At 44.6% G+C, this 63,132-nt stretch overlaps 1 pseudogene; it reads left to right on the top strand.

Annotated features, from left to right (window-relative positions):
* The first annotated feature begins 5,543 nt into the window (after window positions 1–5,543).
* On the top strand, window positions 5,544–57,446 carry LOC135532917 (macrophage mannose receptor 1-like; annotated as a pseudogene).
* The last annotated feature ends 5,686 nt before the right edge of the window (window positions 57,447–63,132 follow it).

Raw genomic sequence — 63,132 nt, 5'->3', positions numbered from 1 at the left:
AAAGCGGTTTAACAGAAACAGAGTTCTTTTAATGAAAAAACAGGAATGGCATAGATCCTCTTCCGACGTTGTCAATGGCACAATAGACTACCCGCAGAGAGGGCGACAAATGAAACATAAAGTCCCTCTGATGAATAGCTGGGTAGCGGCGACAGGCTGCAGGTCGCTCTGGGTCCGTGCGGGTCACAGAGGAACGGTGGTAGCTGATCACACGTAGCATATGATGAACTGGACACGGTGCAAACAAAAGATAGTTAGTAGTGTACAGGATGCACCTGCCAGGCAGACTCCGACAGGATAGGACTAGGAGGAAGCAAACGAGACGATAGCTTGCTTCTGGCATGAGAAACACAAACGAGAATCTGACACGAAAGTAGCAGGAACAGAGAGAGAAATAGAGACCTAATCAGTGGGAAAAAAGGGAACAGGTGGGGAAAGGGTGAACGAGCTAGTTAGGGAGATGAGGAACAGCTGAAGAAGGAGAGAAAGAGAAGGTAACCTAATAAGACCAGCAGAGAGAGACAGAGTGAAGAGAAAGGACAGGAACAGACATAATAAGACATGACAGTACCCCCCCCCACTCACCGAGCGCCTCCTGGCGCACTCGAGAGGAAACCTGGCGGCAACGGAGGAAATCATCGATCAGCGAACGGTCCAGCACGTCCCGAGAGGGAACCCAACTCCTCTCCTCAGGACCGTACCCCTCCCAATCCACTAGGTACTGATGACCACGGCCCCCGGACGCATGTCCAAAATCTTACGAACCCTGTAGATAGGTGCGCCCTCGACAAGGATGGGGGGGGGAGGGACGAGCGGGGGCATGAAGAACGGGCTTAACACAGGAGACATGGAAGGCCGGGTGAACGCGGACGAAGATATCGCGGGAGAAGAAGTCGCACTGCGACAGGATTAATGACTTGAGAAATACGGAACGGACCAATGAACCGCGGGGTCAACTTAGAAGCTGTCTTAAGGGGAAGGTTCTGAGTGGAGAGCCATACTCTCTGACCGCAACAATATCTAGGACTCTTGGTTCTACGCTTATTAGCGGCCCTCACAGTCTGCGGCCTATAACGGCAAAGTGCCGACCTGACCCCCTTCCAGGTGCGCTCGCAACGCTGGACAAAAGCCTGAGCGGAGGGACGCAGGACTCGGCGAGCTGAGATGAGAACAGCGGAGGTTGGTACCCGAGGCTACTCTGAAAAGGAGATAGACCGGTAGCAGACGAAGGAAGCGAGTTGTGGGCGTACTCTGCCCAGGGGAGCTGTTCTGACCAAGACGCAGGGTTACGAAAGAAAGACTGCGTAAGATGCGACCAACAGTCTGATTGGCCCGTTTGGCTTGACCGTTAGACTGGGGATGGAAGCCGGACGAGAGACTGACGGAAGCCCCAATCAAACGGCAAAACTCCCTCCAAAATTGAGACGTGAACTGCGGGCCTCTGTCCGAAACGACGTCTGACGGAAGGCCATGAATTCGGAAAACATTCTCGATAATGATCTGAGCCGTCTCCTTAGCAGAAGGGAGCTTAGCGAGAGGAATAAAATGAGCCACCTTAGAGAATCTATCGACAACCGTAAGAATAACTGTCTTCCCCGCTGATGAAGGCAGTCCGGTGATAAAATCTAAGGCGATGTGAGACCACGGTCGAGAGGGAATGGGAAGCGGTCTGAGACGGCCGGCAGGAGGAGAGTTCCCAGATTTAGTCTGCGCGCAGACCGAACAAGCAGCGACAAATCGACGCGTGTCACGTTCCCGAGTGGGCCACCAGAAACGCTGGCGAATGGAAGCGAGCGTACCCCGAACGCCGGGGTGGCCGGCTAACTTGGCAGAGTGGGCCCACTGAAGAACGGCCAGACGAGTAGGAACGGGAACGAACAGAAGGTTCCTAGGACAAGCTCGCGGCGACGGAGTGTGAGTGAGTGCTTGCTTTACCTGCCTCTCAATTCCCCAGACAGTCAACCCGACAACACGCCCCTCAGGGAGAATCCCCTCGGGGTCGGTGGAGACCTCAGAAGAACTGAAGAGACGAGAGAAAGCATCAGGCTTGGTGTTCTTTGAGCCCGGACGATAAGAAATAACGAACTCGAAACGAGCGAAAAACAGAGCCCAACGAGCCTGACGCGCATTAAGTCGTTTGGCTGAACGGATGTACTCAAGGTTCCTATGGTCAGTCCAAACGACAAAAGGAACGGTCGCCCCCTCCAACCACTGTCGCCATTCGCCTAGGGCTAAGCGGATGGCGAGCAGTTCGCGATTACCAACATCATAGTTACGTTCCGACGGCGATAAGCGATGAGAAAAAAACGAGCAAGGATGGACCTTGCCGTCAGAGAGGGAGCGCTGAGAAAGAATGGCTCCCACGCCCACCTCTGACGCGTCAACCTCAACAACAAACTGTCTAGAGATGTCAGGTGTAACAAGAATAGGTGCGGATGTAAAACGATTCTTGAAAAGATCAAAAGCTCCCTGGGCGGAAACGGACCACTTAAAGCACGTCTTAACAGAAGTAAGGGCTGTGAGGGGAGCTGCCACCTGACCGAAATTACGGATGAAACGACGATAGAAATTCGCGAAGCCAAGAAAGCGCTGCAGCTCGACGCGTGACTTAGGAACGGGCCAATCAATGACAGCCTGGACCTTAGCGGGATCCATCTTAATGCCCTCAGCGGAAATAACGGAACCGAGAAAAGGGACAGAGGAGGCATGAAAAGTGCACTTCTCAGCCTTCACATAAAGACAGTTCTCTAAAAGGCGCTGGAGGACGCGTCGCACGTGCTGAACATGAATCGGGAGAGACGGTGAAAAAATCAGGATATCGTCCATGTAAACGAAAACAAAAATGTTCAGCATGTCTCTCAGGACGTCGTTAACTAGTGCCTGAAAGACAGATGGAGTGTTAACGAGGCCGAAAGGAAGAACCCGGTATTCAAAGTGCCCTAACGGAGTGTTAAACGCCGTCTTCCACTCGTCCCCCTCCCTGATGCGCACGAGATGGTAGGCGTTACGAAGGTCCAATTTGGTGAAAAACCTGGCTCCCTGCAGGATCTCGAAGGCTGAAGACATAAGAGGAAGCGGATAACGATTCTTAACTGTTATGTCATTCAGCCCTCGATAATCCACGCATGGGCGCAGGGACCCGTCCTTCTTCTGAACAAAAAAACCCCCGCTCCGGCGGGAGAGGAGGAGGAGACTATGGTACCGGCGTCGAGCGATACAGACAAATAATCCTTGAGAGCCTTACGTTCGGGAGCCGACAGAGAGTATAATCTACCCCGGGGAGTAGTTCCCGGAAGGAGATCAATACTACAGTCATACGACCGGTGTGGAGGGAGAGAAGTGGCCTTGGAACGACTGAACACCGTGCGCAGATCGTGATACTCCTCCGGCACCCCTGTCAAATCACCAGGCTCCTCCTGTGAAGAAGAGACAGAGGAAACAGGAGGGATAGCAGACATTAAACAGGTCACATGACAAGAGACATTCCAGGATAGGATAGTATTACTAGACCAATTAATAGAAGGGTTATGGCGAACTAGCCAGGGATGACCCAAAACAACAGGTGTAAAAGGTGAACGAAAATTAAAAAGAAATGGTTTCGCTATGATTACCAGAGACAGTGAGGGTTAAAGGCAGCGTTTCACGCTGAATCTTGGGGAGAGAACTACCATCTAAAGCGAACAAGGCCGTGGGATCCCTTAACTGTCTGAGAGGAATGTCATGTTCCCGAGCCCAGGTCTCGTCCATAAAACAGCCCTCCGCCCCAGAGTCTATCAAGGCACTGCAGGAAGCAGATGAACCGGTCCAGCGGAGATGGACCGGAAAGGTAGTGCAGGATCTTGAAGGAGAGACCTGAGTAGTTGCGCTCACCAGTAGCCCTCCTCTTACTGATGAGCTCTGGCTTTTACTGGGCATGAGGTGACAAAATGACCAGCGGAGCCGCAGTAGAGACAGAGGCGGTTGGTGATTCTCCGTTCCTTCTCTTTGGCCGAGATGCGGATACCCCCCAGCTGCATAGGCTCAGCATCCGAGCCGGCGGAGGAGGGTGGCAGTGATGCGGAGAGGGGGGCAACGGAGAACGCGAACTCCTTTCCACGAGCTCGGCGACGAAGATCAAACCGTCGCTCTATGCGAATAGCGAGAGCTATTAAGGAGTCCAGGCTGGAAGGAACCTCCCGGGAGAGAATCTCATCTTTAACCTCGGCGAGGAGACCCTCCAGAAAACGAGCGAGCAAAGCCGGCTCGTTCCAGTCACTAGAGGCAGCGAGAGTGCGAAACTCAATAGAATAATCCGTTATGGATCGATTCCCCTGACATAGGGAAGACAGGGCCCTGGAAGCCTCTTCCCCAAAAACAGAACGGTCAAAAACCCGTATCATCTCCTCCTTAAAGTCCTGATACTGGTTAATACACTCAGCCCTCGCCTCCCAGATTGCCGTGCCCCACTCACGCGCCCGTCCGGTAAGGAGAGAAATGACGTAGGCGATGCGAGCTGTGCTCCTGGAGTAAGTGTTGGGCTGGAGAGAAAACACCACATCACACTGAGTGAGGAATGAGCGGCACTCAGTGGGCTCCCCAGAGTAACACGGCGGGTTATTGATCCTGGGCTCCGGAGACTCGGAAACCCTGGAAGTGGGCGGTGGATCGAAGTGGAGTTGGTGAACCTGTCTTGTGAGGTCGGAGACTTGGGCGGCCAGGGTCTCAACGGCATGTCGAGCAGCAGACAATTCCTCCTCGTGTCTGCCTAGCATCGCTCCCTGGATCTCGACGGCGGAGTGAAAAGGGTCCGGAGCCGCTGGGTCCATTCTTGGTCAGATTCTTCTGTTATGTACTTGAGTGAAGACCCAAAGCGGTTTAACAGAAACAGAGTTCTTTTAATGAAAAAACAGGAATGGCATAGATCCTCTTCCGACGTTGTCAATGGCACAATAGACTACCCGCAGAGAGGGCGACAAATGAAACATAAAGTCCCTCTGATGAATAGCTGGGTAGCGGTGACAGGCTGCAGGTCGCTCTGGGTCGGTGCGGGTCACAGAGGAACGGTGGTAGCTGATCACACGTAGCATATGATGAACTGGACACGGTGCAAACAAAAGATAGTTAGTAGTGTACAGGATGCACCTGCCAGGCAGACTCCGACAGGATAGGACTAGGAGAAAGCAAACGAGACGATAGCTTGCTTCTGGCATGAGAAACACAAACGAGAATCTGACACCGAAAGTAGCAGGAACAGAGAGAGAAATAGAGACCTAATCAGAGGGAAAAAAGGGAACAGGTGGGGAAAGGGTGAACGAGCTAGTTAGGGGAGATGAGGAACAGCTGGAGAAGGAGAGAAAGAGAAGGTAACCTAATAAGACCAGCAGAGAGAGACAGAGTGAAGAGAAAGGACAGGAACAGACATAATAAGACATGACAAGAGAGGACTAATCTGCTTGGTCTCTAGAGAGGACTAATCTGCTTGGTCTCTAGAGAGGACTAATCTGCTTGGTCTCCAGAGGGGACTTAATTGCACATAATTTATATTATTTTCTAACCCTGTCTAGAGTATAATGTGACAGAGGATGGCTGGCTGGAGTATGGAGGCTCTCAATATTACTTTAATACTGAGAGGCTCGCCATGGAGAATGCCAGACACTACTGTCAGCAGAGGCATGGGGACCTTGTTGTTATCAACGGACTAACAGAAAATACATTTCTGTGGAAAAAGGTAAACACCTATAGTTTCGCTATAGTCCTGCCTTCAAACACATTGGCAGAGCTATATACACAAGTGGTGTATACTGCTTAGGCCAAAATACTTTAAATTACTAGTTAACTTGTTTTTTGGGGTATCTGTTCTTTACTATTTATATTTTTTGACAACTTTTACTTTTCCTTCACTACATTCCTAAAATAAATGATATACTTTTTACTCCATACATTTTCCCTGACACCCAAAAGTCATGTTTTGAATGCTTAGCAGGACAGGAAAATGGTCCAATTCACGCACTAATCAAGAGAACATCCCTGGTAATCCTCTGCCCCTGATCTGGCGGACTCACGGCCTCACGGAACACAAAGGCTTAATTTGTAAATGATGTGTTGGAGTGTGCCCTGGCTATCCCTAAATAGAAAAGATTTGCTTAATATAAGGATTTTGACATTTACTTTTGATACTTTTAGACTTTTACTCAAGTAGTATTTTACTGGGTGACTTTCATTTTATATTAAGGTATCTTTACTTTTACTCAATTATGACAATTGGGTCATTTTTCCACCACTGAAATACACTGAATCAACAAAACATTAAGAACACCTTTCTCATGTGGAGTTGCACCTCCCTTTGCCCTCGGTTGGTCAGGACTCTACAAGGTGTTGAAACGGACGCTGGCCCATGTGGACTCCAAGACAGCTGGTCCCTAATGCTAATTGCTCTTTTTTTCAGATCAATAAAGAGCATTTGGGAAACCATTACATCGGGCTCACAGTTGATCTTGATCGCTCTTTCGGGTGAGTATAAAATGAGTAAAAGAAGATTATCAAACAGAGAAAAATAAAACGTTTTTTATATCACTTCTAAACTAGTGGTGTCAAACTGCTGTTCTATTGCTGCATTCATGACCTTTTAGAAACTCTGAAATACGAGCTTCCTTTCTGGGAGAAATCGGTTTGAAAGGGCCTTTTCCGACATGCTGATCTCTGACATCACCTACCAACAACATAACTTAACAAAACATTATTTATCCAATTTATTTGGACCTTTTTTTAACACTATAATTTGGATGAGAGCGTGTTGGCTGCACTTTTTGTTCATGGTTGACGTAACTACTTAGACATTAGCCAGTTGGCGTTCTCAACCAGTTCAAAGCATGTGAATGCACACCTCATTGCTCCGTGTTTAGAAGTTGTATTTCCGAACATTCCGGCATGTCATGAACAAAGCATATTTTCTGTGTATTGTCCGTGTTCTTTATGTGTTCTATGTCTTGTGTGTTGCTTAGTTCTTGTGTTCTGAGTTCCATGTTTCGTGTGAGTATAACTGACTTATCAGTAATACATACAGTTCATTTAGAAAGTATTCATACCCCTGGATTTATTCCTCATTCTGTTGTTACAGCCTGAATTCAAAATGGATTAAATAGTATTTTTTCTCTCACAAGTCAACACACAATACCCCATAATGACAAAGTACAAACTTGTTTTTAGAAATGTTTACACATTTATTGAAAATGAAATACAGACATGTCTAATTTACATAAGTATTCCCACCTCTGAGTGAATACATGTTAGAATCACCCTTGGCAGCGATTACAGCTGTGAGTCTTTCTGGGTGAGTCTCTAAGAGCTTTCTACACCTGGATTCTACAACATTTACCCATTATTCTTTAAAACATTATTCAAGCTTTCTCAAATTGGTTGTTGATCATTGCTAAACAACCATTTTCAGCTCTTGCCATGGATTGTCAAGTAGATTTAAGTCAAAACTTTAATATCGGCCACTCAGGAACATTCGCTGTCTTCTTGGTAAGCAACACCAGTGTAGATTTGGCCTTGTGTTTTAGGTTATTGTTCTGCTGAAAGGTGAATTAATCTCCTAGTGTCAGGTGGATAGCAGACTGAACCAGGTTGTCCTCTAGATTTTGCTTGTGCTACGCTCCATTCCATTTAATTTTATCCTGAAAACCTCCTCAGTCCTTAAAAATGACAAGCATACCCATAACATGATGCAGCCACCACTATGATTGAAAATTTGTGTGGTACTCAGTAATGTGTTGTATTGGATTTTCCCCAAACATAGCACTTTGTATTCAGGACAAAAGTTAAATGCTTTGCCATTTTCTTTTGCCAAATGACTTTAGTGCCTTGTTGCCTTATTTTCTGTTCAGTACAGGCTTCCTTCTTTTCACTCTATCATTCAGGATAGTATTGTGATTGTTGATCCATCCTAAGTTTTCTCCTATCACAGCCATTACACTGGTTTAATGTCACCATTGACCTCATGGTGAACTCCCTGAGTGGTTTCCTTCCCCTACAGCATCTTAATTACGGACGCCTGCATCTTTGTAGTGACTGGGTGTACACCATCCAAAGTGTAATTAATAACTTCACCATGCTCAAAGGAATATTCTATATCTTGTGTTTTGTGTTCTGAGTTCTCATGTTCTTGTGTTCTGAGTTCTTGAATCCTTGTGTTCTGAGTGATTGTGTCCTGTGTTCTGAGTTCTTGAATCCTTGTGTTCTGAGTGATTGTGTCCTGTGTTCTGAGTTCTTGAATCCTTGTGTTCTGAGTTATTGTGTCCTGTGTTCTGAGTTCTCATGTTCTTGTGTTCTGAGTTCTTGAATCCTTGTGTTCTGAGTGATTGTGTCCTGTGTTCTGAGTTCTTGAATCCTTGTGTTCTGAGTGATTGTGTCCTGTGTTCTGAGTTCTTGAATCCTTGTGTTCTGAGTGATTGTGTCCTGTGTTCTGAGTTCTTGAATCCTTGTGTTCTGAGTTATTGTGTCCTGTGTTCTGTCCAGGTGGATGGACGGTTCTCCAGTAGTATTCCAGAGATGGGACAACAACCAGCCGGACTTCAAGAACAACGATGAGAACTGTGTTGTCATGGACAGCTCCATGGGTGAGCTAAAGATGAGGCCCGAAAATGTTCCTCTCTTATAAGAACTTCCATTGAGATATTTTCATTCTGAATCTTGGGGCTGGTTACCACATAACTCAATGGCATGATTAGGTCTACTATAACTGTGTGTCTGAGTGTTCAGGTTTCGGGCTTGACTATAACTGTGTCTGAGTGTTCAGGTTTCTGGCTTGACTATAACTGTGTGTCTGAGTGTTCAGGTTTCAGGTTTCTGGCATGACTATAACTATGTGTCTCCAGGTTTCTGGCATGACTATAACTATGTGTCTGTGTCTCCAGGTTTCTGGCATGACTATAACTCTGTGTCTCCAGGTTTCTGGCATGACTATAACTATGTGTCTGTGTCTCCAGGTTTCTGGCATGACTATAACTATGTGTCTCCAGGTTTCTGGCATGACTATAACTGTGTCTCCAGGTTTCTGGCATGACTATAACTATGTGTCTTCAGGTTTCTGGCATGACTATAACTATGTGTCTTCAGGTTTCTGGCATGACTATAACTATGTGTCTGTGTCTCCAGGTTTCTGGCATGACTATAACTATGTGTCTCCAGGTTTCTGGCATGACTATAACTATGTGTATCCAGGTTTCTGGCATGACTATAACTATGTGTCTGTGTCTCCAGGTTTCTGACATGACTATAACTATGTGTCTTCAGGTTTCTGACATGACTATAACTATGTGTCTCCAGGTTTCTGGCATGACTATAACTATGTGTCTGTGTCTCCAGGTTTCTGGCATGACTATAACTATGTGTCTCCAGGTTTCTGGCATGACTATAACTATGTGTCTGTGTTTCCAGGTTTCTGACATGACTATAACTATGTGTATCCAGGTTTCTGGCATGACTATAACTATGTGTCTCCAGGTTTCTGGCATGACTATAACTATGTGTCTGTGTCTCCAGGTTTCTGACATGACTATAACTATGTGTCTCCAGGTTTCTGGCATGACTATAACTATGTGTCTCCAGGTTTCTGGCATGACTATAACTATGTGTCTGTGTCTCCAGGTTTCTGGCATGACTATAACTATGTGTATCCAGGTTTCTGACATGACTATAACTATGTGTCTGTGTCTCCAGGTTTCTGGCATGACTATAACTGTGTCTTCAGGTTTCTGGCATGACTATAACTCTGTGTCTTCAGGTTTCTGGCATGACTATAACTATGTGTCTCCAGGTTTCTGGCATGACTATAACTATGTGTCTCCAGGTTTCTGGCATGACTATAACTATGTGTCTGTGTATCCAGGTTTCTGGCATGACTATAACTATGTGTCTCCAGGTTTCTGACATGACTATAACTATGTGTCTCCAGGTTTCTGGCATGACTATAACTATGTGTCTGTGTCTCCAGGTTTCTGGCATGACTATAACTATGTGTCTTCAGGTTTCTGGCATGACTATAACTATGTGTCTCCAGGTTTCTGGCATGACTATAACTATGTGTCTCCAGGTTTCTGACATGACTATAACTATGTGTCTCCAGGTTTCTGGCATGACTATAACTATGTGTCTGTGTCTCCAGGTTTCTGGCATGACTATAACTGTGGCACTCAAATGAGGTCCATCTGTGAGAGGAGTGGTTCCCCTCCAGTGAACAGCACCGTGCCCCCTACTGCCCCCCCCACAGGAGGCTGCCCCCCGGAATGGGTCCGCTACCAGTCTAAGGTCAGTAAGAGGAGAGAATGGATCCTAAGGTCAGAGGTCAAAGGTTACACAGGAAGAGTGTTAAAATAATGATTATGTAATAATAATATGTTGAATGACAATACAGATTTACAACAGGCTTTGAGAATGAAAGTCTAACTCAAAGTGTTTGCCTATAATCAATCAATTTGAATCAACCTGATTTATTGCTTATTGATTTGATTATAGTGCTACAAATTGATTGGATACCGGGTGCCTTGTTCCTGGCTCGAGGCCAGATCGTACTGCCAATCCATGGGAGCTAACCTGGCGTCCATCGCCAGTAGGCGGGAGCAAGGTGAGATTATTTTAACCTGTAAATGACCCCTCGTCTGTGGCGGTCTAAGACACTCCCTCTGGAGTACATGTAAGACCATAGCTCTTTCTCCTACCTATCACCTCTATTGATCCTAAAACATACAACATACTTTCAAAACAAATCAGTGGTGAAAAAGTACCCATTTTATACTGGAGTAAAAGTAAAGATGCGTTAATAGAAAATGACTCCAGTTAAATTCAGTCACCCAGTAAAATTATACTTGAGTAAAAGTCTAAAAATATTTGTTTTTTTAAATATACTAAATATAAATATACTATATAGTTTCAAAAGTAAAAGTATAAATAATTTTAAATGACTTATATTAAGCAAACAAGACAGCACGATTTTCCAGTTTTTTAAATGAATGGATACCCAGGGGCACGCTCCAACACTCAGACATAATTTACAAACTCAACAGAGAGACAGTAGGACCAGGGACTCTTGAATTGACCATTTTCCTGAATGTAACAAGTACTTTGGAGTGTCAGGAAAAATGTATGGAGTGAAAAGTTCATTATTTTCTTTAGGAATGTAGTGAAGGAAAAGTTGTCAAAAATATAAATAGCAAAGTACAGATTCCCCCAAACTACTTAAGTACTTAAAATACTTTACACCACAGCAAAATATATATATACTGAATGAACGGTCATCTTCTCTCAGACAGGCAGGTATTTGACACCCACAGACAACGCGACTGACCCTAAACTGATCAGCTGATCAAGTGACATTTTACAGACAGTCATGCACATAAACATCCCATGGATGCTACTATTAGTGTCAGTAGCATCTTGTTTTACAGATGGAAATGACAGGACCATCAGCCACATGTCAGTCAGTCAGTGATGATCCATCCTGTTCTCTCCTGACCAACTCTCTCCTGTGGGTTGTAGCAATAGAGATAGAGGGCTCTGGATGGATTGAGGGATTCCACCATTTTAAAGTAGTCAACTGGGTGGGGATTTCTATGGGTTTAGAGAAATCAGCCAATGATTGCACATTGTTTTCATCAAATTTGGTTACCTATGGTTTGTCAATGAAGAAGAAAATGTACCACTTTAAAATGGAGATAACCCTGTTGTTGTGCTGCCCATAGAGACAGAGGACTCATCATGGATATAACCCATTTTATCTTTGACATTGCCATTGTTATTAGACATTGCATCATCCACCATTTTTAAGTAGTCAACTGGTTGGGGATTCCTATGGGTTGCAGCTTCAACGGAGCTGCTCATGCTGTCACAGATGCTATAATGGAACAGATATAAGGATGAGTCCTCTATCTATCTCTATGGAGCTACCCATGCTGTCACAGATGCTATAATGGAACAGATATAAGGATGAGTCCTCTATCTATCTCTATGGAGCTACCCATGCTGTCACAGATGCTATAATGGAACAGATATAAGGATGAGTCCTCTATCTATCTCTATGGAGCTACCCATTCTGTCACAGACTCTATAATGCCACAGATATAAAGATGAGTCCTCTATCTATCTCTATGGTTGCAGTGTTTCTGACGACCCAGATGACTTCTGGTGCTACTGACCTGTGGATTGGACTGAGTAACTTAAACCGGACGCATTTGTCTGGACCGATGGCCAGGCAGTCAAATACTTAAACTTGGATTTCATTAAGGTACGCATGTACACATATTTACCTCAGCAATGAGGACCGAGGGTTGTTTTCCATGGCCAATATACCACAGCTGGTCATAGACATGACGGCCAACCAGACATTTAAACATAAACAAAACATTCACATAAGACATCATCAATGTTCCCGCCTAAACTGCAGAGAAGCACGAGATTGACCTTCACTCACCTTTCTCTAGTTTTCCCCTTCAGGTAACAATGTTAAGCTGATGGAATTGGGATCGAATCAGCGCAATGTTAGACCATTTTTATGTAACATACCGACACAAAACTAACTGTGCAAGACTTAGTATGCAAACTAACGGTGCAAGACTTAGTATGCAAACTAACTGTGCAAGACTTAGTATGCAAACTAACTGTGCAAGACTTAGTATGCAAACTAACGGTGCAAGACTTAGTATGCAAACTAACTGTGCAAGACTTAGTATGCAAACTAACTGTGCAAGACTTAGTATGCAAACTAACGGTGCAAGACTTAGTATGCAAACTAACTGTGCAAGACTTAGTATGCAAACTAACTGTGCAATACTTTCTTGTCGGCAGAGTACATTGGAGTAGGATTCTATGACAGGCAGGACTCAGTCTGTACTCTACACAGACCGGTGCCCCATTACCAATCAGAGCTGCAGTAGGCCTATATGCAAATAGCCATTGCCATATATGGATCCCTGCCGTTCACTGCGTTCAGGCTACAGTACAGCGGTCGGGAGTAGATCTTGTTCTGAGATCAAAGTGAGAGCTACATGTAGCCACCTGTGTATGTTTTGCTAGTTAGCTAGTTATTAGCCCAGTTATAGTTACTTTCTAGTCAACAATTTTAAGAAGAACCTCTCTATGCTTTCCGCCTGGCTACCCCTACCCCGGTCAACAGCTCAGCACCCCTAAAGCAAATTGCCCCCCCGCTTCTCCTTCATCCAGACAGCTGATGTTCTGAAAGAGCTGCAAAATTTATTACAGATCATTTGGGGAAGGTGTCAGGATCAAAAGACGTGCCATGAGCAGAGCCCAGGTAAAATTCCAAGGAAAGGAAAGCTTACCTCTGTCTTCTGGGAAAACTCTGGGACTATTCAGGGACAAGAAAGCCTGGGACTATCCAGGGACAAGAAACCCTGGGACTATCCCAGGGACAAGAAACTATCCCTGGGACTTTCCCAGGGACAAAAACCCTGGGACTATCCCTGGGACAAGATACCCTGGGACTATCCAGGGACAAGATACCCTGGGACTATCCTCCAGGGACAAGAAAGCCTGGGACTATCCAGGGACAAGATACCCTGGGACTATCCCTGGGACAAGAAACCCTGGGACTATCCCATGGACAAGAAACCCTGGGACTATCCCAGGGACAAGACTATCCCTGGGACAAGGGACTATCCCAGGGACAAGAATCCCTGGGACAAGAAAGACTATTTACACACATTTGAATGCCAAAGACACACCAGAATGGCATTCCAATAGGTGTTCAGTGCTCCTGAATGTTACAGTCTCAGTCCTGACTTTAATCTGCTTAAAAACCAGAAACAAAGTTTGAATATTGCTTCTCCATCAAAGATTTCCAACCAAATTTGGATAAACAGGTGAATGTCAAGCCCTGCATGTGTTTTCAAAAGTCTCATGGAATGTAGGCCTATAATTGAACACCACACATTGGCTGCTACTGTAGACTGAATGATAGAACAGCTATTTCCATGTTAAAATGTTATGAGATGCATTTTCTCCATCGTTTTTGATGGTAGGCCTGTCTGGTAGGCCAAAGTGAAAGAAAGTTTACATTATGATCAAATAGCCACATTAGCCTACTTGTCCACTGTTAAAACTGTAAGTTAAAGCAGGTACAGCCTCAGTGTTCACAGTAAAACTATAACTTACAGCAGGTACAGCCTCAGTGTTCACAGTAAAAATAACTTAAAGTGGGTACAGCCTCAGTGTTCACAGTAAACGTGTGCTGAACGTTGCACAGAATTTTCACAACTTTCAAGTTTGTGCTCAGCAGACCTTAAATTTGCTCAGTGGTGAAAATTGAGGTAACATTTTACATAATATACACATACATTACAGCCTGGAACACTGTGGCACTCTGGACATGATGTGTTAGTTTACTTTGAGTTTAATTTGCTAATTTTATCCCTAAACCAATAAAGTTTCTTAATTAATACCCCTAATATGTAATATTTTGTTTCTTAATTGTAGAGACTGTCGCAGATGATCCCATCGCGATTGCATCACTATAGTCAGGTAAAGTCCCTTCAAATTTGAAGTAAACACAGACATACACACACAGGACCTAGTGAAAATCTATACACGCGTTGCACGGTTTTCACATTTTGCTGCCTTAAAATGAAGTAAAAAAGGAATTAAGTTATGTTTTTTTCTGACAGATCTACACAAACCTATTCCACATATTCAAAGTGAAAGAATGTATTGATTGTGTCTTCACACCCCAGAGATCATACTTGGTGGAAACACCCCAGAGTTCATACTGGTTGGAAACACCCCAGAGTTCATACTTTGTCAAACACCTCTTTGGGGAAGGTGAGTTCATACTCAGTCCATGACAGATTGGTAAAAAAGACAAAGGAAAGATTACCTCAGAGTTCAAAACTGGACTATTGGAAACACCCTGGGACTATCCAGAGTTCTACTGGGACTATTAGAGTCAGATCATACCCTGGGACTTTGGGGACTTTCCACAGGGACAAGAAACCCAGGGACATGTATAACTTACAGCAGGGAGCCTCAGTGTTCACAGTAAAAATAACCTGGGCCTATCAGTAAACTGGAACATTGACCAGCATTTTCTGGGAAACATCCATGATGTGTTAGTCTAGTTTACCTTAAAGCCAGGTGGGACTATCCCAGGGAGTTCATTAGCCTGGAAACACTGTCTTCAGAGGAAAACACCTGGGACTTTCCCAGGGACCAATAAAGATACCCTGGGACTATCCCAGGGACCAGAAACCCTGGGACTATCCTGAGACAAGAAAGCCTGGGACTTCCCAGGGACAAGATAGTCTGGGACATTTTCCCAGGGACTAGTTCTGGGACTTTCCCAGATCCAAAAACCTGGGACAACAAGAATGCCTGGGACTATCCCAGGGATCATACTTGGTGGAGTTCATACTGGGGAAACACCCCAGAGTTCAAGAGGGTCTGGGACTATCCCAGGGAGGCCAAAAACCCTGGGACTTTCCCAGGGACAAGAAACCCTGGGACTTTCCCAGGGACAAGACACCCTGGGACTATCCCAGGGACCAAAAAGCCTGGGACTTTCCCAGGGACAAGAAAGCCTGGGACTATCCCAGGGACAAGAAAGTCTGGGACTATCCCAGGGACAAGAAACCCTGGGACTATCCCAGGGACAAAAAAGCCTGGGACTATCCAGGGACAAGAAACCCTGGGACTATCCCAGGGACAAGAAAGCCTGGGACTATCCAGGGACAAGAAACCCTGGGACTATCCCAGGGACAAGATAGTCTGGGACTATCCCAGGGACAAGATATCCCAGGGACCTGGGACTATCCCAGGGACAAGACAAGAAAGCCTGGGACTATCCAGGGACAAGACTATCACCCTGGGACTATCCAGGGACAAGAAAGCCCTGGGACTTTCCCAGGGACAAGAAAGCCTGGGACTATCCCAGGGACAAGAAAGCCTGGGACTATCCCAGGGACAAAAAAGCCTGGGACTATCCAGGGACCAAAAAGCCTGGGACTATCCAGGGACAAGAAAGCCCTGGGACTATCACAGGGACAAGACATTCTTGAACTATCCCAGGGACAAGAAATCCTAATTACACACATGTGAATGCCAAAGACACACCAGAATGGCTTTCCAATAGGTGTTGAGTGAATGGCCCAGTCTCAGTTCTGACTTTAATCTGCTTAAAAAAACAGAAACAAAGTTTGAATATTGCTGTCCATCAAAGATTTCCAACCAAATGTACTGTGCTTGAACACTTTTGACAAAAACAATTAGATGTAATTTTAAGGCAGCAAAATGTGTAGACTCTGCAAGGGGTATACTTTCACCAGCTAAACATTTTGTATACACACCGACAGGCCTACTGTACATATGTTTAAATACATACTATACTGAAACACATTGACTAAATCCCTATCGTTTACATACTATACTGAAACACATTGACTAAATCCCTATCGTTTACATACTATACTGAAACACATTGACTAAATCCCTATCGTTTACATACTATACTGAAACACATTGACTAAATCTCTATCGTTTACATACTATACTGAAACACATTGACTGAATCCCCATCGTTTACTTTGCTTATTCTATCTCTAGAACAATTTCTTAATAAATACCACTAACGTATACCATTTTGTTTTCTAATTGTAGCGGTACATGGATGTGCTTTCCTCTCAGGCTAGTCGGGTAAGATAAATTTAAACGAACTGTCACCATTCAAAAGGAGAATTACACACTATAAATCGGATATAATAACATATTAATAATGTCTTATTTAAAGTGCTAGACTTACATTTTGCTCAAAGCTCTACTAAATGAGAGAATTAAGTCTGACTGTGAATGTTGTCGATATTGATCATCTTTGTCTCACAGTGTATTGTGATGGCCAGTTCCTTCTCCGTCTTGGGAAAATGGGAAATCAGGTCCTGCAACGACACACACGGCTTCATCTGTCAGCGTAAAGTTGGTGAGAAAAGACTCCTCTTCTCTCTCTCTCCTTCTTTCTCTCTCCTACTCTTCATCCTCTTCTTCCTCCTCCTTTTTGTCTCCATCCTCGGCCCTGTGAGTTGTAATGTGACTAAGTGTTGCTCTGGCCTCCTAGACTCAGGCATCCCAGTCCCGACACCGACAGTATTACCTAGAGGCTGGGTGAAGCTGGCCAACGACTCCTACAAGGTGCTGCCCCAGAACAGGACATGGCCCGAAGCCCGGATGCAGTGTGAGGCTGAGGAGGGCCAGCTGGCGAGCACCCTGGATGAACTGTCAGCAGCCTACCTGGAGCTGCAGGCTCTGAAGCTGCAGACACCACTGTGGATTGGACTCAATAGGAATGAGGTACAGTACCAGCTGTCTCTTCAGGTGCAACGGACTCCTCAGAACAGGCAGGTTATTGGTACTGTTGGAGTCTGGGTGACACTTTGAACATTTCTATACTCGAGACATGATGGATAACAAGTAATACTATAGTATCTGAGGGGGATAGAGACTGGTTGTAGTAATACTATAGTATCTGAGGGGGGATAGAGACTGGTTGTAGTAATACTATAGTATCTGAGGGGGATAGAGACTGGTTGTAGTAATACTATAGTATCTGAGGGGGGATAGAGACTGGTTGGTACATCAGTAATACTATAGTATCTGAGGGGGATAGAGACTGGTTGTAGTAATACTATAGTATCTGAGGGGTGATAGAGACTGGTTGGTACATCAGTAATACTATAGTATCTGAGGGGGGATAGAGACTGGTTGGTACATCAGTAATACTATAGTATCTGAGGGGTGATAGAGACTGGTTGTAGTAATACTATAGTATCTGAGGGGGGATAGAGACTGGTTGTAGTAATACTATAGTATCTGAGGGGGGATAGAGACTGGTTGGTACATCAGTAATACTATAGTATCTGAGGGGTGACAGAGACTGGTTGTAGTAATACTATAGTATCTGAGGGGTGATAGAGACTGGTTGGTACATCAGTAATACTATAGTATCTGAGGGGGATAGAGACTGGTTGGTACATCAGTAATACTATAGTATCTGAGGGGGATAGAGACTGGTTGTAGTAATACTATAGTATCTGAGGGGGATAGAGACTGGTTGGTACATCAGTAATACTATAGTATCTGAGGGGGGATAGAGACTGGTTGGTACATCAGTAATACTATAGTATCTGAGGGGTGATAGAGACTGGTTGGTACATCAGTAATACTATAGTATCTGAGGGGTGATAGAGACTGGTTGTAGTAATACTATAGTATCTGAGGAGTGATAGAGACTGGTTGGTACATCAGTAATACTATAGTATCTGAGGGGTGATAGAGACTGGTTGGTACATCAGTAATACTATAGTATCTGAGGGGGGATAGAGACTGGTTGTAGTAATACTATAGTATCTGAGGAGTGATAGAGACTGGTTGGTACATCAGTAATACTATAGTATCTGAGGGGTGATAGAGACTGGTTGGTACATCAGTAATACTATAGTATCTGAGGGGGGATAGAGACTGGTTGTAGTAATACTATAGTATCTGAGGAGTGATAGAGACTGGTTGGTACATCAGTAATACTATAGTATCTGAGGGGTGATAGAGACTGGTTGGTACATCAGTAATACTATAGTATCTGAGGGGTGATAGAGACTGGTTGGTACATCAGTAATACTATAGTATCTGAGGGGTGATAGAGACTGGTTGGTACATCAGTAATACTATAGTATCTGAGGGGTGATAGAGACTGGTTGGTACATCAGTAATACTATAGTATCTGAGGGGTGATAGAGACTGGTTGGTACATAAGTAATACTATAGTATCTGAGGGGTGATAGAGACTTTACATCAGTAATCTAAATCTGAGGGGGATAGAGACTGGTTGTAGTAATACTATAGTATCTAGTAGAGACTGGGGTTTCAGGTGTCTCCGGAATGAGTATCTGAGGGGTTTGATAGAGACTGGTTGGTACATCAGTAATACTATAGTATCTGAGGGGTGATAGAGACTGGTTGGTACATCAGTAATACTATAGTATCTGAGGGGTGATAGAGACTGGTTGGTACATCAGTAATACTATAGTATCTGAGGGTGATAGAGACTGGTTGGTACATCAGTAATACTATAGTATCTGAGGGGTGATAGAGACTGGTTGGTACATCAGTAATACTATAGTATCTGAGGGGGATAGAGACTGGTTGTAGTAATACTATAGTATCTGAGGAGTGATAGAGACTGGTTGGTACATCAGTAATACTATAGTATCTGAGGGGTGATAGAGACTGGTTGGTACATCAGTAATACTATAGTATCTGAGGGGTGATAGAGACTGGTTGTAGTAATACTATAGTATCTGAGGAGTGATAGAGACTGGTTGGTACATCAGTAATACTATAGTATCTGAGGGGTGATAGAGACTGGTTGGTACATCAGTAATACTATAGTATCTGAGGGGTGATAGAGACTGGTTGGTACATCAGTAATACTATAGTATCTGAGGGTGATAGAGACTGGTTGGTACATCAGTAATACTATAGTATCTGAGGGGTGATAGAGACTGGTTGGTACATCAGTAATACTATAGTATCTGAGGGGTGATAGAGACTGGTTGGTACATCAGTAATACTATAGTATCTGAGGGGTGATAGAGACTGGTTGTAGTAATACTATAGTATCTGAGGGGTGATAGAGAGTACATCAGTAATACTATAGTATCTGAGGGGTGATAGAGACTGGTTGGTACATCAGTAATACTATAGTATCTGAGGGGTGATAGAGACTGGTTGGTACATCAGTAATACTATAGTATCTGAGGGTGATAGAGACTGGTTGGTACATCAGTAATACTATAGTATCTGAGGGGTGATAGAGACTGGTTGGTACATCAGTAATACTATAGTATCTGAGGGGTGATAGAGACTGGTTGGTACATCAGTAATACTATAGTATCTGAGGGGTGATAGAGACTGGTTGGTACATAAGTAATACTATAGTATCTGAGGGGTGATAGAGACTGGTTGGTACATCAGTAATACTATAGTATCTGAGGGGTGATTTAGAGATTGGTTGAGGGAATTCACTTCTGACATCAGTAATACAATAGTGCATCTAAATATCTGAGGGGTGATAGAGACTGTTTATAATACTATTATCTGGGGTTTCAGAGACTGGTTGGTACATCAGTAATACTATAGTATCTGAGGGGTGATAGTTTGAGACAGTTGGTACATCAGTAATACTATAGTATCTGAGGGGTGATAGAGACTGGTTGGTACATCAGTAATACTATAGTATCTGAGGGGTGATAGAGACTGGTTGGTACATCAGTAATACTATAGTATCTGAGTGGTGATAGAGACTGGTTGGTACATCAGTAATACTATAGTATCTGAGGGGTGATAGAGACTGGTTGGTACATCAGTAATACTATAGTATCTGAGTGGTGATAGAGACTGGTTGGTACATCAGTAATACTATAGTATCTGAGGGGTGATAGAGACTGGTTGTAGTAATACTATAGTATCTGAGGAGTGATAGAGACTGGATGGTACATCAGTAATACTATAGTATCTGAGGGGTGATAGAGACTGGTTGGTACATCAGTAATACTATAGTATCTGAGGGGTGATAGAGACTGGTTGTAGTAATACTATAGTATCTGAGGGGTGATAGAGACTGGTTGTAGTAATACTATAGTATCTGAGGAGTGATAGAGACTGGTTGGTACATCAGTAATACTATAGTATCTGAGGGGTGATAGAGACTGGTTGGTACATCAGTAATACTATAGTATCTGAGGGGTGATAGAGACTGGTTGGTACATCAGTAATACTATAGTATCTGAGGGGTGATAGAGACTGGTTGGTACACAGTAATACTTTAGTAATACTATAGTATAGTGTCTGAGGGGTGATAGAGACTGGTTGGTACATCAGTAATACTATAGTATCTGAGGGGTGATAGAGACTGGTTGTAGTAATACTATAGTGTCTGAGGGTGATAGAGACTGGTTGGTACATCAGTAATACTATAGTATCTGAGGGGTGATAGAGACTGGTTGTACATCAGTAATACTATAGTATCTGAGGGGTGATAGAGACTGGTTGGTACATCAGTAATACTATAGTATCTGAGGGGTGATAGAGACTGGTTGGTACATCAGTAATACTATAGTATCTGAGGGGTGATAGAGACTGGTTGGTACATCAGTAATACTATAGTATCTGAGGGGTGATAGAGACTGGTTGGTACATCAGTAATACTATAGTATCTGAGGGGTGATAGAGACTGGTTGGTACATCAGTAATACTATAGTATCTGAGGGGTGATAGAGACTGGTTGGTACATCAGTAATACTATAGTATCTGAGGGGTGATAGAGACTGGTTGGTACATCAGTAATACTATAGTATCTGAGGGGTGATAGAGACTGGTTGGTACATCAGTAATACTATAGTATCTGAGGGGTGATAGAGACTGGTTGTACATCAGTACATCAGTAATACTATAGTATCTGAGGGGTGATAGAGACTGGTTGGTACATCAGTAATACTATAGTATCTGAGGGGTGATAGAGACTGGTTGGTACATCAGTAATACTATAGTATCTGAGGGGTGATAGAGACTGGTTGTATCAGTAATACTATAGTATCTGAGGGGTGATAGAGACTGGTTGGTACATCAGTAATACTATAGTATCTGAGGGGTGATAGAGACTGGTTGGTACATCAGTAATACTATAGTATCTGAGGGGTGATAGAGACTGGTTGTACATCAGTAATACTATAGTATCTGAGGGGTGATAGAGACTGGTTGTAGTAATACTATAGTATCTGAGGAGTGATAGAGACTGGTTGGTACATCAGTAATACTATAGTATCTGAGGGGGAATAGAGACTGGTTGGTATATCAGTAATACTACAGTATCTGAGGGGTGATAGAGACTGGTTGGTACATCAGTAATACTATAGTATCTGAGGGGTGATAGAGACTGGTTGGTACATCAGTAATACTATAGTGTCTGAGGGGTGATAGAGACTGGTTGGTACATCAGTAATACTATAGTATCTGAGGGTGATAGAGACTGGTTGGTACATCAGTAATACTATAGTATCTGAGGGGTGATAGAGACTGGTTGGTACATCAGTAATACTATAGTGTCTGAGGGGTGATAGAGACTGGTTGGTACATCAGTAATACTATAGTATCTGAGGGGTGATAGAGACTGGTTGGTACATCAGTAATACATTAGTATCTGAGGGGTGATAGAGACTGGTTGTAGTAATACTATAGTATCTGAGGGGTGATAGAGACTGGTTGGTACATCAGTAATACTATAGTATCTGAGGGTGATAGAGACTGGTTGGTACATCAGTAATACTATAGTATCTGAGGGGTGACAGAGACTGGTTGTTACATCAGTAATACTATAGTATCTGAGGGGTGATAGAGACTGGTTTACATCAGTAATACTATAGTATCTGAGGGGTGATAGAGACTGGTTGTACATCAGTAATACTATAGTATCTGAGGAGTGATAGAGACTGGATGGTAAATCAGTAGTACTATAGTATCTGAGGAGTGATAGAGACTGGTTGGTACATCAGTAATACTATAGTATCTGAGGGGTGATAGAGACTGGTTGGTACATCAGTAATACTATAGTATCTGAGGGGTGATAGAGACTGGTTGGTACATCAGTAATACTATAGTATCTGAGGGGTGATAGAGACTGGTTGTAGTAATACTATAGTATCTGAGGGGTGATAGAGACTGGTTGGTACATCAGTAATACTATAGTATCTGAGGGGTGATAGAGACTGGTTGGTACATCAGTAATACTATAGTATCTGAGGGGTGACAGAGACTGGTTCGTACATAAGTAATACTATAGTATCTGAGGGGTGATAGAGACTGGTTGGTACATCAGTAATACTATAGTATCTGAGGGGTGATAGAGACTGGTTGGTACATCAGTAATACTATAGTATCTGAGGGGTGATAGAGACTGGTTGGTACATCAGTAATACTATAGTATCTGAGGGTGATAGAGACTGGTTGGTACATCAGTAATACTATAGTATCTGAGGGGTGATAGAGACTGGTTGTAGTAATACTATAGTATCTGAGGAGTGATAGAGACTGGTTGGTACATCAGTAATACTATAGTATCTGAGGGGTGATAGAGACTGGTTGGTACATCAGTAATACTATAGTATCTGAGGGGTGATAGAGACTGGTTGGTACATCAGTAATACTATAGTATCTGAGGGGTGATAGAGACTGGTTGTAGTAATACTATAGTATCTGAGGGGTGATAGAGACTGGTTGGTACATCAGTAATACTATAGTATCTGAGGGGTGATAGAGACTGGTTGGTACATCAGTAATACTATAGTATCTGAGGGGTGATAGAGACTGGTTGGTACATCAGTAATACTATAGTATCTGAGGGTGATAGAGACTGGTTGGTACATCAGTAATACTATAGTATCTGAGGGGTGATAGAGACTGGTTGGTACATCAGTAATACTATAGTATCTGAGGGGTGATAGAGACTGGTTGGTACATCAGTAATACTATAGTATCTGAGGGGTGATAGAGACTGGTTGGTACATCAGTAATACTATAGTATCTGAGGGTGATAGAGACTGGTTGGTACATCAGTAATACTATAGTATCTGAGGGGTGATAGAGACTGGTTGGTACATCAGTAATACTATAGTATCTGAGGGGTGATAGAGACTGGTTGGTACATCAGTAATACTATAGTATCTGAGGGGTGATAGAGACTGGTTGTAGTAATACTATAGTATCTGAGGAGTGATAGAGACTGGTTGGTACATCAGTAATACTATAGTATCTGAGGGGTGATAGAGACTGGTTGGTACATCAGTAATACTATAGTATCTGAGGGGTGATAGAGACTGGTTGTACATCAGTAATACTATAGTATCTGAGGGGTGATAGAGACTGGTTGGTACATCAGTAATACTATAGTATCTGAGGGGTGATAGAGACTGGTAAATCAGTAATACTATAGTATCTGAGGAGTGATAGAGACTGGTTGGTACATAAGTAATACTATAGTATCTGAGGGGTGACAGAGACTGGTTGGTACATCAGTAATACTACAGTATCTGAGGGGTGATAGAGACTGGTTGGTACATCAGTAATACTATAGTATCTGAGGGGTGATAGAGACTGGTTGGTACATAAGTAATACTTATAGTATCTGAGGGGTGATAGAGACTGGTTGGTACATCAGTAATACTATAGTATCTGAGGGGTGATAGAGACTGGTTGGTACATCAGTAATACTATAGTATCTGAGGGTGATAGAGACTGGTTGTAGTAATACTATAGTATCTGAGGGGTGATAGAGACTGGTTGGTACATCAGTAATACTATAGTATCTGAGGGGTGATAGAGACTGGTTGGTACATCAGTAATACTATAGTATCTGAGGGGTGATAGAGACTGGTTGGTACATCAGTAATACTATAGTATCTGAGGGGTGATAGAGACTGGTTGTACATCAGTAATACTATAGTATCTGAGGGGTGATAGAGACTGGTTGTAGTAATACTATAGTATCTGAGGAGTGATAGAGACTGGATGGTAAATCAGTAATACTATAGTATCTGAGGGGTGATAGAGACTGGTTGGTACATCAGTAATACTATAGTACAGAGACTGGTTGGTAGTAATACTATAGTATCTGAGGGGTGATAGAGACTGGTTGTAGTAATACTATAGTATCTGAGGGGTGATAGAGACTGGTTGGTACATCAGTAATACTATAGTATCTGAGGGGTGATAGAGACTGGTTGGTACATCAGTAATACTATAGTATCTGAGGGGTGATAGAGACTGGTTGGTACATCAGTAATACTATAGTATCTGAGGGGTGATAGAGACTGGTTGGTACATCAGTAATACTATAGTATCTGAGGGGTGATAGAGACTGGTTGGTACATCAGTAATACTATAGTATCTGAGGGGTGATAGAGACTGGTTGGTACATCAGTAATACTATAGTATCTGAGGGGTGATAGAGACTGGTTGGTACATCAGTAATACTATAGTATCTGAGGGTGATAGAGACTGGTTGGTACATCAGTAATACTATAGTATCTGAGGGGTGATAGAGACTGGTTGGTACATCAGTAATACAATAGTATCTGAGGGGTGATAGAGACTGGTTGTAGTAATACTATAGTATCTGAGGAGTGATAGAGACTGGTTGGTACATCAGTAATACTATAGTATCTGAGGGGTGATAGAGACTGGTTGGTACATCAGTAATACTATAGTATCTGAGGGGTGATAGAGACTGGTTGGTACATCAGTAATACTATAGTATCTGAGGGGTGATAGAGACTGGTTGGTACATCAGTAATACTATAGTATCTGAGGGGTGATAGAGACTGGTTGGTACATCAGTAATACTATAGTATCTGAGGGGTGATAGAGACTGGTTGGTACATCAGTAATACTATAGTATCTGAGGGGTGATAGAGACTGGTTGGTACATCAGTAATACTATAGTATCTGAGGGGTGATAGAGACTGGTTGGTACATCAGTAATACTATAGTATCTGAGGGGTGATAGAGACTGGTTGGTACATCAGTAATACTATAGTATCTGAGGGGTGATAGAGACTGGTTGGTACATCAGTAATACTATAGTATCTGAGGGTGATAGAGACTGGTTGGTACATCAGTAATACTATAGTATCTGAGGGTGATAGAGACTGGTTGGTACATAGTAATACTATAGTATCTGAGGGGTGATAGAGACTGGTTGGTACATCAGTAATAGAGACTGGTTGATAGAGATCAGTAATACTATAGTATCTGAGGGGTGATAGAGACTGGTTGGTACATCAGTAATACTATAGTATCTGAGGGGTGATAGAGACTGGTTGTACATCAGTAATACTATAGTATCTGAGGGGTGATAGAGACTGGTTGGTACATCAGTAATACTATAGTATCTGAGGGGTGATAGAGACTGGTTGGGTAGTAATACTATAGTATCTGAGGGGTGATAGAGACTGGTTGGTACATCAGTAATACTATAGTATCTGAGGGGTGATAGAGACTGGTTGGTACTATCAGTAATACTATAGTATCTGAGGGGTGATAGAGACTGGTTGTTCAGACATCAGTAATACTATAGTATCTGAGGGGTGATAGAGACTGGTTGTACATCAGTAATACTATAGTATCTGAGGAAAGGATAGAGACTGGTGTTGTACTCAGTAATACTATAGTATCTGAGGGGTGATAGAGACTGGTTGGTAGGAAATCAGTAATACTATAGTATCTGAGGGGCTACTGTACTGTAATATAACATGGTGTTCAGATCGTCAGGAAAGGCTAGTGTATAGAGACTGGTTCAGTATCTGAGGGGAAAGGCTGGTGTAGTAATACTATAGTATCTGAGGGGTGATAGAGACTGGTGGTACATCAGTAAGACATCTGAGGGGTGTAGAGACTGGCTGTGTATATCAGTAATAGTATCTGAGGGGTGATAGAGACTGGTTGGTACATCAGTAATACTATAGTATCTGAGGGGTGACAGAGACTAGATCTGAGGGGTGATAGTACATCAGTAATACTATAGTATCTGAGGGGTGATAGAGACTGGTTGGTGTTCAGATAGTAATACTATAGTTATCTGAGGGGTGATAGAGACTGGTTGTAATATAACATCAGTAATACTATAGTATCTGAGGGGTGACAGAGACTGGTTGGTACATCAGTAATACTATAGTATCTGAGGGGTGACTAGAGACTGGTTCGTATCAGTAATACTATAGTATCTGAGGGGTGATAGAGACTGGTTGTAGTATACTATAGTATCTGAGGGGTGATAGAGACTGGTTGTTAGTAATACTATAGTATCTGAGGAGTGATAGAGACTGGTGGTACATCAGTAATACTATAGTATCTGAGGGGTGATAGAGACTGGTTGGTAAATCAGTAATACTATAGTATCTGAGGGGTGATAGAGACTGGTGTTGGTACATCAGATAGATGTACTGTAATATACTATAGTATCTGAGTACTGGGTGACAGAGACTGGTTGACAGGAAAGGTAAATCAGTAATAACATAGTAGGAAAGGCTAGTGTATACTATAGTATACTGAGGGGTGACAGAGACTGGTTGGTACATCAGTAATACTACAGTATCTGAGGGGTGATAGAGACTGGTTGTACATCAGTAATACTATAGTATCTGAGGGGTTAGAGACTGGTTGGTACATCAGAAGTAACAAGGTGCTTCTACACCTGCATTGCTTCCTGTTTGGGGTTTTAGGCTGAGATTCTGTAAAGCGCTGTGTGACATCAGCTGATCTAAGAAGGGCTTTATAAATACATTTGATACAAGTTAATGGTTATCTGTAGGAATCCAGATGGCCTTGGAATGTGTTGGGAGAACGGGAAGAAGTCACGGGACTGCTGTAGGGTATACCGGTTGGGTTTCAACCACAGGGTCGTCTACAGCAACACAAAACGGTGTTCAGATCGTCAGGAAAGGCTAGTGTACTGTAATATAACATGGTGTTCAGATCGTCAGGAAAGGCTAGTGTACTGTAATATAACATGGTGTTCAGATCGTCAGGAAAGGCTAGTGTACTGTAATATAACATGGTTCAGATTCAGGAAAGGCTAGTGTACTGTAATATAACATGGTGTTCAGAGGAAAGGCTAGTGTACTGTAATATAACATGGAGTTCAGATCGTCAGGGCGGTGCCAGCAGGAATCAAACCCATGAGAGTGACGTTGGGAGCGCCGTGCTCTACCTACTGACTTACAGCTGTAGTGGTTTGTTTTGTCAGACGCAAGGCTACTTCAGGTGGATGGACGGCTGGCACTTGAGCATGGACCGGTGGGCCCAAGACGAGCCCAGCAGGGACCGGCCCTGTGTCTACCTGGATGTGGAAGGCACCTGGAAGACAGCCCTTTGTAACCACACCTACCCCAGTGTGTGTAAGCAGTCCCCAGGTAAGACAGTCACTGACCCCATTGTGTTAGTAGTCACCAGGTGAGACAGTCTCCTTCCCCAGTGTGTTAGTAGTCACCAGGTGAGACCGGTACCTACTCCAGTGTGTTAGTAGTCCCCAGGTAAGACAGTCACTGACCCCATTGTGTTAGTAGTCACCAGGTGAGACAGTCTCCTTCCCCAGTGTGTTAGTAGTCACCAGGTGAGACCGGTACCTACCCCAGTGTGTTAGTAGTCACCAGGTGAGACAGGGACCTACCCCAGTGTGTTAGTAGTCCCCAGGTGAGACAGGTACCTACCCCAGTGTGTTAGTAGTCACCAGGTGAGACAGGGACCTACCCCAGTGTGTTAGTAGTCCCCAGGTGAGACAGGTACCTACCCCAGTGTGTTAGTAGTCCCCAGGTGAGACAGTCTCCTACCCCAGTTTGTTATTAGTCACCAGGTGAGACAGGTACCTACCCCAGTTTGTTAGTAGTCACCAGGTGAGACAGTCTCCTTCCCCAGTTTGTTATTAGTCACCAGGTGAGACAGGTACCTACCCCAGTGTGTTAGTAGTCACCAGGTGAGACAGGTACCTACCCCAGTTTGTTAGTAGTCACCAGGTGAGACAGTCTCCTTCCCCAGTGTGTTAGTAGTCACCAGGTGAGACAGTCTCCTTCCCCAGTGTGTTAGTCGTCACCAGGTGAGACAGTCTCCTGCTCCAGTGTGTTAGTCGTCAACAGGTGAGACAGTCTCCTCCCCAGTGTGTTAGTAGTCCCCAGGTAAGACAGGTACCTACCCCAGTGTGTTAGTAGTCCCCAGGTAAGACAGGTACCTACCCCAGTGTGTTAGTAGTCCCCAGGTAAGACAGGTACCTACCCCAGTGTGTTAGTAGTGCCCAGCTAAGACAGTTACCTACCCCAGTGTGTTAGTAGTCACCAGGTGAGACAGGTACCCACCCCAGTTTGTTAGACAGGTACCTACTCCAGTGTGTGAGTAGTCACCAGGTGAGACAGGTACCTACCCCAGTGTGTTAGTAGTCACCAGATGAGACAGTCTCCAACTCCAGTGTGTTAGTAGTCACCAGGTGAAACAGGTACCTACCCCAGTGTGTTAGTAGTCACCAGGTGAGACAGGTACCTACCCCAGTGTGTTAGTAGTCACCAGGTGAGACAGGTACCTACCCCAGTGTGTTAGTCGGCCCCAGCTGAGACAGGTACCTACCCCAGTGTGTTAGTAGTCCAGATGAGACAGTCTCCAACTCCAGTGCCCAGCTAAGACAGTTACCTACCCCAGTGTGTTAATAGTCACCAGGTGAGACAGGTACCCACCCCAGTTTGTTAGACAGGTACCTACTCCAGTGTGTGAGTAGTCACCAGGTGAGACAGGTACCTACCCCAGTGTGTTAGTAGTCACCAGATGAGACAGTCTCCAACTCCAGTGTGTTAGTAGTCACCAGGTGAAACAGGTACCTACCCCAGTGTGTTAGTAGTCCCCAGGTGAGACAGGTACCTACCCCAGTGTGTTAGTAGTCACCCAGTGTTAGTAGACCAGGTACAGGTACCTACCCCAGTGTTGTAGTAGGTGAGACAGGTACCTACCCCAGTGTGTTAGTAGTCACCAGGTGAGACAGGTACCTACCCCAGTGTGTTAGTAGTCCCCAGGTGAGACAGGTACCTACCCCAGTGTGTTAGTAGTCACCAGGTGAGACAGGTACCTACCCCAGTGTGTTAGTAGTCACCAGGTGTTAGTACAGGTGAGACTCCTACCCCAGTGTGTTAGTAGTCACCAGGTGAGACAGGTACCTACCCCAGTGTGTTAGTAGTCACCAGGTGAGACAGTCTCCTACCCCAGTGTGTTAGTAGTCACCAGGTGAGACAGGTACCTACCCCAGTGTGTTAGTAGTCACCAGGTGAGACAGTCTCCTACCCCAGTGTGTTAGTAGTCACCAGGTGAGACAGTCTCCTACCCCAGTGTGCTAGTAGTCATCAGGTGAGACAGTCTCCTACCTATGTGTGATAGTAATCACCAGGTGAGACAGTCTCCTACCCCAGTGTGTTAGTAGTCACCAGGTGAGACAGGTACCTACCCCAGTGTGTTAGTAGTCACCAGGTGAGACAGGTACCTACCCCAGTGTGTTAGTAGTCACCAGGTGTGACATTCTCCTACCCCAGTGTGTTAGTAGTCACCAGGTGAGACAGGTACCTACCCCAGTGTGTTTGTCGTCCCCAGCTGAGACAGGTACCTACCCCAGTGTGTTAGTAGTCACCAGGTGAGACAGTCTCCTACCCCAGTGTGTTAGTAGTCACCATGTGAGACAGGTACCTACCCAAGTGTGTTAGTAGTCACCAGGTGAGATATTCTCCTACCCCAGTGTGTTAGTAGTCACCAGGGGAGACAGGTACCTACCCCAGTGTGTTAGTAGTCACCAGGTGAGACAGGTACCTACCCCAGTGTGTTAGTAGTCACCAGGTGAGACAGTCTCCTACCCCAGTGTGTTAGTAGTCACCATGTGAGACAGGTACCTACCCAAGTGTGTTAGTAGTCACCAGGTGAGATATTCTCCTACCCCAGTGTGTTAGTAGTCACCAGGGGAGACAGGTACCTACCCCAGTGTTAGTTCACCAGGTGAGACAGTCACCAGGTGAGACAGGGACCTACCCCAGTGTGTTAGTAGTCCCCAGGTGTAGGTACCAACCCCAGTCTGTTAGTAGTCACCAGGTGAGACACCTACCCCAGTGTGTTAGTAGTAGTCCCCAGTGTGTTAGTAGTCACAGGTGAGACACCTACCCCAGTGTGTTAGTAGTCCCCAGGTGTAACAGGTACCAACCCCAGTCTGTTAGTAGTCACCAGGTGAGACAGGTACCTACCCCAGTGTGTTTGTAGTCCCCAGGTGAGACAGTCACCTACCCCAGTGTGTGAAAGCAGCAGTGTGTGAAGGATCCTATTTGTTGGTCCTTATGCAGCGCCGTAATACCATTGGCTAGTTTCTCCCAGAGAGGATATCCTATTGTTTGATCCCTGTGCGGAGCTGTAATCCTTTTGGTTGGTTCCCCCCACAGCCGTCCCGCCCAAGGCCCCACCCAAGTACACCGGGGAATGTATCCAGGAGGAGCAGGAGGAGATCAGTGGTAGCAACAGCCCCTGGTCCTGGTTGCCTTTCAGAGGGCACTGCTACAGCTTCGTCATTAACGACATAGAGTGGGCTGACGCCTCCACCAGCTGTAAACGTAAAAGTAGGAGCAGCCTCAAAACCAAGGGTGTGTCAAAAATGGCCGTCCTATTGAATACCCGTGATTTCTGATAAGCTGACTTGTCAGGAGAGAGAGGAGATTTGAGGCCATGTCACACATTACATTCAGAACTCTTCAGGGTACATGCGTTCATATTCAGTATGCCAGGCCTTTTACGGGGTGCCGTTATAAAATGGTGCATTTTTGGCCTATGTCCCATTCTCTCCCATTCTCCTCTAAGTCTGGATTTGACTGAATTGTTGGAAGAAAGGTGGCACCCAGACTGATACACCTATCTAATGCTTTAGGACACAGACTGATACACCTATCTAATGCTTTAGTACCCAGACTGATACACCTATCTAATGCTTTAGGACACAGACTGATACACCTATCTAATGCTTTAGGACACAGACTGATACACCTATCTAATGCTTTAGGACACAGACTGATACACCTATCTAATGCTTTAGGACACAGACTGATACACCTATCTAATGCTTTAGGACACAGACTGATACATCTAATGCTTTATCTAATGCTTTAGGACACAGACTGATACACCTATATAATGCTTTAGGACACAGACTGATACACCTATCTAATGCTTTTACATCCTGGCGTGGAGTGAGATGGTGAACGCTTCAGGGAGAAAAGGAGAGAACTGGAATTGGGATCTAGTTTTCCATGAACTGTGCACTTCTTTGGGCAGAACAAACCATAAAGAAAGTAAATGGAGAGGCATTAACACCAATATTGTGTGTGAAGGGGCGTCTCTGCTAAGCATCGAGGATCCTGAAGAACTCCACTTCATAAAGAGCAACCTGGAGCTTCTGAAAGACAGCTACTCCTCCTTCTGGATTGGCCTGTACAAAACACACCTAGGTAACTACCAATCCTTCTAGATATACCTGTACAAAACACACCTAGGTAACTACCAATCCTTCTAGATAGAACTGTATAAAACACACCTAGGTAATACCAATCCTTCTAGATAGACCTGTACAAAACACACCTAGGTAACTACCAATCCTTCTAGATAGGCCTGTACAAAACACACCTCTAGGTAACTACCAATCCTTCTAGATAGACCTGTACAAAACACACCTAGGTAACTACCAATCCTTCTAGATAGGCCTGTACAAAACACACCTCTAGGTAACTACCAATCCTTTTAGATAGACCTGTTCAAAACACACCTCTAGGTAACTACCAATCCTTCTAGATAGGCCTCTACAAAACACACCTAGGTAACTACCAATCCTTCTAGACAGACCTGTACAAAAAACAAACCACTAGATAGACCTAGGTAACTACCAATCCTTCTAGATAGGATACAAAACACACCTAGGTAACTACCAATCCTTCTAGATAGACCACAAAACACTCTAGGTAACTACCAATCCTTCTAGATAGACCTGTACAAAACATACCTAGGTAACTACCAATCCTTCTAGATAGACCTGTACAAAACACACCTAGGTAACTACCAATCCTTCTAGATAGACCTGTTCAAAACACAACTAGGTAACTACCAATCCTTCTAGATAGACTTGTACAAAACACACCTAGGTAACTACCAATCCTTCTAGATAGGCCTGTACAAAACACACCTCTAGGTAACTACCAATCCTTTTAGATAGACCTGTTCAAAACACACCTCTAGGTAACTACCAATCCTTCTAGATAGACCTCTACAAAACACACCTAGGTAACTACCAATCCTTCTAGACAGACCTGTACAAAAAACATCTAGGTAACTACCAATCCTTCTAGATAGACCTGTTCAAAACACACCTCTAGGTAACTACCAATCCTTCTAGATAGACCTGTACAAAACATACCTAGGTAACTAACAATCCTTCTAGATAGACCTGTACAAAACACACCTAGGTAACTACCAATCCTTCTAGATAGACCTGTTCAAAAAAACACACCTAGGTAACTACCAATCCTTCTAGATAGACCTGTTCAAAACACACCTAGGTAACTACCAATCCTTCTAGATAGACATGTTCAAAACACACCTAGGTTACTACCAATCCTTCTAGATAGACCTGTACAAAACACACCTAGGTAACTACCAATCCTTCTAGATAGACATGTTCAAAACACACCTAGGTAACTACCAATCCTTCTAGATAGACCTGTACAAAACACACCTAGGTAACTAGCAATCCTTCTAGATAGACCTGCACAAAACACACCTCTAGGTAACTACCAATCCTTCTAGATAGACCTGTACAAAACACACCTCTAGGTAACTACCAATCCTTCTAGATAGGCCTGTACAAAACACACCTAGGTAACTACCAATCCTTCTAGATAGACCTGTACAAAACACACCTAGGTAACTACCAATCCTTCTAGATAGGCCTGTTCAAAACACACCTAGGTATATACCAATCCTACTAGATATACCTGTTCAAAACACACCTAGGTAACTACCAATCCTTCTGGATTGGCCTGTTCAAAACACACATAGGAAACTACCAATCCTTTTAGATAGGTCTGTACAAAACACACCTAGGTAACTACCAATCCTTCTGGATAGACCTGTACAAAACACACCTAGGTAACTACCAATCCTTCTAGATAGGCCTGAACAAAACACACCTAGGTAACTACCAATCCTTCTAGATCGGCCTGTACAAAACACACCTAGGTAACTACCAATCCTTCTAGATAGGCCTGTACAAAACAGACATAGGTAACCACCAATCTTTCTAGATCGGCCTGTACAAAACACACCTAGGTAACTACCAATCCTTCTAGATAGGCCTGTTCAAAACACACCTAGGTAACTACCAATCCTTCTAGATAGACCTGTACAAAACACACCTAGGTAACTACCAATCCTTCTAGATAGGCCTGTACAAAACACACCTAGGTAACTACCAATCCTTCTAGATAGACCTGTATAAAACACACCTAAGTAACTACCAATCCTTCTAGATAGGCCTGTACAAAACAAACACACCTCTACGTAACTACCAAACCTTCTAGATAGACCTGTACAAAACACACCTAGGTAACTACCAATCCTTCTAGATAGGCCTGTACAAAACACACCTAGGTAACTACCAATCCATCTAGATAGGCCTGTACAAAACACACCTAGGTAACAACCAATCCTTCTAGATAGACCTGTACAAAACACACCTAGGTAACTACCAATCCTTTTAGATAGACCTGTTCAAAACACACCTCTAGGTAACTACCAATCCTTTTAGATAGACCTGTTCAAAACACACCTCTAGGTAACTACCAATCCTTCTACATTTACATTTAAGTCATTTAGCAGACGCTCTTTTCCAGAGCGACTTACAAATTGGTGAATTCACCTTCTGACATCCAGTGGAACAGCCACTTTACAATAGTGCATCAAAATCATTAAGGGTGGGGGGGGTGGTGAGAAGGATTACTTATCCTATCCTAGGTATTCCTTGAAGAGGTGGGGTTTCAGGTGTCTCCGGAAGGTGGTGATTGACTCCGCTGTCCTGGCGTCGTGAGGGAGTTTGTTCCACCATTGGGGGGCCAGAGCAGCGAACAGTTTTGACTGGGCTGAGCGGGAACTGTACTTCCTCAATGGTAGGGAGGCGAGCAGGCCAGAGGTGGATGAACGCAGTGCCCTTGCTTGGGTGTAGGGCCTGATCAGAGCCTGGAGGTACTGCGGTGCCGTTCCCCTCACAGCTCCGTAGGCAAGCACCATGGTCTTGTAGCGGATGCGAGCTTCAACTGGAAGCCAGTGGAGAGAGCGGAGGAGCGGAGTGACGTGAGAGAACTTGGGAAGGTTGAACACCAGACGGGCTGCGGCGTTCTGGATGAGTTGTAGGGGTTTAATGGCACAGGCAGGGAGCCCAGCCAACAGCGAGTTGCAGTAATCCAGACGGGAGATGACAAGTGCCTGGATTAGGACCTGCGCCGCTTCCTGTGTGAGGCAGGGTCGTACTCTGCGGATGTTGTAGAGCATGAACCTACAGGAACGGGCCACCGCCATGATGTTGGTTGAGAACGACAGGGTGTTGTCCAGGATCACGCCAAGGTTCTTAGCGCTCTGGGAGGAGGACACAATGGAGTTGTCAACCGTGATGGCGAGATCATGGAACGGGCAGTCCTTCCCCGGGAGGAAGAGCAGCTCCGTCTTGCCGAGGTTCAGCTTGAGGTGGTGATCCGTCATCCACACTGATATGTCTGCCAGACATGCAGAGATGCGATTCGCCACCTGGTCATCAGAAGGGGGAAAGGAGAAGATTAATTGTGTGTCGTCTGCATAGCAATGATAGGAGAGACCATGTGAGGTTATGACAGAGCCAAGTGACTTGGTGTATAGCGAGAATAGGAGAGGGCCTAGAACAGAGCCCTGGGGGACACCAGTGGTGAGAGCGCGTGGCGAGGAGACAGATTCTCGCCACGCCACCTGGTAGGAGCGACCTGTCAGGTAGGACGCAATCCAAGCGTGGGCCGCGCCGGAGATGCCCAACTCGGAGAGGGTGGAGAGGAGGATCTGATGGTTCACAGTATCGAAGGCAGCCGATAGGTCTAGAAGGATGAGAGCAGAGGAGAGAGAGTTAGCTTTAGCAGCGCGGAGCGCCTCCGTGATACAGAGAAGAGCAGTCTCAGTTGAATGACTAGTCTTGAAACCTGACTGATTTGGATCAAGAAGGTCATTCTGAGAGAGATAGCGGGAGAGCTGGCCAAGGACGGCACGTTCAAGAGTTTTGGAGAGAAAAGAGAGAAGGGATACTGGTCTGTAGTTGTTGACATCGGAGGGATCGAGTGTAGGTTTTTTCAGAAGGGGTGCAACTCTCGCTCTCTTGAAGACGGAAGGGACGTAGCCAGCGGTCAGGGATGAGTTGATGAGCGAGGTGAGGTAAGGGAGAAGGTCTCCGGAAATGGTCTGGAGAAGAGAGGAGGGGATAGGGTCAAGCGGGCAGGTTGTTGGGCGGCCGGCCGTCACAAGAAGCGAGATTTCATCTGGAGAGAGAGGGAGAAAGAGGTCAGAGCACAGGGTAGGGCAGTGTGAGCAGAACCAGCGGTGTCGTTTGACTTAGCAAACGAGGATCGGATGTCGTCGACCTTCTTTTCAAAATGGTTGACGAAGTCATCTGCAGAGAGGGAGGAGGGGGGGGAGGGGGAGGAGGATTCAGGAGGGAGGAGAAGGTGGCAAAGAGCTTCCTAGGGTTAGAGGCAGATGCTTGGAATTTAGAGTGGTAGAAAGTGGCTTTAGCAGCAGAGACAGAGGAGGAAAATGTAGAGAGGAGGGAGTGAAAGGATGCCAGGTCCGCAGGGAGGCGAGTTTTCCTCCATTTCCGCTCGGCTGCCCGGAGCTCTGTTCTGTGAGCTCGCAATGAGTCATCGAGCCACGGAGCGGGAGGGGAGGACCGAGCCGGCCTGGAGGATAGGGGACATAGAGAGTCAAAGGATGCAGAAAGGGAAGAGAGGAGGGTTGAGGAGGCAGAAACAGGAGAAAGGTTGGAGAAGGTATGAGCAGAGGGAAGAGATGATAGGATGGAAGAGGAGAGAGTAGCGGGGGAGAGAGAGCGAAGGTTGGGACGGCGCGATACCATCCGAGTATGGGCAGTGTGGGAAGTGTTGGATGAGAGCGAGAGGGAAAAGGATACGAGGTAGTGGTCGGAGACTTGGAGGGGAGTTGCAATGAGGTTAGTGGAAGAACAGCATCTAGTAAAGATGAGGTTGAGCGTATTGCCTGCCTTGTGAGTAGGGGGGGAAGGTGAGAGGGTGAGGTCAAAAGAGGAGAGGAGTGGAAAGAAGGAGGCAGAGAGGAATGAGTCAAAGGTAGACGTGGGGAGGTTAAAGTCGCCCAGGACTGTGAGAGGTGAGCCGTCCTCAGGAAAGGAGCTTATCAAGGCATCAAGCTCATTGATGAACTCTCCGAGGGAACCTGGAGGGCGATAAATGATAAGGATGTTAAGCTTGAAAGGGCTGGTAACTGTGACAGCATGGAATTCAAAGGAGGCGATAGATAGATGGGTAAGGGGAGAGAGAGAGAATGACCACTTGGGAGAGATGAGGATCCCGGTGCCACCACCCCGCTGACCAGAAGCTCTCGGGTGTGCGAGAACACGTGGGCGGACGAAGAGAGAGCAGTAGGAGTAGCAGTGTTATCTGTGGTGATCCATGTTTCCGTCAGTGCCAGGAAGTCGAGGGACTGGAGGGAGGCATAGGCTGAGATGAACTCTGCCTTGTTGGCCGCAGATCGGCAGTTCCAGAGGCTACCGGAGACCAGGAACTCCACGTGGGTCGTGCGCGCTGGGACCACCAGATTAGGTGGCCGCGGCCACGCGGTGTGGAGCGTTTGTATGGTCTGTGCAGAGAGGAGAGAACAGGGATAGATAGACACATAGTTGACAGGGTACAGAAGAGGCTACGCTAATGCAAAGGAGATTGGAATGACAAGTGGACTACACGTCTCGAATGTTCAGAAAGTTAAGCTTACGTAGCAAGAATCTTATTGACTAAAATGATTGAAATGATACAGTACTGCTGGAGTAGGCTAGCTGGTAGTGGCTGCGATGTTGACACTACACTAATCAAGTCGTTCCGTCGAGTGTAATAGTTTCTACAGTGCTGCTATTCGGGGCTAGCTGGCTAGCTAGCAGGTTGATTGCGTTACGTTACCTTAAAAGAACGACAATAGCTGGCTAGCTAACCTAGAAAATCGCTCTAGGCTACACAATTGTCTTAGATACAAAGACGGCTATGTAGCTAGCTAGCTACGATCAAACAAAACAAACCGTTGTACTGTAATAGTTACTACAGTGCTGCTATTCGGGGGCTAGCTGGCTAGCTACGTTAAAAGAACGACAATAGCTGGCCAGCTAACCTAGAAAATCGCTCTAGGCTACACAATTGTCTTAGATACAAAGACAGCTATGTAGCTAGCTAGCTACGATCAAACAAAGCAAACCGTTGTACTGTAATAGTTACTACAGTGCTGCTATTCGGGGGCTAGCTGGCTAGCTACGTTAAAAGAACGACAATAGCTGGCCAGCTAACCTAGAAAATCGCTCTAGACTACACAATTGTCTTAGATACAAAGACGGCTATGTAGCTGGCTAGCTACGATCAAACAAATCAAACCGTTGTACTGTAATGAAGTGAAATGAAAATGTGATACTACCTGTGGAGCGACGTGGAATGTTGACCGGGTAGTTGGAGTTCAATTCGGTAGAGGTTGGCTAGCTGTTGGCTAGCTAGCTAGCAGCATTTCCTACGTTAAGGACGACAAATAGCTGGCTAGCTAACCTCGGTAAATTAAGATAATCACTCTAAGTCTACACACTCTAAACTGCACAATTATCTTGGATACGAAGACAGCGAAGACAACTATGTAGCTAGCTGACACTACGCTAATCGAGTCGTTCAGTTGAGTGTAATAGTTTCTACAGTGCTGGTGGACAGTGGATGTTAGCTAGCTGCTTAGCTAGCTGCTGGGCAGATACGTTAGGACGACGAAATACGATAATTATGCAATTATCGTTGATACAAAGACGGCTATGTAGCTAGCTAAGAAGAAATTGCTAAGATTAGACAAATCAAACCGTTGTACTATAACGAAATGTAATGAAAAGTTATACTACCTGCGGACCGAAGTGTAGATGCGACCGCTCGCTCCAACCGGAACCGGAAACAAGATAGGCCTCTACAAAACACACCTAGGTAACTACCAATCCTTCTAGACAGACCTGTACAAAAAACATCTAGGTAACTACCACTCCTTCTAGATAGACCTGTTCAAAAAATCACACCTAGGTAACTACCAATCCTACTAGATAGACCTGTTCAAAACACACCTAGGTAACTACCAATCCTTCTAGATAGACCTGTTCAAAACACACCTAGGTAACTACCAATCCTTCTAGATAGACCTGTACAAAACACACCTAGGTAACTACCAATCCTTCTAGATAGACCTGTACAAAACACACCTCGAGGTAACTACCAATCCTTCTAGATAGGCCTGTACAAAACACACCTAGGTAACTACCAATCCTTCTAGATAGACCTGTACAAAACACACCTAGGTAACTACCAATCCTTCTAGATAGACCTGTACAAAATACACCTAGGTAACTACCAATCCTTCTAGATAGACCTGTTCAAAACACACCTCTAGGTAACTACCAATCCTTCTAGACAGACCTGTACAAAACACACCTAGGTAACTACCAATCCTTCTAGATAGGCCTGTTCAAAACACACCTAGGTAACTACCAATCCTTCTAGATAGACCTGTTCAAAACACATCTAGGTAACTACCAATCCTTCTAGATAGGCATGTTCAAAACACACCTAGGTAACTACCAATCCTTCTAGGTAGGCCTGTACAAAACACACCTAGGTATCTACCAATCCTTCTAGATAGGCCTGTTCAAAACACACCTAGGTATATACCAATCCTTCGAGATATACCTGTTCAAAACACACCTAGGTAACTACCAATCCTTCTGGATTGGCCTGTTCAAAACACACATAAGTAACTACCAATCCTTTTAGATAGGTCTGTACAAAACACACCTAGGTAACTACCAATCCTTCTGGATAGACCTGTACAAAACACACCTAGGTAACTACCAATCCTTCTAGATAGGCCTGAACAAAACACACCTAGGTAACTACCAATCCTTCTAGATCGGCCTGTACAAAACACACCTAGGTAACTACCAATCCTTCTAGATCGGCCTGTACAAAACACACCTAGGTAACTACCAATCCTTCTAGATCGGCCTGCACAAAACACACCTAGGTAACTACCAATCCTTTTAGATAGGCCTGTCCAAAACACACCTAGGTAACTTCCAATCCTTTTAGATAGGCCTGTACAAAACACACCTAGGTATCTACCAATCCTTTTAGATAGGCCTGTTCAAAACACACCTAGGTAACTACCAATCCTTCTAGATATACCTGTACAAAACACACCTAGGTAACTACCAATCCTTCTAGATAGACCTGTACAAAACACACCTAGGTAACTACCAATCCTTCTAGATAGGCCTGTACAAAACACACCTCTAGGTAACTACCAATCCTTCTAGATAGACCTGTACAAAACACACCTAGGTAACTACCAATCCTTCTAGATAGGCATGTACAAAACACACCTAGGTAACTACCAATCCTTCTAGATAGACCTGTATAAAACACACCTAGGTAACTACCAATCCTTCTAGATAGGCCTGTACAAAACAAACACACCTCTACGTAACTACCAATCCTTCTAGATAGACCTGTACAAAACACACCTAGGTAACTACCAATCCTTCTAGATAGGCCTGTACAAAACACACCTAGGTAACTACCAATCCATCTAGATAGGCCTGTACAAAACACACCTAGGTAACAACCAATCCTTCTAGATAGACCTGTACAAAACACACCTAGGTAACAACCAATCCTTCTAGATAGACCTGTATAAAACACACCTAGCTAACTACCAATCCTTCTAGATAGGCCTGTACAAAACAAACACACCTCTACGTAACTACCAATCCTTCTAGATAGACCTGTACAAAACACACCTAGGTAACTACCAATCCTTCTAGATAGGCCTGTACAAAACACACCTAGGTAACTACCAATCCTTCTAGATAGGCATGTACAAAACACACCTAGGTAACTACCAATCCTTCTAGATAGACCTGTATAAAACACACCTAGGTAACTACCAATCCTTCTAGATAGGCCTGTACAAAACAAACACACCTCTACGTAACTACCAATCCTTCTAGATAGGCCTGTACAAAACACACCTCTAGGTAACTACCAATCCTTCTAGATAGACCTGTACAAAACACACCTAGGTAACTACCAATCCTTCTAGATAGGCCTCTACAAAACACACCTAGGTAACTACCAATCCTTCTAGATATACCTGTACAAAACACACCTAGGTAACTACCAATCCTTCTAGATAGACCTGTACAAAACACACCTAGGTAACTACCAATCCTTCTAGATAGGCCTGTACAAAACACACCTCTAGGTAACTACCAATCCTTCTAGATAGACCTGTACAAAACACACCTAGGTAACTACCAATCCTTCTAGATAGGCATGTACAAAACACACCTAGGTAACTACCAATCCTTCTAGATAGACCTGTATAAAACACACCTAGGTAACTACCAATCCTTCTAGATAGGCCTGTACAAAACAAACACACCTCTACGTAACTACCAATCCTTCTAGATAGACCTGTACAAAACACACCTAGGTAACTACCAATCCTTCTAGATAGGCCTGTACAAAACAAACACACCTCTACGTAACTACCAATCCTTCTAGATAGGCCTGTACAAAACACACCTCTAGGTAACTACCAATCCTTCTAGATAGACCTGTACAAAACACACCTAGGTAACTACCAATCCTTCTGGATAGACCTGTACAAAACACACCTAGGTAACTACCAATCCTTCTAGATAGGCCTGAACAAAACACACCTAGGTAACTACCAATCCTTCTAGATATACCTGTACAAAACACACCTAGGTAACTACCAATCCTTCTAGATAGACCTGTACAAAACACACCTAGGTAACTACCAATCCTTCTAGATAGGCCTGCACAAAACACACCTAGGTAACTACCAATCCTTCTAGATAGGCCTGTCCAAAACACACCTAGGTAACTTCCAATCCTTTTAGATAGGCCTGTACAAAACACACCTAGGTAACTACCAATCCTTTTAGATAGGCCTGTTCAAAACACACCTAGGTAACTACCAATCCTTCTAGATATACCTGTACAAAACACACCTAGGTAACAACCAATCCTTCTAGATAGACCTGTACAAAACACACCTAGGTAACTAACAATCCTTCTAGATAGGCCTGTACAAAACACACCTCTAGGTAACTACCAATCCTTCTAGATAGACCTGTACAAAACACACCTAGGTAACTACCAATCCTTCTAGATAGGCCTGTACAAAACACACCTAGGTAACTACCAATCCTTCTAGATAGACCTGTATAAAACACACCTAGGTAACTACCAATCCTTCTAGATAGGCCTGTCAAAAAACAAACACACCTAGATCTACAAAACACACTAGGTAACTACCAATCCTTCTAGATAGACCTGTACAAAACACACCTAGGTAACTACCAATCCTTCTAGATAGGCCTGTACAAAACACACCTAGGTAACTACCAATCCATATATATAGGCCTGTACAAAACACACCTAGGTAACAACCAATCCTTCTAGATAGACCTGTACAAAACACACCTAGGTAACAACCAATCCTTCTAGATAGACCTGTATAAAACACACCTAGGTAACTACCAATCCTTCTAGATAGGCCTGTACAAAACAAACACACCTAGATCTGTACAAAACACACGTAACTACCAATCCTTCTAGATAGACCTGTACAAAACACACCTAGGTAACTACCAATCCTTCTAGATAGGCCTGTACAAAACACACCTAGGTAACTACCAATCCTTCTAGATAGGCCTGTACAAAACACACCTAGGTAACTACCAATCCTTCTAGATAGACCTGTATAAAACACACCTAGGTAACTACCAATCCTTCTAGATAGGCCTGTACAAAACAAACACACCTCTACGTAACTACCAATCCTTCTAGATAGGCCTGTACAAAACACACCTAGGTAACTACCAATCCTTCTAGATAGACCTGTACAAAACACACCTAGGTAACTACCAATCCTTCTAGATAGGCCTGTACAAAACACAAGGTAACTACAATCCTTCTAGATATACCTGTAACTAGGTAACTACCAATCCTTCTAGATAGACCTGTACAAAACACACCTAGGTAACTACCAATCCTTCTAGATAGGCCTGTACAAAACACACCTCTAGGTAACTACCAATCCTTCTAGATAGACCTGTACAAAACACACCTAGGTAACTACCAATCCTTCTAGATAGGCATGTACAAAACACACCTAGGTAACTACCAATCCTTCTAGATAGACCTGTTCAAAACACACCTAGGTAACTACCAATCCTTCTAGATAGGCCTGTACAAAACAAACACACCTCTACGTAACTACCAATCCTTCTAGATAGACCTGTACAAAACACACCTAGGTAACTACCAATCCTTCTAGATAGGCCTGTACAAAACAAACACACCTCTACGTAACTACCAATCCTTCTAGATAGGCCTGTACAAAACACACCTCTAGGTAACTACCAATCCTTCTAGATAGACCTGTACAAAACACACCTAGGTAACTACCAATCCTTCTAGATAGGCCTCTACAAAACACACCTAGGTAACTACCAATCCTTCTAGATAGACCTGTATAAAACACACCTAGGTAACTACCAATCCTTCTAGATATACCTGTACAAAACACACCTAGGTAACTACCAATCCTTCTAGATAGACCTGTACAAAACACACCTAGGTAACTACCAATCCTTCTAGATAGGCCTGTACAAAACACACCTCTAGGTAACTACCAATCCTTCTAGATAGACCTGTACAAAACACACCTAGGTAACTACCAATCCTTCTAGATAGGCATGTACAAAACACACCTAGGTAACTACCAATCCTTCTAGATAGACCTGTATAAAACACACCTAGGTAACTACCAATCCTTCTAGATAGGCCTGTACAAAACACACCTCTAGGTAACTACCAATCCTTCTAGATAGACCTGTACAAAACACACCTAGGTAACTACCAATCCTTCTAGATAGGCATGTACAAAACACACCTAGGTAACTACCAATCCTTCTAGATAGACCTGTACAAAACACACCTAGGTAACTACCAATCCATCTAGATAGGCCTGTACAAAACACACCTAGGTAACAACCAATCCTTCTAGATAGACCTGTACAAAACACACCTAGGTAACAACCAATCCTTCTAGATAGACCTGTATAAAACACACCTAGGTAACTACCAATCCTTCTAGATAGGCCTGTACAAAACAAACACACCTCTACGTAACTACCAATCCTTCTAGATAGACCTGTACAAAACACACCTAGGTAACTACCAATCCTTCTAGATAGGCCTGTCCAAAACACACCTAAGTAACTTCCAATCCTTTTAGATAGGCCTGTACAAAACACACCTAGGTATCTACCAATCCTTTTAGATAGGCCTGTTCAAAACACACCTAGGTAACTACCAATCCTTCTAGATAGACCTGTACAAAACACACCTAGGTAACTACCAATCCTTCTAGATAGACCTGTACAAAACACACCTAGGTAACTACCAATCCTTCTAGATAGGCCTGTACAAAACACACCTCTAGGTAACTACCAATCCTTCTAGATAGACCTGTACAAAACACACCTAGGTAACTACCAATCCTTCTAGATAGGCCTCTACAAAACACACCTAGGTAACTACCAATCCTTCTAGATAGACCTGTATAAAACACACCTAGGTATCTACCAATCCTTCTAGATAGGCCTGTACAAAACAAACACACCTCTACGTAACTACCAATCCTTCTAGATAGACCTGTACAAAACACACCTAGGTAACTACCAATCCTTCTAGATAGGCCTGTACAAAACACACCTAGGTAACTACCAATCCATCTAGATAGGCCTGTACAAAACACACCTAGTTAACAACCAATCCTTCTAGATAGACCTGTACAAAACACACCTAGGTAACTACCAATCCTTCTAGATAGACCTGTTCAAAACACACCTCTAGATAACTACCAATCCTTTTAGATAGACCTGTTCAAAACACATAGACCTGTTCAAAACACACCTCTAGGTAACTACCAATCCTTCTAGATAGGCCTCTACAAAACACACCTAGGTAACTACCAATCCTTCTAGATAGGCCTGTACAAAACACACCTAGGTAACTACCAATCCTTCTAGATAGACCTGTTCAAAACACACCTCTAGGTAACTACCAATCCTTCTAGATAGACCTGTACAAAACACATCTAGGTAACTACCAATCCTTCTAGATAGACCTGTACAAAACACACCTAGGTAACTACCAATCCTTCTAGATAGACCTGTTCAAAACAAATCAAATCAAATCAAATCAAATTTATTTATATAGCCCTTCGTACATCAGCTGATATCTCAAAGTGCTGTACAGAAACCCAGCCTAAAACCCCAAACAGCAAGCAATGCAGGTGTAGAAGCACGGTGGCTAGGAAAAACTCCCTAGAAAAGCCAAAACCTAGGAAGAAACCTAGAGAGGAACCAGGCTATGTGGGGTGGCCAGTCCTCTTCTGGCTGTGCCGGGTAGAGATTATAACAGAACATGGCCAAGATGTTCAAATGTTCATAAATGACCAGCATGGTCGAATAATAATAAGGCAGAACAGTTGAAACTGGAGCAGCAGCACGGCCAGGTGGACTGGGGACAGCAAGGAGTCATCATGTCAAGTAGTCCTGGGGCATGGTCCTAGGGCTCAGGTCAGTTGAAACTGGAGCAGCAGCACGGCCAGGTGGACTGGGGACAGCAAGGAGTCATCATGTCAGGTAGTCCTGGGGCATGGTCCTAGGGCTCAGGTCCTCCGAGAGAGAGAAGGAGAGAATTAGAGAACGCACACTTAGATTCACACAGGACACCGAATTGGACAGGAGAAGTACTCCAGATATAACAAACTAACCCCAGCCCCCCGACACATAAACTACTGCAGCATAAATACTGGAGGCTGAGACAGGAGGGGTCAGGAGACACTGTGACCCCACCCGAGGACACCCCCGGACAGGGCCAAACAGGAAGGATATAACCCCACCCACTTTGCCAAAGCACAGCCCCCACACCACTGGAGGGATATCTTCAACCACCAACTTACCATCCTGAGACAAAGCTGAGTATAGCCCGCAAAGATCTCCGCCACGGCACAACCCAAGGGGGGGGCGCCAACCCAGACAGGATGACCACATCAGTGAATCAACCCACTCAGGTGACGCACCCCCTCCAGGGACGGCATGAGAGAGCCCCAGCAAGCCAGTGACTCAGCCCCTGTAATAGGGTTAGAGGCAGAGAATCCCAGTGGAAAGAGGGGAACCGGCCAGGCAGAGACAGCAAGGGTGGTTCGTTGCTCCAGAGCCTTTCCGTTCACCTTCCCACTCCTGGGCCAGACTACATCCTCAATCATATGACCCACTGAAGAGATGAGTCTTCAGTAAAGACTTAAAGGTTGAGACCGAGTTTGCGTCTCTGACATGGGTAGGCAGACCGTTCCATAAAAATGGAGCTCTATAGGAGAAAGCCCTGCCTCCAGCTGTTTGCTTAGAAATTCTAGGGACAATTAGGAGGCCTGCGTCTTGTGACCGTAGCGTACCAACGTGTAGGTATGTACGGCAGGACCAAATCAGAGAGATAGGTAGGAGCAAGCCCATGCAATGCTTTGTAGGTTAGCAGTAAAACCTTGAAATCAGCCCTTGCTTTGACAGGAAGCCAGTGTAGGGAGGCTAGCACTGGAGTAATATGATCAAATTTTTGGTTCTAGTCAGGATTCTAGCAGCCGTATTTAGCACTAACTGAAGTTTATTTAGTGCTTTATCCGGGTAGCCGGAAAGTAGAGCATTGCAGTAGTCTAACCTAGAAGTGACAAAAGCATGGATTAATTTTTCTGCATCATTTTTGGACAGAAAGTTTCTGATTTTTGCAATGTTACGTAGATGGAAAAAAGCTGTCCTTGAAATGGTCTTGATATGTTCTTCAAAAGAGAGATCAGGGTCCAGAGTAACGCCGAGGTCCTTCACAGTTTTATTTGAGATGACTGTACAACCATTAAGATTAATTGTCAGATTCAACAGAAGATCTCTTTGTTTCTTGGGACCTAGAACAAGCATCTCTGTTTTATCCGAGTTTAAAAGTAGAAAGGAGGCTGAGACAGGAGGGGTAGGTAACTACCAATCCTTCTAGATAGACTTGTACAAAACACACCTAGGTAACTACCAATCCTTCTAGATAGACCTGTTCAAAAAAACACACCTAGGTAACTACCAATCCTTCTAGATAGACCTGTTCAAAACACACCTAGGTAACTACCAATCCTTCTAGAAAGACCTGTTCAAAACACACCTAGGTAACTACCAATCCTTCTAGATAGGCCTGTTCAAAACACACCTAGGTAACTACCAATCCTTCTAGATCGGCCTGTACAAAACACACCTAGGTAACTACCAATCCTTCTAGATCGGCCTGTACAAAACACACCTAGGTAACTACCAATCCTTCTAGATAGGCCTGTCCAAAACACACCTAGGTAACTTCCAATCCTTTTAGATAGGCCTGTACAAAACACACCTAGGTATCTATCAATCCTTTTAGATAGGCCTGTTCAAAACACACCTAGGTAACTACCAATCCTTCTAGATATACCTGTTCAAAACACACCTAGGTAACTACCAATCCTTCTGGATTGGCCTGTTCAAAACACACATAGGTAACTACCAATCCTTTTAGATAGGTCTGTACAAAACACACCTAGGTAACTACCAATCCTTCTGGATAGACCTGTACAAAACACACCTAGGTAACTACCAATCCTTCTAGATAGGCCTGAACAAAACACACCTAGGTAACTACCAATCCTTCTAGATCGGCCTGTACAAAACACACCTAGGTAACTACCAATCCTTCTAGATAGGCCTGTACAATACACACCTAGGTAACTACCAATCCTTCTAGATAGGCCTGTACAAAACAGACATAGGTAACCACCAATCTTTCTAGATCGGCCTGTACAAAACACACCTAGGTAACTACCAATCCTTCTAGATAGGCCTGTTCAAAATACACCTAGGTAACTACCAATCCTTCTAGATAGACCTGTTCAAAACACACCTCTAGGTAACTACCAATCCTTCTAGATAGGCCTGTTCAAAACACACCTAGGTAACTACCAATCCTTCTAGATAGACCTGTTCAAAACACACCTAGGTAACTACCAATCCTTCTAGATAGACCTGTTCAAAACACACCTAGGTAACTACCAATCTTTCTAGATAGACCTGTTCAAAATACACCTCTAGGTAACTACCAATCCTTCTAGATAGGCCTGTACAAAACACACCTAGGTAACTAGCAATCCTTCTAGATATACCTGTTCAAAACACACCTCTAGGTAACTACCAATGCTTCTGGATTGGCCTGTTCAAAACACACATAGGTAACTACCAATCCTTCTAGATAGACCTGTTCAAAACACATCTAGGTAACTACCAATCCTTCTAGATAGACCTGTTCAAAACACATCTAGGTAACTACAAATCCTTCTAGATAGGCCTGTTCAAAACACACCTAGGTAACTACCAATCCTTCTAGATAGGCCTGTACAATACACACCTAGGTAACTAAGAATCCTTCTAGATAGGCCTGTTCAAAACACACCTAGGTAACTACCAATCCTTCTAGATAGGCCTGTACAAAACAGACATAGGTAACCACCAATCTTTCTAGATATACCTGTTCAAAACACACCTAGGTAACTACCAATCCTTCTGGATTGGCCTGTTCAAAACACACATAGGTAACTACCAATCCTTTTAGATAGGTCTGTACAAAACACACCTAGGTAACTACCAATCCTTCTGGATAGACCTGTACAAAACACACCTAGGTAACTACCAATCCTTCTAGATAGGCCTGAACAAAACACACCTAGGTAACTACCAATCCTTCTAGATCGGCCTGTACAAAACACACCTAGGTAACTACCAATCCTTCTAGATAGGCCTGTCCAAAACACACCTAAGTAACTTCCAATCCTTTTAGATAGGCCTGTACAAAACAGACATAGGTAACCACCAATCTTTCTAGATCGGCCTGTACAAAACACACCTAGGTAACTACCAATCCTTCTAGATAGGCCTGTTCAAAACACACCTAGGTAACTACCAATCCTTCTAGATAGACCTGTTCAAAACACACCTCTAGGTAACTACCAATCCTTCTAGATAGGCCTGTTCAAAACACACCTAGGTAACTACCAATCCTTCTAGATAGACCTGTTCAAAACACACCTAGGTAACTACCAATCCTTCTAGATAGACCTGTTCAAAACACACCTAGGTAACTAAGAATCCTTCTAGATAGGCCTGTTCAAAACACACCTAGGTAACTACCAATCCTTCTAGATAGGCCTGTACAAAACAGACATAGGTAACTACCAATCTTTCTAGATCGGCCTGTACAAAACACACCTAGGTAACTACCAATCCTTCTAGATTGGCCTGTACGAAACACACATAGGTAACTACCAATCCTTCTAGATAGGCCTTTACAACACACACCTAGAAACAATCCTTCTAGGTAGGCATGTACAAAACACACCTAGGTGATTATCAATCCTTCTAGGTAGGCCTGTACAAAACACACCTAGGTAACTACCAATCCTTCTAGATAGGCCTGTTCAAAACACACCTTCGTAACTACATATCCTTCTAGATGGGCCTGTACAAAACACATCTAGGTAACTACCAAATCCTTCTAGCTAGGCCTGTACAAAACACATCTAGTTATCTACCAATCCTTCTGGATTGATTTGTACAAAACACACCTAGTTAACTACATATCCTTCTTGGTAATCCTGTACAAAACACACCTAGGTAACTAGCAATCCTTCTAGATATACCTGTTCAAAACACACCTGGTTAACTACCAATCCTTCTAGATAGACCTGTTCAAAACACATCTAGGTAACTACCAGTCCTTCTAGATAGGCCTGTTCAAAACACACCTAGGTAACTACCAATCCTTCTAGGTAGGCCTGTACAAAACACACCTAGGTAACTACCAATCCTTCTAGATAGGCCTGTTCAAAACACACCTAGGTATATACCAATCCTTCTAGATATACCTGTTCAAAACACACCTAGGTAACTACCAATCCTTCTGGATTGGCCTGTTCAAAACACACATAGGTAACTACCAATCCTTTTAGATAGGTCTGTACAAAACACACCTAGGTAACTACCAATCCATCTGGATAGACCTGTACAAAACACACCTAGGTAACTACCAATCCTTCTAGATAGGCCTGAACAAAACACACCTAGGTAACTACCAATCCTTCTAGATCGGCCTGTACAAAACACACCTAGGTAACTACCAATCCTTCTAGATAGGTCTGAACAAAACACACCTAGGTAACTACCAATCCTTCTAGATCGGCCTGTACAAAACACACCTAGGTAACTACCAATCCTTCTAGAAACAAAACACACCTAGGTAACTACCAATCCTTCTAGATCGGCCTGTACAAAACACACCTAGGTAACTACCAATCCTTCTAGATAGGCCTGTCCAAAACACACCTAGGTAACTTCCAATCCTTTTAGATAGGCCTGTACAAAACACACCTAGGTATCTACCAATCCTTTTAGATAGGCCTGTTCAAAACACACCTAGGTAACTACCAATCCTTCTAGATAGGCCTTTACAACACACACCTAGAAACAATCCCTCTAGGTAGGCCTGTACAAAACACACCTAGGTAATTACCAATCCTTCTAGGTAGGCCTGTACAAAATACACCTAGGTAACTACCAATCTTTCTAGATAGGCCTGTTCAAAACACACCTTGGTAACTACATATCCTTCTAGATTGGCCTGTACGAAACGCACATAGGTAACTACCAATCCTTCTAGATAGGCCTTTACAACACACACCTAGAAACAATCCTTCTAGGTAGGCATGTACAAAACACACCTAGGTAACTACCAATCCTTCTAGATAGGCCTGTTCAAAACACACCTAGGTATATACCAATCCTTCTAGATATACCTGTTCAAAACACACCTAGGTAACTACCAATCCTTCTGGATTGGCCTGTTCAAAACACACATAGGTAACTACCAATCCTTTTAGATAGGTCTGTACAAAACACACCTAGGGAACTACCAATCCATCTGGATAGACCTGTACAAAACACACCTAGGTAACTACCAATCCTTCTAGATAGGCCTGAACAAAACACACCTAGGTAACTACCAATCCTTCTAGATCGGCCTGTACAAAACACACCTAGGTAACTACCAATCCTTCTAGATAGGCCTGAACAAAACACACCTAGGTAACTACCAATCCTTCTAGATCGGCCTGTACAAAACACACCTAGGTAACTACCAATCCTTCTAGATCGGCCTGTACAAAACACACCTAGGTAACTACCAATCCTTCTAGATCGGCCTGTACAAAACACACCTAGGTAACTACCAATCCTTCTAGATAGGCCTGTCCAAAACACACCTAGGTAACTTCCAATCCTTTTAGATAGGCCTGTACAAAACACACCTAGGTATCTACCAATCCTTTTAGATAGGCCTGTTCAAAACACACCTAGGTAACTACCAATCCTTCTAGATAGGCCTTTACAACACACACCTAGAAACAATCCCTCTAGGTAGGCCTGTACAAAACACACCTAAGTAATTACCAATCCTTCTAGGTAGGCCTGTACAAAATACACCTAGGTAACTACCAATCTTTCTAGATAGGCCTGTTCAAAACACACCTTGGTAACTACATATCCTTCTAGATTGGCCTGTACGAAACACACATAGGTAACTACCAATCCTTCTAGATAGGCCTGAACAAAACACACCTAGGTAACTACCAATCCTTCTAGATCGGCCTGTACAAAACACACCTAGGTAACTACCAATCCTTCTAGATAGGCCTGAACAAAACACACCTAGGTAACTACCAATCCTTCTAGATCGGCCTGTACAAAACACACCTAGGTAACTACCAATCCTTCTAGATCGGCCTGTACAAAACACACCTAGGTAACTACCAATCCTTCTAGATCGGCCTGTACAAAACACACCTAGGTAACTACCAATCCTTCTAGATAGGCCTGTCCAAAACACACCTAGGTAACTTCCAATCCTTTTAGATAGGCCTGTACAAAACACACCTAGGTATCTACCAATCCTTTTAGATAGGCCTGTTCAAAACACACCTAGGTAACTACCAATCCTTCTAGATAGGCCTTTACAACACACACCTAGAAACAATCCCTCTAGGTAGGCCTGTACAAAAAACACCTAGGTAATTACCAATCCTTCTAGGTAGGCCTGTACAAAATACACCTAGGTAACTACCAATCTTTCTAGATAGGCCTGTTCAAAACACACCTTGGTAACTACATATCCTTCTAGATTGGCCTGTACGAAACACACATAGGTAACTACCAATCCTTCTAGATAGGCCTTTACAACACACACCTAGAAACAATCCTTCTAGGTAGGTATGTACAAAACACACCTAGGTGATTATCAATCCTTCTAGGTAGGCCTGTACAAAACACACCTAGGTAACTACCAATCCTTCTAGATAGGCCTGTTCAAAACACACCTTGGTAACTACATATCCTTCTAGATGGGCCTGTACAAAACACATCTAGGTAACTACCAAATCCTTCTAGCTAGGCCTGTACAAAACACATCTAGTTATCTACCAATCCTTCTGGATTGGCCTGTACAAAACACACCTAGTTAACTACATATCCTTCTTGGTAATCCTGTACAAAACACACCTAGGTAACTAGCAATCCTTCTAGATATACCTGTTCAAAACACACCTAGTTAACTACCAATCCTTCTGGATTGGCCTGTTCAAAACACACATAGGTAACTACCAATCCTTCTAGATAGACCTGTTCAAAACACACCTAGGTAACTACCAATCCTTCTAGGTAGGCCTGTACAAAACACACCTAGGTAACTACCAATCCTTCTAGATAGGCCTGTTCAAAACACACCTAGGTAACTACCAATCCTTCTGGATTGGCCTGTTCAAAACACACATAGGTAACTACCAATCCTTTTAGATAGGTCTGTACAAAACACACCTAGGTAACTACCAATCCATCTGGATAGACCTGTACAAAACACACCTAGGTAACTACCAATCCTTCTAGATAGGCCTGAACAAAACACACCTAGGTAACTACCAATCCTTCTAGATCGGCCTGTACAAAACACACCTAGGTAACTACCAATCCTTCTAGATCGGCCTGTACAAAACACACCTAGGTATCTACCAATCCTTTTAGATAGGCCTGTTCAAAACACACCTAGGTAACTACCAATCCTTCTAGATAGGCCTTTACAACACACACCTAGAAACAATCCTTCTAGGTAGGCCTGTACAAAACACACCTAGGTAACTACCAATCTTTCTAGATAGGCCTGTTCAAAACACACCTTGGTAACTACATATCCTTCTTGGTAGGCCTGTACAAAACACACCTAGGTAACTACCAATCCTTCTAGATATACCTGTTCAAAACACACCTAGGTAACTACCAATCCTTCTAGATAGACCTGTACAAAACACACCTAGGTAACTACCAATCCTTCTAGATAGGCCTTTACAACACACACCTAGAAACAATCCTTCTAGGTAGGTCTGTACAAAACCCACCTAGGTATCTACCAGTCCTTCTGGATTGGCCTGTACGAAACACACCTTGTTATCTACCAATCCTTCTAGATAGGCCTGTACAAAACACACCTACACTTTTATCGTAAAATTGTTCCAAAATGGTTCTTCGGCTGTCACCATGGGAGAACTCTGGTAACAGCCGATTAGCCATTTTAGGTTCTAGATAGAATCTTTTTCTGTAAGTGTGTAGGTAACTACATGACTAACAACAGACCCTGTTGCAGGTCAGTGGAAGTGGCGTGACCAAACACTGCTGGACTACATTAACTGGGCAGAGGGACAGCCTCAGGACTCTTCCTATATCTATGGATATATGCTATCCTCCGATGGGACCTGGAGCACTTCCCCCATGTGGGATGATAAACCATACATCTGCAAGAAGCCCAAAGGTGAGACAGACCATACATCTGTAGGAAAGACAAGGTTGAGACAGACCATACATCTGTAGGAAAGACAAGGTTGAGACAGACCATACATCTGTAGGAAAGACGAGGTTAAGACAGACCATACATCTGTAGGAAAGACGACTTTTGAGTAATTTCCTCACCATCTTAAATAATTATGCCCCGTTCAAAAAATTTAGAACTAAGAACAGATATTGCCCTTGGTTCACTCCAGACCTGACTGCCATCGACCAGCACAAAAACATCCTGTGGCGAACTGCACTCGCATCGAATAGTCCCCGCAATATGCAACTATTACGGGAAGTCGGGAACCAAGACACGCAGTCAGTCAGGAAAGCAACGACTGGCTTTTCAAACAGAAATTTGCATCCTGTAGCTCTAACTCCAAAAAAGTCCATGGAGAATAAGAGCACCTCCTCCCAACTACCCACTGCACTGAGGCTAGGTAACACTGTCACCATCGATAAATCCACGATAATGTAGAATTTCAATAACCATTTCTCACCGGCTGGTCTTGTTTGTCCTCCTGGCTACCCGGTCAACAGCTCCACACCCCCCGCAGCTACTTGGCCAATTAACCACTCTGTCGATTAACCACTCTGTCAATTAACCACTGCCCTCCTTCCTTCCAAATCCAGATAGCAGATGTTCTGAGAACTGCAAAACCTGGACCCATACAAATCAGCTGGGCAAGACAATCTGGACCCTTTCTTTCTAAAATTATCCGCCGCCATTGTTGCAACAACTATAACAGTCTGTTCAAACTTTCTTTCGTATCATCCGAGATCCCTAATGAATGAAAAGCTGCTGCGGTCATCCCACTCTTCAAAGGGGGTGACACTCTAGACCCAAACTGTTACAGACCGATATCCATCCTTCCCTGCCTTTCAAAAGTCTTCAAAAGCCAAGTCAATAAACAGATCACTGACAATTTCGAATCCCACCGTACCTTCTTTGCTGTGCAATCCTGTTTTCAAGCTGGTCATGGGTGCACCTCGGCCACGCTCAAAGTACTAAGCAATATCATAACCGCCATCGATAAAAGACAGTACTGTGCAGCCGTCTTCATCGACCTGGCCAAGATATTCGACTCTGTCAATCACCGTATTCTTATTGGCAGACTCAACAGCCTTGGTTTCTCAAATGACTGCCTCGCCTAGGTGTGTTTTGTTCACCAACTACTTCTCAGACAGCGTTCAGTGTGTCAAATCGGAGGGCCTGTTGTCTGGACCTCTGGCAGTCTCTATGGGGCTACCACAGGGTTAAATTCTCAGGCCAACTCTTTTCTCTGTATACATCAACGATGTCGCTTTTGCTGCTGGTGATTCCCTGATCTACCTCTAAGCAGACAACACCATTCTGTACACATCTGGCCCTTCTTTGGACACTGTGTTAACAAACCTCCAAATGACCTTCAACGCCATACAACACTCCTTCCGTGGCCTCCAACTGCTCTTAAATGCAAGTAAAACGAAATGCATGCTCTTCCACCGATCGCTGCCCACACCTGCCCACCCGACTAGCATCACTACTCTGGATGGTTCTTGACTTAGAATATGTGGACAACTACAAATACCTAGGTGTCTGGTTAGACTGCAAACTCTCCTTCCAGACTCACATTAAGCATCTCCAATCCAAAATTAAATCTATAATCGGCATCCTATTTCGCAACAAAGCCTCCTTCACTCACGGCACCAAACATACCCTCTTCAAACTGAATATCCTACCGATCCTCGACTTCGGCGATGTCATTTACAAAATAGCTTCTTACACTCTACTCAGCAAACTGGATGCAGTCTATCACAGTGCCATCCGTTTTGTCACCAAATACTCTTATAACACCCACCACTGCGACCTGTATGCTCTAGTCGGCTGGCCCTCGCTACATATTCGTCGCCAGACACACTGGCTCCAGGTCATCTATAAGTTGATGCTAGGTAATGTTCTGCCTTATCTCAGCTCACTGGTCACGATAACAACACCCACCCGTAGCATGCACTCTAGCAGGTATATCTCACTTGCCATCCCCAAAGCCAACGTCCTTTGGCCGCCTTTCCTTCCAGTTCTCTGCTGCCAATGACTGGAACAAATTGCAAAAATCCCTGAAGCTGGAGACTTATATTTCCCTCACTATAACTTTAAACATCAGCTATCTGAGCAGTTTACCAATCGCTGCAGCTGTACATAGCCCATCTGTAAATAGCCCACCCAATCTACCTACCTGATCCCCATATTGTTTTTATTTACTTTTCTGCTCTTTTGCACACCAGTATTTCAACTTGCACATCATCATCTGCTCATCTATCACTCCAGTGCTAACTTGCTAAAGTGTAATTACTTCACTACTATGGGCTTTTTTTTGTTGCCGTACCTCCTCACGCCATTTGCACACACTGTATATAGACTTTCCTTTTTTTCTATTGTGTTTTTGGCTGTGCCCTTGTTTATCCCATGTGTAGCTCTGTGTTGTTTGTGTCGCACTGCTTTGCTTTACCTTGGCCAGGTCGCAGTTGTTAATGAGAACTTGTTCTCAATTAGTTTACCTGGTTAAATAAGGGTGAAATAAAAAATAAAAAATAAATAGACAGCGTTGGACCTCTTAATAAAACCTTGTTATTAATCCTCTCTGTTCCACCTCCAGTTCTACCAGAAACACCACCAACACATGGTGAGTCATGAATGAATGAGCCAATCAATCATCCAACCCATCATTCATCCTTCAATCAACTAATCAATCAATCAGTCAATGAATGATCAGTCTATTACCACTCTGTCAATGAACCACTCTGTCAATGAACCACTCTGTCGATAAACCACTCTGTCGATAAACCACTCTGTCGATAAACCACTCTGTCGATGAACCACTCTGTCGATGAACCACTCTGTCGATGAACCACTCTGTCGATGAACCACTCTGTCGATGAACCACTCTGTCGATTAACCACTAGGTCGATTAACCACTCTGTCATTTAACCACTCTGTCGATTAACCACTCTGTCGATTAACCACTCTGTCGATTAACCACTCTGTCGATTAACCACTCTGTCAATTAACCAATCAGTCATATCGGTCAACCCATAGACATACTGTAATATTTATTCCTGTGATCCTGCAGTGTCTCTGAAGGCAGGTCAGAGGCGTGTGTATTCAGGCCTGGCAGTGGTGGTGGTATTGGCTACCATGTGTCTGATGGGCTTCACAGCCTTAATGCTCTACAAGAAGACCGGCCGTCTCCTGCCCTCCTTCACCAACCCCCTGGTCTTCAGCGCAGGCCGGAGTACCTTCGACAACCCCCTCTACACGGAGCCCGTCACCGAGGTTGACCCCAGCATGGTGGACACTAGCCAGCTGGTTAACCATATGGAGGCTCAGCCAATGATCACTTTGTGATTGGAGAGAGTCCGGGGGGGGTCCAGGGGGAGTCCAGGGGAGTCCAGGGGGAGTCCAGGGGGAGTCAAGGGGGGAGGAAGGTTAAAGTCCAACCCAGGCTCGGCAAAGTCATATTTACATGCACAAGCTTTTGAAATAATCAACAAATTCATTGGACCAGCGCTATTGCTAACTAGTTTCGCTGATGTTTCGAATTTTTGCCCATTTATGCAAAGACTTCTGGGATATTAGAATCCTCATGTCTCGACCTTCACATATTGCACCGAGGAATCAGGGGATGTGCGGTGAGGTCTGTGGCCGGTTAGGCACTTTCTTTGACCAGCTGCAGTAACTCTCTCGCATTGGGGACAGTGTGTGTCAGGTCATGCTGGAACAAGAAGCTGAGAAGCTGTCTAGGTGATCATTCTTAAAGGGATGCGTCGGGATTTTGGCAATGATTGATACCATTTTTTTGTCCCTATGTCCAGTATGAAGGAAGTTAGAGGTAGTTTCGCGAGCCAATGCTAACTAGAATTAGCGCAATGACAGTAAGTCTATGTTTATCTGCTATCTGGAAGGATTGGTCATTGCATTAATGCATGCTAGCAGATACCCATAGACTTCCAGTCTTTTAGTTTAGTTTATTAATTCGACCATTTTAAAAAACAAGCACATATAAAACTTGAAAAAGCCATAAATGCATGAATAAAATCATGTAGGATAACACACAATAAAGTCTGGGACTTATTTCCATCGATGGATAGATAGACAAGATCGAACACGATCAAACACAGGCAGTGAAATGATAAAACAAAACCAGAGAAGAAGAACATCTATCTCATCATTGGAAGGTAGTCAAACCTGGCTGTCATCTGAACATTGAGATTGTCCAGTACGTTGTAGTATATTCTTCCCGTTTCTACAGTAAGATCAGCTGTTTACTACGAGTTGAACATTCTGCCAGGCCCAGTTCAATGCACTTCTGTTTGAATCTGATGGATTCTCTTTAAATGTAACATGTTTCAAGTTAAACTGTAGTTTGTTTGTATCCTGTTTAGTGAATGATTACCGAGAGTGTTAATGGAGTTTAGGTCATGAAACTGTGTGTTTGCTAGTTTAAAAACCATGACCTAATCATATAAGAGGAAATGGCCTAGGATCAAAGAGCAGGGTCAAGCCCAGGACGGGTTGTGATTCTGACATCTAGCTAAACAAAGAGACCATGGACATTCTACATGGGAATGGAGGGAAACTCATTGGGGTCATAAAATGCTGGTGAGGTGCCACCTTCAAGAGGGTGGTGACCAAAAGGAGGGAAGAGTATATGATGTGTTGTGAGCTTTCTACATGTATGCACTGACTGTATCCTTGGTATTAAACACTTGAAACTTCACTGGACCGTTTGGTCTCAATTCCTTATTGCAGAGAGGTTGCAATAAAATTTTCCTTCTGAACAAGTCGCTGATAGAAAGTATCTTGTCTCTGCCGTTCTAGGTTTCATTGTTACATTTCATTGTTGCTGGTGGGTCCAATATTGGGTAGGGAGCACCCCACTACCGGGCCATGTCAATGGGGGCCAGGAGGTTTTCGAAAAATCTTCAGAAAAAAAGAGTCCCAACTTCTCAGAAATCACATGTTTGGTCGTGCGCCTGGTGATTAAACGCGTTACTAGGCGTGGATTTAAAAAATGCTTTTAAATGCAATTAGGGGGGTGTAGTGGGTCCAACACTGGGTAGGGAGCACCCCAAACCTGGGGTAAGTCAATATGGGGCGCCCCTGGTTATTTTTGGAGGTTTTGAGAAAATCTTCAAAAATCAGACTATGTTTGGCTGTGCACCTGGTCTCGAGAGCCAGGCGCACGATAACTGACAACTGCGAGCAGACTAGTGGCACCGTAGGTCCCAGAGTGGTCAGACTGGTGGTACCGTAGGTCCCAGAGTGGTCAGACTGGTGGCAGGTCCCAGAGTGGTCAGACTGGTGGCAGGTCCCAGAGAGGTCAGACTGGTGGCACCATAGGTCCCAGAGTGGTCAGACTGGTGGTACCATTGGTCCCAGAGTGGTCAGACTGGTGGCAGGTCCCAGAGTGGTAAGACTGGTGGCAGGTCCCAGAGTGGTAAGACTGGTGGCAGGTCCCAGAGTGGTAAGACTGGTGGCAGGTCCCAGAGTGGTCAGACAGGTGGCAGGTCCCAGAGTGGTCAGACAGGTGGTACCGTAGGTCCCAGAGTGGTCAGACTGGTGGCAGGTCCCAGAGTGGTCAGACAGGTGGCAGGTCCCAGAGTGGTCAGACAGGTGGCACCGTAGGTCCCAGAGTGGTCAGACTGGTGGCAGGTCCCAGAGTGGTCAGACTGGTGGCACCGTAGGTCCCAGAGTGGTCAGACTGGTGGTACCGTAGGTCCCAGAGTGGTCAGACTGGTGGCAGGTCCCAGAGTGGTCAGACTGGTGGCACCGTAGGTCCCAGAGTGGTCAGACAGGTGGCAGGTCCCAGAGCGGTCAGACTGGTGGCACCATAGGTCCCAGAGCGGTCAGACTGGTGGCACCATAGGTCCCAGAGCGGTCAGACTGGTGGCAGGTCCCAGAGTGGTCAGACTGGTGGCACCATAGGTCCCAGAGCGGTCAGACAGGTGGCAGGTCCCAGAGCGGTCAGACTGGTGGCAGGTCCCAGAGTGGTCAGACAGGTGGCACCGTAGGTCCCAGAGTGGTCAGACAGGTGGCAGGTCCCAGAGCGGTCAGGCTGGTGGCACCGCAGATCCCAGAGAGGTCAGACTGGTGGTACCGTAGGTCCCAGAGAGGTCAGACTGGTGGTACCGTAGGTCCCAGAGAGGTCAGACTGGTGGCACCGTAGGTCCCAGAGAGGTCAGACTGGTGGCACCGTAGGTCCCAGAGAGGTCAGACTGGTGGCACCGTAGGTCCCAGAGTGGTCAGACTGGTGGTACCGTAGGTCCCAGAGAGGTCAGACTGGTGGCACCGTAGGTCCCAGAGAGGTCAGACTGGTGGCACCGTAGGTCCCAGAGTGGTCAGACTGGTGGTACCTTGGGTCCCAGAGAGGTCAGACTGGTGGCACCGTAGGTCCCAGAGAGGTCAGACTAGTGGCACCATAGGTCCCAGAGTGGTCAGACTGGTGGCAGGTCCCAGAGCGGTCAGACTGGTGGCACCGTAGGTCCCAGAGCGGTCAGACTGGTGGCAGGTCCCAGAGTGGTCAGACTGGTGGCAGGTCCCAGAGCAGTCAGACTGGTGGCAGGTCCCAGAGCAGTCAGACTGGTGGCACCATAGGTCCCAGAGCAGTCAGACTGGTGGCACCGTAGGTCCCAGAGCAGTCAGACTGGTGGCACCGTAGGTCCCAGAGCAGTCAGACTGGTGGCACCGTAGGTCCCAGAGCAGTCAGACTGGTGGCACCATAGGTCCCAGAGTGGTCAGACTGGTGGCAGGTCCCAGAGCGGTCAGACTGGTGGCACCATAGGTCCCAGAGTGGTCAGACTAGGTCCCAGAGTGGTCAGACTGGTGGCACCATAGGTCCCAGAGTGGTCAGACTGGTGGCAGGTCCCAGAGCGGTCAGACTGGTGGCACCATAGGTCCCAGAGTGGTCAGACTGGTGGCACCATAGGTCCCAGAGTGGTCAGACTGGTGGCAGGTCCCAGAGTGGTCAGACTGGTGGCAGGTCCCAGAGTGGTCAGACTGGTGGCTGGTCCCAGAGTGGTCAGACTGGTGGCAGGTCCCAGAGTGGTCAGACTGGTGGCAGGTCCCAGAGTGGTCAGACTGGTGGCACCAGGTCCCAGAGTGGTCAGACTGGTGGCACCGTAGGTCCCAGAGTGGTCAGACTGGTGGCAGGTCCCAGAGTGGTCAGACTGGTGGCACCGTAGGTCCCAGAGTGGTCAGACTGGTGGCACCGTAGGTCCCAGAGCGGTCAGACTGGTGGCAGGTCCCAGAGCAGGTCCCAGAGTGGTCAGACTGGTGGCAGGTCCCAGAGTGGTCAGACTGGTGGCAGGTCCCAGAGAGGTCAGACTGGTGGCACCATAGGTCCCAGAGTGGTCAGACTGGTGGTACTATAGGTCCCAGAGCGGTCAGACTGGTGGCAGGTCCCAGAGCAGTCAGACTGGTGGCAGGTCCCAGAGTGTTCAGACTGGTGGCACCGTAGGTCCCAGAGTGGTCAGACTGGTGGTACCTTGGGTCCCAGAGAGGTCAGACTGGTGGCACCGTAGGTCCCAGAGAGGTCAGACTAGTGGCACCATAGGTCCCAGAGTGGTCAGACTGGTGGCAGGTCCCAGAGCGGTCAGACTGGTGGCACCATCTGTCCCGGAGCAATTTTTACCACCTGGGGACCAGAGTTTTTTCTTATCTGTTAACCTAACCAGAAGATCTCTGTCCTTATAAAGTACGGCAGTGATTAATCAGTTTTAAAAAGGTTTTGTAAGGGCTATGATTTTTACTAGTCAGGTCACATGGTTTTACCAAACTGAACAAATACTCCTGGTCATGGGGGGATGAAAAACCTGTCAAACCTGGCAACCAGGTTCATATGAATTATATTTAGACTAGATAAGACTAGACGCAGACACAGAGACAACTGATAGACCGTAACGGCCGTCGTGAGTTGAAGAAGGTGAGGACCAAGGTGCAGCGTGGTAAGTGTTCATGATTTTTAATATAATCAAAACTGAACGCTAAACAAAATAACAACTAGGAAGAACGAACAAACAAAACAGTCCTGTCTAGTGATGACACACAGAACAGAAAATAAACACCAGTCTGACTCTCAATCAAACATAGGAGGAAAACCAGGCCAAAACAGACAGGGAAAATAATCACCCACAACCAACATGGGGAAAACAGGTATGACTCTCAATCAGAGACAACGAACGACACCTGCCTCTGATTGAGAACCATACCAGGCCAAACTCAAAAACCAACATAGAAAAACAAACAGACTGCCCACCCCAACTCACACCCTGACCTTACTAAAACAAAGACAAAACAAAGGAACTAAGGTCAGAATGAGACATAGCCAATAGAACTCACAGGGCTGATCTTGTTTTATTCATGTTTGCATTTTGCAGACCTATGCAACTGTAGGTGTAATAAAACAACTCACATCTAACAACACTATTATGTTGATTAATTCATTCCAGTTCATCATTTTGGGTTGAAAACGTTTAGGCAGCCGAGCCAGCCCAATTTTGAACATAAACCAAATTTGATCACATTTACATTATCTCCTGACAAACAAACGGAGTATAAATACATAACGTTACCAATTAGTTTACCCTGACCAGATGGACTATAAATACATAACGTTACCCTGACCAGATGGACTATAAATACATAACGTTACCCTGACCAGATGGACTATAAATACATAACGTTACCCTGACCAGGTGGACTATAAATACATAACGTTACCAATTAATTTACACATGACCAGATGGACTATAAATACATAACGTTACCCTGACCAGATGGGCTATAAATACATAACGTTACCCTGACCAGATGGAGTATAAATACATAACGTTACCCTGACCAGATGGACTATAAATACATAACGTTACCCTGACCAGATGGACTATAAATACATGACGTTACCCTGACCAGATGGACTATAAATACATAACGTTACCCTGACCAGATGGACTATAAATACATAACGTTACTCTGACCAGATGGACTATAAATACACAACATTACCCTGACCAGATGGACTATAAATACATAACGTTACCCTGACCAGATGGACTATAAATAC

This window comes from Oncorhynchus masou, unplaced genomic scaffold, assembly GCF_036934945.1.
Source record: "Oncorhynchus masou masou isolate Uvic2021 unplaced genomic scaffold, UVic_Omas_1.1 unplaced_scaffold_2109, whole genome shotgun sequence".
NCBI classification, from domain to species: Eukaryota; Metazoa; Chordata; class Actinopteri; order Salmoniformes; family Salmonidae; genus Oncorhynchus; species Oncorhynchus masou.
The sequence above is the reverse complement of the archived record's forward strand: the minus strand, read 5'-3'. Positions and strand labels throughout refer to the sequence as shown.